The sequence below is a fragment of the Pristis pectinata genome, chromosome 7, assembly GCF_009764475.1.
Source record: "Pristis pectinata isolate sPriPec2 chromosome 7, sPriPec2.1.pri, whole genome shotgun sequence".
Taxonomy (NCBI): domain Eukaryota; kingdom Metazoa; phylum Chordata; class Chondrichthyes; order Rhinopristiformes; family Pristidae; genus Pristis; species Pristis pectinata.
The window spans coordinates 95,111,129-95,183,217 of record NC_067411.1 but is presented as its reverse complement, the minus strand read 5'-3'; the positions used below and the strand labels follow the sequence as shown (position 1 = coordinate 95,183,217).

The following is a 72,089-nucleotide window of genomic DNA, read 5'->3' as shown; positions in this document are numbered from 1 at the left end:
TTGTTAACCCTGATTGGACCACTGACAGGAAAAGCTAATAGGTTGCTTTTCATGCCACTTTGTTGATGCCAGAACCTCTCTGCTTATGTTCCTATTCATTTTAATGGCAAAAATCTCAAATGGGTTTCTTCTAGTGACTTAGGATATATCCCGTCAACTTCTCATTTCTGCATTAAGCTAAGGTGAAGTTTAAATCCCAAGGAATATAGAAACAGAAGCAGGCACATTCCACAGTCATATATTGCCTGATCTACAACCGTATCTTAACAGAGCTACACTTCAGTTCCATTTACTGGCCTTTATTCCATACTGCTTGATACCCTTATTCAGAAGAATCTATCTTTTTTCAGTTTTGAAATATTAAATTGACCAAATATTCCCATATTTTTGGGGGAAAGAATCCCATGTTTCTACTATGCTTTATGTGAACAAGCTTTTTGATATCGCTCCTGAATGGTTCAGCTCTGGTACGATTGGATGCCGCTAATTTTATATCTTCCCCACATTGAATTCCATGTGTCATGGCTTTGACTACTCACTTAGTTTCCTTGAAATTCTACTGCACCCTAAGGAGAGAGATAGATAGGCACAGCAATGGACGTCAATGACTCTTTTGATCATTAGCCCTCTATTGAAGTATCCAGTCAAATTTCCAGAGTGATGCTAAATGATCCAGAAATGGTCATTATTGCATCTAGAGAAAGTTGATTTTAGATGTACAACGCATAAAGAAACAGCATTATGCAATTGCAATTTCTAGGTAAATCTGTTTACTTCTCGACATTTTTCTGCTACCATTCACATATCCTATTCTGCCTCCAAAACTTACGGTTATCAGCAAACTTGGATCCTTAACTCCATATTCCATCATGCAAGTCATTAAAGTGCAAAGGCTCAGGCAGTAAAAGCAGCATTCCATTCTATACACTGCAGAGCATTAAACAAATGATCTTTATAAAATTCACTCAACGTTTCACAAATACTGTAACTGTTTCTGGGAAAATCGTGAAGAAACTTCATAATTCTCCATGCATCAAGAAAACTTGCTTCATACCATATTCCTGCTGTACTTCATTATTATGTTGTTGAGTTGTTGAAAAACATTTTATATATACATATAAAATGTATATATAAAATGTATAATATATATATTATACATTATACATTTATATTATATATTATACATTTATATATATATAAATATATATACATATACATATATATATATATATATATGTATAATATATACATATATATACATATATATAAATAAATACATATAGATGAACAAGGGAGATACAACCCACAATGATTCTAATGTAGCAATTGCAAATGGAACTGGGTGAAATTTTAAGTTTGTTTTATAATCTTCCTTAAGATACTGCTTGTAGTGGATGCATCAATCTTCTGCATCATTATTGTTTCAGGGCCAAATTAGCAAACTACAAGATTTCCATTGGATCACAAGAGAAGGGAGCAGAAGCAGGCCATTCGGCCCATCGAGTCTGCTCCAAGGAAAGGGAAATAGAAATGAGAAATGGGGAATGGGGGGGAAAAAAAACGACTTATGATAAAATTATCAAGAAGTTACAGGGACAAGACGGGCTACTAAATGGCCAGGTTTGCTGAGAATGTGCTCACTAGAAAATAGTCTATTTTTAATTGGTCTGTTTTTGTTGATGTTCACTGCAATTTGGATAGCTTAGCTCCAAAACAAACATCCAAGTAAGGTCAGTTTAGCTATTTCTGAGGTTACTATCTTGTTGATTTTTTTTTTCCCCTTATACATTAATGAGCACACTCAAACAAATGACTTTCAGACAATTAAAACAAACTTACGAAGTATTACTTTCTGACTAATCTAAGGTTATAGTTTCCCATTCGGTCTTGTTCTGTTCTAGCCCACAATCATAGAGATTCACTCAATTCGTGACCTAGGACTGCTGAATGATTCTGTAACAACATTAAATCAAATATGGATTTTTTTGCTGAACAACTATCTCAGTATACTTCGGAAACTTGAAAACAAGGCAGTGGGCAAATAAGATCATTGTGCTACTCCAGCATTCAGTTATGAGTGGATAAATAAACATGAGGGATTTGTGGGATAAAAGACTAAGTCAACATTCCACTGCTTGCCGCACTCAGTCTAAAGCTATGCTATATCATTGAGTTCCAATTTAATACTGAGATGACAAATTAGAAACACAAAGCACGTCCAAATTGCATGTTTCGGTTACAGAATACTGTATAGATGTGGAATTTGATTTACAACTAGGTAAGAAAGTATCAGTCTACACTGAAAGAGGTGGCTACAGATTCCAATTGACTGAAGGTGACTATTTAAAGCCTAAGGAGTGAAATAGTTTAATTTCTCACCAATAGAAAAAAGTTGAAGGAAGCAATTTTCCATGACATTCAATGTCAGGAGAGCTACAATAGAAAATGGCATTAAGGTTTCAGAGAATGCAAACTGCAATGTGAAATGCCTTCATAAAAACTCATGATTAACAAATATGGATAAAATTGGATCTTATATTTGTCCACATGAGACCACTCCAAAAGTAAAATAGTAAATTATTGTGCATGCTTGCAACAGAAGTGTAGACTGGAAACCCAATAACTACACTGAGTCCAGCAAGCTTTGTGATCAGTATTGCCGTAGATTCAGCCCCCAGAAGAATGATACCACCTAGAATTAACCTGAGTGATATTGTCATCTCTCAGAACATCAGCTAAAGCTGGACATTTAGACATAAAACTAAAGTGACTGGAAGACAGGATAAGTTTGTCCAAGCAGTGCCTGTAAACTTACAGTCAGCAGTGGGTCCTTCTGTTATAAGAGGAGTACCATCTTAGTTCCAGTGGCCTTTTATATCAGAGGACCAAACTGTCATAAAGTATTAGAGTAATACAGCATGGAAACAGGCCCTTCAGCCCAACTCGTCCCTGCCGACCATGGGTGCGCACCAAGCTCATCCCATTTGCCAGTGTTAGGGCCATATCCCTCAAAACCCCTTCTATCCATGTCTTTTAAATGTTGTTACTGAATTAAATTGTGTTTTGATACACTAGCCTTTGGGTACTCCTGGGCAAAGTACTAGAAATGGAGAAAGAAAGGCACGAAGGACACCATGGTGTGCATGAGGTGGTAGGACAGATTCTATTGATAATTGTTTCAGTTACAATGAAAGGTAACTACACTTTGTGCTCAATTGTTTATTGTGCATGTTAGGAAGGCCCAGTAAAAACATTTTAAATGGAAATATTTTGGTTCAGCAGAAAGTGATGATCAGTAGTAACACTGGAAACAAAATTAAATATTTAAATTGAAAAAAAAATCATAAATTATCAGTGATCTGATGACCAGGGCAGAACTTACCAAAACATCTTTCAAATCATGTCCTTCTGATGATCCATATAATTCTCACAGAGATGAGAAGTCTTGCTGGAATTGTACAGGGCTTTGTGGAGACAACACCTGGACCACTGTGTACATCTTTGATCTCCTTAAATTAAAGAAGGATATACTTGCCTTGGAGTCAGTTAAGTGTAAAATCATAAGATTAACTCCTAAATTGAGGGCGTTCTGACTTAAAGAGAGATTGAGGAGGATTAGTTTACATGCACAGGAGTTCAGACGAATGGGAGATGATCTCATTGGGACAAGATGCTGAGAGGGATTGGCAAGGTGGACACATGTCGGGACACTTGTGGACACTAGTAGGAGAGTTTAAAACCCAGGGCATAGACAATGTGAGCCTAATGGACTGAAATGAGAAGATTTTTTTAAAGAGAGGGTTATTAATCTTTTGTCTTCTTTATATTGGAGGCTGTGGATACTCTGTCACTGAGCATTTTCAAAGATGAGATCAGTAGATATTTGGCACGAAGGGAATCTAAAGGTAAGAGTATTAGGCAGGAAGGTGGAAGAGTAGAGAATCAGCCCTGATGTTACAGAATGGAACAACAGGATTAAGGTGATATGTGGTCTCCTCTTGTTCATATTTCTTATTTGTTATGTCCTTAATCTCCAAATCCAATTCCGTCCAAGTCAGAGAAAGCTGATGAAAAGTCACTGAGCTAAAGCAATAACTTACTCCTCTCTCCATAAATGCTGTCTGATCTAGCGAGTATTTTCATCTTCTGTTTTATTTTGTTTATATTTAATTAAGTTATACATAGGGTGATGAATATATGACACATACTATCCAAAGAGAGAGAAACTGTTTGCATTCTTCTGATTGAAGGCTCAGCCGAATAGATATAAGAGAATATTAATGAGAGTTCAAATGTAGCAGTGATTCAATGTTGGCTGAGTCACAAGTGACTGGAATTATCTCTTTCATCCCATGCATTTCCATAACTTGGCGAGAAACTCTTGTTGGTTGGACAACCATGTTGACTGCAACTGTTCATTCCTAACCCGTCATTGTTTAGCTAAATATACAGCAGCATTTGATGCATGCCAAGAGTTTTCCAGTGTTAGAATGTCACCATGTAAGTCAGCAAGTACAGAAACAAACACTATAATTTACCAGTTTAAGCAAATACCACAAACGATTTTAAGGCTCCAATCCAATCTCGTGATGCAAATGCCTGTTGCCAAATGTTTTTGTTTCTTAGATGGTATAGGATGTAAATTGAACCTTTCAATTAAAACAACCTTATATTGCATAATGAATGCTCTTTTAAATTTTGCAAACTTCTTAGGAACTTGGCCACTTGGTCTGCATGCACTGCATCCTGCTCTCCGCATCCCATCTAAAATAATCCTGTTAATGCCATAATAACTATCAGGTATTCTTCAGTGTATGTCAGGACCCATGCCTCCCTTACCGATAATTCCCAGTCACAAGGACAGCAACTATTTTTGTTCATCCTCCTCCTTTAAAAGAGATGGTTAGATCTGCACATATGGTTGCATCAGAAGGAAAAGCTATCTGGAAAATAATGCACATGTTTTTCTGGCAGGGGTCATATAGCATTTACATATTGATCACAAAATAGATGCTCTAATTTTGGTTGTTGGTAGGTATTAACTGCAGGTTATTTTGTGTTTCATACCTTCTGGTTCTCCAACTTGAAGCCTTCAGCAAAGGTGTTTATATTCATAGCCAATGAAACTTACCTGCATTGCCCATTGTATCACCACTTTGTTGATGCTTCCTGTTCACTAAAACTAGCTCAATTATTTCCCACTACCGTGTAATTCTATAAGGGGATTTTTTTCAAGATTGTGTCATGAAAAATAGTGTGCTATTTTTCCTTCATTTTCAATATTGTCCTTCAATATATTTTCAATAAGGGAAAGAGTTCTCATTGCAGAACAACAAATCCATTCATTTTTTTTAATTAATGTTACACATGCTTTCATGCACACCTACATTTGCTAAAGTTTGTTTGGACACAATTATTGACCCCATGAAATTTAACCCTCGTAGCTTAACAAGAACAAACAATATATCATATCTGTGTAGTGCCTTTAACATGGCAAAAAAGTCCCAAGGTGCTTTCTGGATCATTATCTGTACTGTACAATTCAATTACAGTTTACTGCCAATCAACCATTATTATATTTGCATACTATATAGACATATATGCTGGAATGAATTTGATATTTAATTCAAAATTGATATGATAGCTCTTCCTACTAGTGATGTTTGAAATTTGTCAGTTTTCTTTTACGTATTCATATTTACATAGGTTAAATATAAAATTGCACCTGCCACATTAACACAAACAGCACTATCCCAGAGCTCCACTCGTAGAAACACTATCTTGATTGCCAGGGAGGAATGACAGCCAGAACGGCTGTATATCATCGTCATTATGCCGACATTACGCACAGGCAGCACGTTTTGATCAGCATATTGTGATGCAAATTGTGTCATCATGCACCGTGTTTGGCAAGCACTGAGAACAGTTTGCCAAATATGTTTTAATAAAAAGGGTGCTGCTTTAATAAAACTGTTAGATTCAGCGAAAATAATTTGCTTCTTTTAACATTTTTGACATGACCAAAACAATATTCTCGTAGTAGATTGGAGAAACATATTTGTAAAAAAAGCTCTAACGTGACTGTGTGCGATGACCTACTGTTGCAGTTTTCCCATTACTTTTATCGTTCTTATTCTGGAAGAGAGTATCATACACTTTATGTCCCAAAATGCCTCTATTTTGGTATCAGGATTAACTTGCTTAGTTTAGCAATAGCCGTTCCAAATTTTTGTGCATTTGTACTACAGAATGTTTAAATGTTTGTAAGATGCACAGTGGCTACAAAATTAATTATACAGAATCCAACATCTGTAATTGTTGTAGTGAAAATATGAGGTGTGTAAATCTGTTGCATTTACCGGTGATTGGAAAGATGGGATTTAAACCTCAAAAAACATTATAAATGGTCTAAACACTATTTTGAAAGCACATTATTGGATTGTTTTTTATCTTTCTTGGTGAATACTTGTAGTTAACCTTACAATTACACAAAAACTGATGAAGTCAGTTAACTGACAGCAGGTAGAACCTAATCTGTAGGCCTCAACATGCTGCTACTTGGGTCATGTCAACTTTACTTTCTCACCTAGACTGGTTTGACAAAGAGCACATGACCTTATTGCATCATTGTCTGCCTCATTTGATTGGTGAGCATAGTTCAAAGTCACCTTATCACAATATTAGATGTAACAATGCGTTGTGCATTAGCAGCAAAAGCAGAAATCATTATCCCAATGGTTTTGCGATTTCTCACTTTATTTTTTACCAAATAATAGCTTGTAGTGTAATTATTGCAGGAATGTTCCTCTCATCAAGAAGAAAGGAAATTTCAGGTGTGACATTATTGTGGTGAGGGCTATAAGATTTATCCTGCCCTTTGTCAGTAAAACTATTCATTACTACCATGGCTCAGGGTTTTTGTCACAGAGGTAAGCCCTGACTGTTTGATCTCTGGCCTGCTTTCTGCACGTTTTTGTGCAGAAAATTTAAACCCTTGATTATTGCAATTGCTATTTGTTCTCACTTTCTCACTTTGAAGTATGAGGATTGAAGGCAAGTCCCAGATCTTATTACAGTCTGGAAGTAGGTATACGCATCTGGGAAAATAAGTTCTTATTCACCTGAACTGTCAAACCTTAGAGTTATGAATTATTTTTGAATCGTTGTTCTTATTACCTCTCATTTTGTTCAGTTATCTAACAACATCTTGCATGTATGTAGAACCTATACCCCAGTACGATGTTCCAAGGTATTTTGCTGCTTTATCAAACAAAATTTGACAGCAAGCCATAAAAGAAAATGTTAGTTAAAAAGGTAGGACCTAGAAAGCGTGACAGAACTTGGAACAGAGTGTCTGTCTCAGAAGACTGGTTTCAGGCATGCAAACAATGTAGCCTACGCAATGGAACTGAATGAGTTTAATGTACAAATAATACAAATACATGTTAATATATGTTCAATTTTAATTAGGTAAGTAACAAAGATGGCACAGAGAAAGAAGTATAATCCATTGATTTTGAAGAAATGTTTGGAAAAAAAGGATTTTTTCCTGTTGTCAGTAAAGAGTTTAAAGAATGAACAAAAATCCTCAAAAAGAGAAATTCATCCCCAAATGGATAGGATAACACAATGAAGCAACTAAAAGAATAGAGGTGCATTTCAACAACATACACTATACTATTACAAGACACTGCCACCTTAGTTCACTTGAGCTGGTACTTCAAGTTCTGGACTATATGATTATAGAACACAGAACATTACAGCACAGTACAGGCCCTTTGGCCCACAATGTTGTACCGACATTTTATCCTGCTCTAAGATCTATCTAACCCTTCCCTCCCACATAGCCCTCCATCTCTCTATCATTCATTATGCACATGACAGATTGGTAGAAGAGCAATTATCTGAGCTGGACTTTTGTATGACCACATGTCACAACTGCTGTTAAATCATCAAAGCTCCATTGTTACATACCAAATATTATTTTAAAGTGAAGAAACCCAATTAATCCAGTAAAGTTTAGGTATGACAAATTTGAATGTACTATTCAAAAGCTGATCTCAAAAGGCTACTGACTCAGTAACATAGTCTGATTATCAAAGCTCAACACAGAAAATGCTTTTTAATTTCGACTCTTGATATGTCATCTAAACTAAATAAACAAGAAAGAATCAGAGTTTGACCACGATGACCACAAAGCAGTATCTCTACTGTCTGCTATGTCCAAGTTCACAGTGAAACCTTTATAAGTTCAAAGATTTGGCAACACAACCTGTCCTTTTCCAATTGTTCACCATTTGGCTTCCATATAAACCAGGCATAAAGTTTGATGTTTTTAACTTTCATTTTCCAAAGCATGAAAAAATGTGACCAACTTGTTTGACCGCTCCTAGATTTTAACTGGTAAACGACCTAAAGAGCTTCTAATGATCATGCCACACCCTTTTAGCTGCACCCCAAGCACTTATCACTATGGAAATCAAACAATGTTGTGGTTTAGCTGTCTAACTTGAAGAGAACTATTTCATTGCAATTAACTTTATGTATTGAACAACAGTTTCTGCAGAAAGCTGATAATTTTTGCAATTCTCCCTTCATAAGTTTATTTTTGACTTAAGTTTATTTATTTTTCTCTGCTGGCAAATGACTTTTATCAAATAGTTAAATAACCAATGAGTAAATATCCCACCAGCTCTAAGTACAAGACAGATTTGCTCAATTCCACAACTAGTTCAATATGGTGCATGTCAAAAGTGCTGAACTTGTAGGTCAGCAATATATGAAAATGTGCCTATGTTTTCTAGTTTTGTCCAAAATAAATCTAGAACAAGCTACTTTTTTCAGTATTTTGACAAAATTATCAATATAACATAAAAGTTAAAATAGTGGTTATTCCTAGAAGCATTCTAGGATAGCAATCCGACTTAAGGAAATTAGAGGGCTATGGGTAAGCCTAGTAATTTCTAAGGTAGAGACATGTTTGGCACAGCTTTGTGGGCTGAAGGGCCTGAATTGTGCTATAGGTTTTCTATGTTTCTAATCAACAAATAAACCAACATACTCTCCCCTGGTGAAAGTGCTGGCAACAGATAAAATTATCGCTCTCTCTTTCACAATCAAATTGAATTCTAGTATCACATTAAAGAGGATAGTTTTTTAAATGACAGACATGAGAATGTCATAGAAATGCATTAGTGTCTTCATATGCTAATACAATTTCATAATTTCAAACTGTGAAAGGAAAGTCTGAATTTGTCTTCTATCAGCTGTTATCTACCATTTGTTATTTCAGTATAATTTTTGGATCCGTGTCAGTATCACAAGGTCTGAGTTTGTCAGTTGGCCCTTTTTTTCATTTCCCATTTTTTAATATCATTCCAAATAAGATTGCTAAGTTGTTGGTGAATTTGTGCTGTGGGCTTTTGTCTTTAAGAAGTGGGTTGAGAACTGATCAAGCATGATTCATGTGGAAGGTTCACAGCAGGTGAGAGAACAGCCTGGTTTGCTTTCAAATTGAATGGTGAACATACAGTATCCAAACCTTTGCACCATTCATTCCTCTTTCCAACTTTAATGCTGCTATGTTCTGTTGGATAAGTGAACAAAACAAGAATGAGTCATAGCTGAAATGAAATAGATGATAGGATTTGCCAGAAGTATATGTTAGAAAGCTTCACAGGATAAAAGACAAAAGTGGTTATAATCAGGAGAGATGAAGATAATTGAACAGTTAGGTGGGTGGCAAAGCACAGTTTTTAGCAAAAAAATGATACTGGATGTGTTTAAGGGAAAGTTCTGGACAGCAGGATGGTAGAGCTGAAGGTGTGATTCCCAGAGGTACAACAGAGGGGGTGAAGTCAAAGAATAATATCTGGGCAGAGAATTCCCTATTCTTTCCACTGGTGTCCCACCCAATCTGGGGAATGGGAGTAGATAAAATATCCAAGCCTGTAATCTCAGGAAATTTCATCACATTTTTTCATACATTAGGTTGAAAGCATTTTTCAACAGATATAGTGCAAAAACAAATCTAAAGTCAACTTTTCTTTTACTCTGAGCAACCAGGGCATTCTGTAAAAAATATAAAATGGATGTCAGTGGCACTCACTGCAAACATCAATTGCAGTCAGGCATACTGCCTGGCTGAGTGGAAAGTTAATTTCTTGTGCACTGGACTGTTTCCAGACTGAAAAACACACCATTTTCTTCAGAAAACGTTTGGTAAACTATTTTTGTTTGTTCATCAAGGAAAGTTGCGCATCATTCCCATCACCATAAGCACATTGAAATGATACAGTGGTACACATTGGCCTTATTCATGTCATATAAATTTACAAATCAATGAAAAAGACTGTGCTAACTATTATTTTATTGAAGACAAAAGCCCTTTAAATGTGAACTTTCTTTTCTGGCTTTTGCAGAGCCTGTGGCAAATCAAAACCAAAATTAACACTTTGAAGCCATTTTTCTGAGCTGAATTTCTTCACGATAGTTTGAGAACTTGCAGTCATTTACAATTGAATTCTAAGGATACTAAAAATGAAATAAAAACACTAATATAACTTTCAATGAGACCAAATATACTTCAACCATGGCATTGCACAGTTGTACAAGTTCTCACCTTATGTGCTCAGAGCACAGTGTACAGTTATAAGCTTTCCACAGGAGTTCTTACCCGGCAGAGAGACAGGTGGCTCAATTAGAGGAAGCTTATCTGCCTGGGTGGGCAGATCATTATTTTGAAACTTACTTTTATAGGACTTATCTCCCTCATAAGTATGCAATAATCATTTGCATTACATCATATCACTGGAGTCTGTTGTCAGAGTGTGCACATTGCTGCTCCTGTGGTCCTGCTATTTGAGGGAGGGGCAGTGGTACAAAATCCTCCCCCCCCCCAACCCTCAAGTAGCTAAAGGCCTGGCTTCATTCTCAGCTTGAATGTTTAGAAACCATCACTGTTAAATACCTCACTGCACTACTTAAACACCAACAACAGCATTAAGGGGCCTTGCCAACATTAAACACGCCTTTGTGTTGTGAATATTGTATTCTGCCACAATTCTGTAGTGTAACCCAGGCTCACTTACTGCATTGGCTTTCTCTTCTCCCTCTCTCGTTCTTCTTTTTTTTAACGTTTACTGAATTGAGTCCAATCTCTTTTTGTTTTTTTTGTCTTCTCTTCACCCCTGAGTGGCCGAAGCAGCCATTCTTCCAGCGAAGCGTGTTTAAAAGCAACCAGAAAAGAAAACCAAAAGGTGCAGCTTAGGCCCATAATTAGCCTTGATCCTTGGAGTCTAAAATATTTTAACGCCAGGTTTCTGATTGCACTAGGCAAAGTGGATTTAGGAATGCAGCAAGTAATTAGGTCTGTGCATTGAAGTGTGGAGAGCATTTAAAAGTGAATGGGTGGTTACTACATTCTTTTCAGGCTTTTTTATATATCTTTTCTTGTGCTCTGCTGTTGTTGTATGTGATGGGTTTATTGCAGTTTTCACGCTTTGGAAATGGAAGTGATATTATTTCTTAAAGTTAGCTTTTGCCTGGACTGTTGAGTTGGGAACCAAATGGACAGTAAAAGAGATTTTTCAACCAAAACAGCAAAGACACATACATGTTCATTTTTCTTTTAATTTAAATACCTTCAATCTATTTTTCTCTCACAAAAAGGTTTCACTTGTGCCAATGTGCCATCTCTCCATCAAGACGAATCATGGGTGCCCCTCTGACAATTATTCTTATATTGGTTATGAAAAGATAAGGAAGATTTATCTCAGCTACTTGCTTTACATTTTAAGATAGGCTTTGTCTCTGACGACAACTCACACCAGAGCTTGGAAGTCTCAGTGCAGGGAGTAATAATCAGTAATTGGCATCTCTTTACTGTCCTGGACACTGACTTGGACAGCAGCATGAATAGCCAATAGAATATTGGCAGCCCACTTTGCATTCTGCCTCACAAAGTCAACCATTATTTTCAATGGAAAACAAAATTAGGTGAAGTGCAAAATGGGTTGCCAGTACTTTATCACTCGTTTTCTGCTACTGCCTAAGATTGATTTCTGCCCAATTATTTTTCTTTACAGATCTTTTCTTCAGAAGTTCCATGGTCTACACATGCTTAACAACCAAAACTAATGCAAATGAAGACTGTGTTAACACACTGTTAACCAATTGTCTGCGTATTTCAGATTGAGCCAATGAAAGTTGTTAATCGACTAACTCCAACATGGGAGGCCACTTGGCCTATCATGTCTATGCCAGCACTCAGAGCAATCCCATCAGTCCCATTCCCATCACTTACTTCCCTGTGGCCTATTCTTTCTCAAGGGTCCATGAACTATCTTTGATTTTCTTCCACATATCTGCATAAGGAGAAATGCATTGTCTATGCTCAAGAGACCATTTCAGTCAACTAATTTGTGAAGTAGTAGTTTAACCAAATATTGTTAAATAAAAAAGAAAATGTTTTATTTTAATTAAGGCAGCAATGTTTAACAGACTGAGGCTTGGAAATTTGTCTGTGCAGCACCCTAGAAGCCAAGATTACATAGATGAAAAATATTAAGACAGTGTTAATCAACTTCACATACATTTCTGAATGAGTTTAAGCCAATTGTTAATACAATGTGGAGTTCTGGTACATTCATTCTAAGTACCTTGGTGCTGTTTATCTGGCTTGCCCAAATGGTATCAACAGTTGTGAAGTGCTCAGGGTTCAGTTCAGGTGAGATTTTCAACCAGATTTTTTTTTGAACTGTGACTGGTGCCGTTTGCTCACAGAAGAACCTGCTTGAACACTAATTACAGGCTCAGGCTCATCTCTTCCGCAGTCATAGGCAGAACACTGCACAAAACTCTGCCAAACATACCTCAAGCAGACTGACCCAAACTGGGATCTCAATCACCACAACTCCAGGTGGTCAGCAGGTTCCTCCACAAAATTAAGTGGTCAGAAATTTCAGAAGCTTTCCCTTAAAAACAGAAGTGGTTCCATAATTATCAAATGAGAAATGAGTTTAAAATTGGAGAAAGACATTTGACAAAAGGGATAGCACCAGAAAACTTCTCCACAGCATCTGCAGAATTTCTCGTGTCTCCACCTTTCTGTACAGTTCCAACCTCAGAAAGTAATCTTTAAAGGGTTACACCACAATACAACCAGCCCTCTTTCAGCTACTGGAGATTGTTGGCAAGAAGTGAGTGCATAATAGGGGGACAGAAGAAAGTGCAAGTAACTTTCTGGGCCTTATGTCTGTACTATCTATTGGTGTTTGCCTTTGGGTAAAGGTGGCAGATTGACATGTACTTCTGTCCTGAGAAAGGTCTATCACACAAAAGGACAGCAGTCGCTGCCATTCTATTTGACCTGTATCTGTGTTCCCACTGAGCAACAGGGTGACTGGACAATCATGTCCTCAGAATCCAGAAACTGCAGTCTTCATGTTATAGAAATTGCTCTGCTTGCTTCACTCAAATTTCTCTTCTGCACCCCAGTGATTACTGACCAAGTTGAGCAAATCTCTCCCCAGATGACATTCCTACTATCCTGAGAATCTGTCTGATGACCCTTTGCTGCACTCCCTCTTTGGCAAGCATTACCTTTCTTGAGTTAGGAGACCAAATGTGTACACAATATTCAGGTGTGAAATATGATGCAGGAGCCCGTACTCCAGGCAACATATTTATATGCACCAGAGATCTGTTTGTTGTTGCCAGAGGATATGACTATCTAAAATTCTTTTGTGTATCACGATATTTATGTGTGCTACATATTGGAAATACATTGATCAATATGTTCATGTAGTTACTGTGTCTTTAACAAAGTTTGTGAATTGCTTCTGGATCCATGGCACACATGGCGTGCTCACATAGAGGAGTGTCCAGCCGTGTGCGGTGGTGCCTAATGGCATGAAATGGAGTTACCTTCCAAGAATTTAATTCTACATCAGTTGGGTATTCATGGAGGAAATGTCCTTCACAGCAGATGTAAGGGCTGCTCTGGTGATGCTCAATGAAAACCTGCATGAGTGGGCCCCAGGCCTTGAGATTTGGTACAGGGAAGCAGAAGGATGTAGATGGACTTTATGTTGAGAATTTACCCCATCTGTCTCTCTCTGGCCTCCCACCATCAAACTTGGTCTCAACTAAGACCCCAACTGCAACTCCCACATTCCCCACACCACATTCAGTCTCAATGACCTCCACATATTGATAGCACCCTAACTAACCCTACCAGCAGCCAATTTCTCGCCGTCCTCCCCAGAAACCAATTCTAACTCATCAAACATCCTCCCTGCCTTGGAGCTCTCTCAATAGGGAATCCTCTCCCTTCAATGCAGCATTAGTGCCAACCAATGGCCTTAAGTGACTTCCCCTGCTCATTTTGTAAGGGCAGGATGAGCAGAGCAAAGGCCTTTGAGCACCTTAAACATGTACAGTCTATTATTATGCAAGACACATCGGGCCTTGTGCACAATAGAATTTTGCAGCGGGAAAGCCCTGCTGAAAACATGGATTAGCCTCTATGCACTGCTGGCTGGGCCCACCTTTCTGTGGCTAGAGTGCTTTTCAGAAGAATTATATTTAATCAGGTATTCACCTATCTATCTGTATCATTTGTATTTCATTATTCTAAGTGAAAGTGCCACCACGTAGTAGCTTTGAGACCTTGGGTAAGCCAATTGCAAACCTACTAACTGTGACAGTTGGAGCCACCACATGCACCAATGCTCTGCCAAAGTAAATATGTGCACCCTTATCTGTAGCTGTGAGTTTGAAGCTAATGGAAAATGAACTCTAATCTGCCTCAAGTCCCTTTTCCTCTTCCATAGTACTAACAGCACTAACAGACGGGGCAAAACCAGCAGTACAGCAACTACAAAAGACCTTGAATGCTCACGTTCCAACAGAAAAAAGACAAGAGAATACGCTCCAGAAATGGCTTTAAAACTGAACTCTTTGCAGCATTGTTTGAATGGGCTTCCAATTTAAACAGGTCCATTTGCAAGCTGAATGCGTATTACATCCAATATATAATCGTGCATGCTTGAATGTTGTGAAAAAGTACACGAGAATTAATTGTTTCCTTTGGCTCTGATTTTACTATTTTAATACTACCCATTTCTAATGGCAATATCATTCAATGTGAAATGTGTCTAACAGGAATAAAAAAAACGACATGACCACATCCAACAATTATTATGATTACTTGTTTCAGCTTACAGAGTATACTAGGATCTAATAATGAAGCTCTTAGCCAGTCTATTCCTAGAAATTGGATTTCATCCATTTTTGGTACGCTAAATGGCCTTTGCATTTTGCCCTGATGCTAAAATGAATGTCACCAAAGAAATCACAAAATAGAGACTTTCTTGCTTTAAAAAAAATTATTCTGGTGATCTCAGAAGGGTTAAAATTGGACCTGTGTAATTAAGCAGGTAGCTGCCTCATCATTCGCCACAGGTTCATGGGAAGCAAGTCAACACTATTAAAGACCTCTCTCCGTGGCAACCTGTGGCCATAGAGATGAGGGAAAATAGGGGAGGGAGGATGGATCACACCAGCAGTGGTGGGGTGAGGGGAATTATGGAAAAGGGTGGGCGGGGGGCGGAAACAGAGGGCGGGAAGATAATGCTATCTACATCTCCAAATAGAGAACTTCCAGTGCATGGACCAAGCCAATTGCTCCCTATGCCCAGGGTGGTCCCAAGCCGCCACTGGCAGCGAAATCTTTGGGGACCACTGAACGAGGCATCCGTGAACTGAAGATATCATTATACAGATCCTTTGATCTGCGCTCAGCACTGCTGGTGTGAGATTTCTAATGCAGTAGAATGACTGGAGGGGATTTATAAAATTTATAAATGATGTCCCAGCAGGGACACTTTAAATCACACATGATTCACTACTTTCAGAGTGATGTACTTGTTTTATTGAGAGCTAAAAACAAAGGTTATAGGTTGCAACCTTCTGATCCAGTTCCTGTCAGTGAGTAATTAATGGGAACATCACATGTTGATGGGGTTATCATACATGTGAAATATGACAGGGAAATGACATCCCCAGTAGACTGAATTGTGGCCGGAAGTGACCCATCCAGTATTCTAATTGGTGGGACTTCAACAGGTAAAGAACACTTCAAAACATACACAATGTGCTTTTTCTGAGTGACTTGCACACATAAAAGTAGTGCCAATAGGTCCAATTTCTAGATTTTTAGATTGCAACAGAATTTTACTTTCCACAATTTGCTAATTTAAGAAATAGTGAAATCTGAAATTGAAGTTTTGTTTTTAAATAGCGAAGAACAAACAGTAATAAATAACATAGAATTATAGACATAGAATATAGAACACTACAGCACAGTACAGGCCCTTCGGTCCACAATGTTGTGTCGACATTTTATCCTGCTCTAAGGTCAATCTAACCCTTCCCTCCCACATAGCTCCCCATTTCTCCATCATTAATATGTCTATCTAAGAGTCTCCCAAATGTCCCCAATGTATCTGCCCCCACAACGTCTGCAGGCATGTCTTGGTATATAATTGAATAATCAATGCTGAGCTTATACTGGGTCACAGTCTGCAGTTTTTCTGCTCTTCTATGGGCATATCCTATGTGTGCTATTTCCAATGTAATTGTTGTTCTACTTTTGCAGAACAACTCAATGTTTTTGTTTTAAAAATACAGAGAGGAAATCTTCCCCCTCCCCCCACACACCCACTGTTCATATAGTATACCTTCATAATCTAATATTTGCAAGTCATACAAATATGTTCAAGAGTCAATTAAATGAAGAGAGAAATCAGATCTGAACAAACTCCTGTATATTCAACAAAGAGTCTTCAACCTGAAGACTCTTTCCACAGGTGCTGACTGACCTGCTGAGTTTTTTTTCAGCATTTTCTGTTTTTGTTAAAGCATTTTCTGCTGGAAAAAATGACAATTTTATGTAGGCTTCCTTTTTAGTTTGCTTATTTAGGTATTTGTCTATTGAAGTGCTGTTCTGTTGTCCATTTTCCAGTTACTGTTGGGTAATAATAAATTCAGTAGCTGAATAGCCTTCCTTCATCCTTATATTATTGGGCTGCCTTTTGAAGTTTTCATTGGACTAGAATTTTGCATTGACAGTATGATCCTTTTTTAAGGTATTTATTCATTGCTTCATTTTATTTTCTCTTGAATGAGGATGAGCAGACTGCCAGGTACTTCAGGGCCAATTAAGATGCAGCCTCATTCACCAGCTCCACCCCGCAGTCCTGCAGCTGGGGAGAAGGATAGAAGGCAAGGAAAGACCACCGGCAGTACTTTGCTTTTGGAGAATGTATCTGTTCTTTGTTCTGTCTCCCTCAGAGTGCTAGGCCAGATTAAGGTGCTTCTATATGATGGATTACAATCACAGAGACATAGAGGCATACAGTATGAAAACAGGTCAATTCGTCCACCACATCCACACCGACCACTGGCTCCCATCTGCACTAACTCCATCTCCCAGCACTTGGCCCATAATCTTCTATGCTTAAGTGATTCAAGCGTTCATCTAAACACTTCTTAAGTGCTATCAGCTACCCTGCTTCAATAACTCTCTCAAGCAATGCATTCCAGGTACCCACCACTCTCTGGGTTACAAAGGTTTCCCTCATGTCCCCTCTGTCTTATGAAGATAGGCTGAGTGAGCTAGGGCTTTTCTCTTTGGAGCGAAGTAGGATGAGAGGCGACTTGATGGAGGTGTACAAGATGATAAGAGGCATCGATCGAGTGGACAGTCAGAGACTTTTTCCCAGGGCGACAATGGCTAACACAAGGGGACATAATTTTAAGGTGACTGGAGGAAGGTATAAGGGCGATGTCAGAGGTAGGTTTTTTACACAGAGAGTGGTGGGTGCGTGGAACGCACTGCTGGCAGAGGTTGTGGGGGCAGATACATTAGGGACATTTAAGAGACTCTTAGATAGCCACATGAATAGAGTAATAGAGTAATAGAGCAATACAGCACAGATACAGGCCCTTCAGCCCAACCAATCCATGCCAACCATGGTGCCCACCCAGCTAGTCCCAATTTCCTGCATTCAGCCCATATCCCTTCAAGCCCCGACCCTCCACGTACCTATCCAAGTGCTTAAATGATACTGTTGTACCTGCCTCACCCACTTCCTCTGGCAGCTCATTCCATATACTCACCACCCTCTGCGTGGAAAAAGTTGCCCCTCAGGTCTCTTTTAAATCTTTCCCCTCTCACCCTAAACCTATGCCCCCTAGTTTTGGACTCCCCTACCCTGGCGAAAAGACTGTTACCAACCACCTTATCTATGCCTCTCCTAATTTTAATCATTTCTCTAAGGTGGCCCCTCATTCTCCTACACTCCAAGGAATAAAGACCTCGTCTGGCCAACCTCTCCCTATAACTCAGGCCTGCTAGTCCTGGCAACATCCTCGTAAATCTTCTCTGCACTCTTTCCAGTTTAACCACATCTTTCCTACAACAGGGCGACCCAAACTGTACACAGTGCTCCAAGTGCGGCCTCACCAATGATTTGTACGACTGCAACATAATGTCCCAGCTCCTATACTCAATGCCCTTAAACACTGTCAGTGACTCTGCTTCCACCACTCTCTCTGACAGTGTGTTCCAGGTACTCACTGCTCTCTGGGTGAAGAAGGTCCCCCTCAGATCTCCTCTGAATCTTCTAACCCTTACCCTAAATCTACGGCAAGCCTCTTGCACACCCTCTCCAAAGCCTCCACATCCTTCCTGTAGTGTGGTGACCAGAACTGCACACAATACTTTGACTTAACTAATATTTTATACAGCTGTAATATGACTTCCCGACATTTATGCAGGAGAATGATTCAGGAGGGAAGGGAAAAGTCTTTGAAGAGGGAGAGAAAGTCATGTCCTTACCAGGAATTTCCCAGGGGCTCCTGTAGAGGCTCTGCCCTGCGTCAACCTTCACTGTCTCGCCGCTGATGAACGAGGTGGCCGGTGAAAGCAAAATGCAAACCATGAATGATTGAAAAATGGAGGGCTACGTGGGAGGGAAGAGTTAAATAGATCTTAGAGCAGGATAAAATGTCAGCACAACATTGTGGGCCAAAGGGCTTGTACTGTGCTTTAATGTTCTATGTTTTATGAATCTCTTACCCCTTATCCCAAATCTACGTCCTCTTGTTTTGTCTACATCTGGTATGGGGAAAAGTTTCCTGCAGTCTACCCTCATAATTTTATATACCTCAATCACATCCTCTCTTAACCTCTTCCACTCCAGGGGTAACAGACCCAGACAATATCCCGGTGAATGTCCTCTGCCCCCTCTCACATGCTGTAGTGCCCAGAAATGCATGCAGTACTCCAGCTGAGGCCTAAGCACAGTTTTAAAATATTGGAGCATAATCTCCCTGCTCTTGTATTCATTGTCCCAACTAATGAAGGCCAGTATCCCTATGTCCTCCTACCCACGTTATCTACTTGCACTACCGTCCTCCCTGATCAGTGGACCTGCACCCTAAGGTCCCTCTGTTCATCAATGCTCTCTAAGATCCTACCATCCATAACATATGTCCCAGCTTCATTAGTACTCCCAAAATGTGTCACATCACTTTTATCTGAATTGAACTTCGTCTGCCATTTCACCAACACATCAACACTACCAACCTTTGTGTCATCTGCGATCTTACTGATCATGCCTCCTACATCCACAGCCAAAATATTCGTGGGTATTACAAAAATCAAAGATCCCAGCACTGATCCCTGAGGAACACCACTAATCTCAGGCATCCAATCATGAAAACAACCCTCAATCATCACCCTCTGTCTTTTCTTGCTGAGGCAATTTTAGATACAGTTTGCCAAATTGCCCTAAATGGCATGGACCCTAACTTTTTTGACCAGTTTCCAACATGGGACCTTGTTAAAGGCCTTACTGAAGTTCACGTCAAGCATATCTATCACTCTGTCCTCATCGATTCACTTGGTTACCTCTTCAAAAAATTCAGTCAGATTCATCAGACAGGATTTGTATTTGACAACACAATTTTGGCTGTCTCTGATTAGACTCTGTCAGTCCAAGTGATCATTAATTCTGTTCCTCAGCAAATTCTCCAGTGACTTCCCTGCTACTGATGTCAGGCTCATAGGTCTATAGTTAATAGTCCTTCTGAAAAGGAGGATGACATTTGCTGTCCACCATTCACCTGGTTCCTCACTTGTGGTCAGTGAGGATTTAAAAATCTAAGTTAAAGCTTCAGCACTCTCTTCTCTTGCCTTCCACAGCAGCCTGGGTTAGATCCCATCCAGCCCTGGTGAATTAGCCACCTTTAAGCCCACTAAGGCATTGAATACTTATTGAAACTTGTATGAACTTTCATTTTCCCCTTCACTAGATTCTCCAACTACAATGTCCATTTCTTTTGTGAATATTGATGAGAAGTATTCCTTTAGGACCTCTCTGGCTCCATACATAGATTGTGCGGTTGTCCCAAATGGGCCCTATTCTTTCCCTGCTTATTCTTTTCCCTTAATGCACTTATTGAATGCCTTTAGATTAACCTTAATCCTGTATACTAGTGGTAATTTGTGACCCTCCTTTGCCTTCCTAATTTCCTTTTTCCCAAAACTTTTTGTATTCCTTTCGGGACTGGCTCATCTTTGGTTCCCTATACTTGCTATATGTTAATCTTTTTTTCTATTTATCCAATCCTTAATAACCTTTGACATCCAGGGTTCTCTGAGCTTTTTACCCCTGGCTTTTACCCTTACAGTAACACGTTGGCCCTGAACTTTTGCTATTTCTCCTTTGAATGCTACCAACAGTGCAGATGTCAACTTACCTGGTCAACCTTATCCAGGTCCTGTCTTATTCTAACGAAATTGGCCTTCCCCGCAATTTAAGATATTTAATCCTGGTCCATCCTTATCCATAGCCACTTTGAAATATATGAAGTTATGGTCACTATTCCCAAAATGTTCCCCCACTGACACTATCACCACTTATCAGCTTCATTCTCCAGGGTAAGGTCAGGTAGTCTTCCTTCCCTCACTTGCCTCTCTGCATACTTGGTCAAAAAGCTCTTTTAAACACATCTCAAAAATTCTGCCCCCTCTAACTTTCTATGCTTAGGAAAGCCCAGTTAATACTCGGGAAATTAAAATCCCCAGGACTATAACTCCATTTCTGTTGCATCTCACTGATATCTGCCGACATATCTGTTCCTCTGCCTCTTGTTGACTGTCAAGAAATCTGTAGTACACCCCCAGCAAAGTCACAACACCCTTTTTGTTCCTAATTTCTCCCCAAGGGAAAGCTTGTTTCTTATCATTTTATAATGTGGCACTTTGTGGGTGGCACGGTAGTGCAGCAGTTAGGGTAACACTACTACAGTGCCAGCGACCCGGATTGAATTCCTGCCGCTATCTGTAAGAAGGTTATACGTTCTCCCTGTGTGTCTGCGTGGGTTTCCTCCGGATGCTCTGGTTTCCTCCTACATTCCAAAGACGTACGGGTTAGGAAGTTATGGGCATGCTATGTTGGCGCCGGAACTGTGGCGACACTTGCAGGCTGCCCCCAGAACACTCTCAGTAACGCAAAAAGACGCATTTCACTGTGTGTTTCGATGTATATGTGACTAATAAATAAATATCTATCTATCCCCACAATTGCCATACTTCTCTAACCTGTGGCATTATTTAGTATTGCACAAACTAAATTTAAAATCCTGTCAAAGTGCAGTTTGAAACTCTAATATCACTGAAGTGAATCTTTAGTACTTATTAATATTTAATGCTAAGCAACTTTTTAATGTATAGTTCCAAATAGTTTAGCATCTAGTATTTTGTTGAATAATTCATTCAGAATGAATGCAAACATCCCCATGGAAAGTGATCCTTTACTGTGATTTGTTAATGTGGTTTGACATGCTGTTGACTCAAACCTTCATTGACCATTTAGAAATGAATTATAACATTAGGGTGTTCACACCCAAACTCCTTTCATATTTTCCACTCCTCCCATTCCCACAAATCCCTTCGTCCCTCTTACATTCACGCAAACATTTCAAGAGAAGGACTTTGTTTTAGTCTGAAAGCCTTTTGATATGTAGCCTAAATTCAGACTCTGCGTTCCAATGCAATGGTTCCGTGCCAAAGTACTAACTCGGCAATTTGTTTTACAAACTTTTTGTATTTTTGTTTCCATTTCCGTTGAATTTGCATGGCGTGATGTAAAGTAACTGAGCAATTCACAAATGACCATTTTTTACTTCTGCCCAAAATCAGTTCTACCCCAATTTGCATTAAGCTGCAGGAACATCCTCAGCACCGTTTATTTCTCCAAGTAAGAGCTAACACCAGTAGTCCTACCTCACATTATGCCTCCTTGACCCACAGTTCATGTTCCTTCTCACGTTTCATGATCTCATTCACTATCTGACTGCCTATTCCAATCCTTCTGAAAATCAACTATCAATCTGGTCTGTTGCCACTTCTGAACTGCTCTGAAATTGAAGTGTGAATCTGAGAGTGATCGTGCAAGAAATTCATGTATCCAAGTTACCAAATCTGAAACTGAAGATTTATATAAATTATTATTTCTGATAGCGGTCTGATCCCCTAATGTTTCTTTACTTATAGAAACATTATAATAATATTGTTTCTGCCCATAAGCCTCCCATAACTTCTCTTACCATAACAACACACAAAGCTCCAGATTTCCAACATCTGCCACTTCGTGTGTTGCTCCAGATTTCCAACATCTGCAGTCTTTCTTGTGTCTCCATTCTCTTACCACAGTCTGTTATTATTCTTCTTTCTCTACATCCTGCATTCTCCAAATCCTGTTCATCACATTAAATCAGCACCTGGATACTTCCAAGATTTGTAGTTCAGAGACAATTATCAGTTGATGAAAACATCTCATTAAGCAGTGATAAAATTGACACAATAACAAACAAGCAACATAATTCCATTACCTTTTGAGGAAGCAGTTAGTAGCTTTAAGTAACGATGAGAATTAGATTTTTCATGTCTATTAATTTATAACCACAAACACCTGCCATATGAGAGAAAGCCAGTTTTTCCAAAGTTGGTGCTTCATTCTTTTACTATGTTGGTTTAAAGTGTGTCATTCTCAGTTTTCCACTCTTGTTGCTTTTAGTTTACAATTTCTTTCTGCACTCCTCTTCCTCCCTGCTTCCAGACAGTTGAAATCAAGATGTTCTCCTGCCTTATTTTCTTCTTTCCCGGAGCATGTAAGCTATGAAAAGCTTTATCTCTGTCAGTCTTTCACAGTCTCCAGGCTATAAAAACCCAGCTCACTGTCACCTAATCGCAACTTCCAGGTTTCTCTCACATTCCCTTCTTCTCTCTTTAGTCTCGATGGTGCCTGAACCATACACTTTGGCTTTTCACCTCTGTTTCTTAATAAAAGGGACACTAGTCATCAGGATCAGGGTAACCTTGGCAACAGTTACACAATGATTATATCTCAGCAAAGTACGTGTCCATGCTTTCTCATACCTTATATCCCTGCAATATATTTTAGATTATTCTTTCATTGTTTTTTTTCTGTGTTTCATTTAGTCTTCCTGAATATATTTCTTGAGTTCTTTACTCTTTAAAGAGGTACTATCTACAAAATAATTAATGCTTAACACTGATGACCAACACAGATAGATGGGTGGTCAATGAAGACAATGGAGGGCAAAATTAGAGAGTACAGGGTGTTAAACAGTCAGATCAGCAGCTCAGGTTATTTGATTAAAATCAATTGCACCCAGATGCAAAGCCATTACCTTTGGTACACTGACCCTGTTAATTGAGCAGGACAAAATTATGGATAAACAGTCAGTCAAACTCCTTTAAGCTTGCAGATGAAACTGGCCAAATGAGGACAAGATATTGCTACTTTACAGTAGAGGGCATGAGTTGGGTTCATGAGGATTTCTTAATGGGTTTATACTCAAGTACAGGCAACCTTCACAAAATCAGCTTTACCATAGTTTGTTTAAAGAAAAATAGAATGGCAATCTAGAGTTCATAGTCATGAGCTCATTCCTCTTACACATGACCTCAAACCCCATTCACATGACCAGTATATTCTTCATTATTCACAGGATGATAAAACCTTTGCATTCTAGAACACAGCAGCGTAGCGGTTAGCGTAACACTATTACAGGGCCAGCGACCCGGGTTCAATTCCGGCCACTGTCTGTAAGGAATTTGTACGTTCTCCCCGTGACTGCGTGGGTTTCCTCTGGGTGCTCCAGTTTCCTCCCACATTCCAAAGACGTACAGGTTTGGAAGTGCGCTATGTTGACGCCGGAGGTGTGGTGACACTTGCGAGCTGCCCCGAGAACATTCTACGCAAAGATGCATTTCACTGTGTATTTCGATGTACATGTGACTAATAAAGATATTTTATCTTACCTTAAAACGTGTTTTCCGTTTAAGGGCTGGTTTTGCTTTTCATTGCCAAGAACAAAATAACCACCTATGTGGATATAAACTTCACCTTGTCGAGATCCAAAACCGAAATGAAAAGTCAAATCAAACCCATCTCAACAAAGGAGCATTTGTTCTGACATTGTTATGAAATATTTGTAATTCACACTGGCCCAGATCGGATGGTAGTCACGAAACACCCAATGAGAAGTCATTTGCAGAGGGCCCGACATTCCACGATCCACCGTCACACAGTTTTCTTTCTACTTCTGCATCTACAAACGCCACTCCGAGATCATCAATGAAAATCACTAGTGGAAGTGTAAAGATAATAAAATTGTCATTACACATTTTCATTCATGACTAATATTTGAACTAGCAAAACTCTAAAGGGATAATTATTTTCCTTTGTCTCCCCCAAGCAGTAAATTTTCTCATTGAATAAATGTAGTGGTTGACAATAAATCATGTTAAAGTTTTCATATTTTATAAAAATAATAATGTTTAGATTTGGAGGCAGACCATTAGAGTGTAGATCATCTGCAATATCTGTGTGAAACCATTATCCTATTCAATCACTTTCTCAGAGCAAATTGTGAGGTGCCTACTCCAGGAACATCATCCACAGACCGTTATAGAGACGAACATCCACAGACCCTGCCTCACAGTCCTGATGCAGAGTCTCGATCTGAAATGTCGATTATCCCTCTGCTTCCTCAGATGCTGCCTGGCCTGCTGAGTTCCTCCAGCAGCTTGTTTTTCCCAGCATCTACACTCTCTTGTGTCAGCACAGATCAATTATTTTTTGACATAAGTTACCTATTGTGTAGTTTCATGTGAAGTAAATAAAGTACAGTTGAAGAGTACGCACAGTCTGTTTTTCCTTTTGAACCACAAAGCAACAGAATGTGAGGATTTAAAAACAGAAAATGTTGGAAATACTCAGCAGGTCAGGTGCATCTGTGGAAATAAGAACAGAATTAACCTTTCAGGTCAAAAACCCTTCATCAGAACTGGGAAGAAGACAGAAGAAGCTCGTTAAATATTGAACATTGAATTCTCCCACTTTAAGTAATCCCCACCCGATTTACCCCCCCCCCCCCCCCCCATGCTTCTTCTTCCCTTTTCCAGCCTCTTTTTTCCCTCTCGCTCCATACCTTTGACCCACCCCCCGGTGGATCTGCTCTCCCCTCCTCCCCCGCACCTGCCTATCACTATCTCTTACCTGCATCTACCTATCACTACCTTATGCCCATCCCGCCTCCCCTCTTTTGTCCACCTATCACTGCTCTGCTTTCCCCCCCCCCCCCATATATTGGGCTTCCCCTTTTCCTATCTTCCGTCCTGAAGAAGGGCCCTGACCCAAAACGTTGACCGCCTGCTTTTCTCCACGGATGCTGCCTGGCCTGCTGAGTTCCTCCAGCATCATCGTGTTTTTCATCAAGCTCGTTAACTGCAGAGAGGGTGGGGGAGGGGGCGGTGTCTCAGATAGGGTGAAATGGGGATAAGCTGTAATTGCGGTTATCTGGTCAATGAGTGAATGGGAGCACTTAGAGAGAGAGAACATAGACAAAATGAGATAGACAAAAGAATGTAGGAGTTGCGAAACGTAGGGCAGAAAGATATAAGAATGTGAGTTTTTTGTTGACTCGGTGGACAAATGCACCATCTTTTGTGTGTACTGAGGAACTTAAGTTTCCTTCCATATTCTTAATTGTTCCTTCCCACCCACACTCCTGCTCCACACCCTGCGCTCCAAAGAATATGTAAACATGCACAGTGTTATGCCTCAAACATCAGGCAACCTTGCACCTGAAAGTAATGTATATTTGTTGCAAATCATGGACTATTTCATTAAATGCTGGCCATTGTCTGTCCACTGTCAGACCCTGTAAATTGGCTTCCCAATGTATTAGAACCATCTTCTGCTCATACCTTCATAGTTTCCTTTGTTTAGATTGAAAACCCTGGTTTCATATTGAACTATATCACTTTTGAACTTGATGTAAAACTATTAATTTATCAGGAGCTTCTGGACAACGTATAGTACAGCATATTTTTTCCTGTTGCCTGGTAAGTTGCTCAACATACTGATATAGAATTCCAGGAATTCATCCTCCATAACTAATTTGACTTACACAGTCTGTACATAGATAATAGTTCCCCTTCATTACAGTATTACCCCATTGCATGCATCTCTAATTTCCTAAATTATACTGTGTCGTACATCGTAACAATTGAATGAAGGACAAAGAAAGTAAATGCTATCTGTCTTGATAATTTAGCTTCAAATCCTGGTATCATTCTGGTGAATATGCTCTGTACCCAGTGCATCTTTCTAATACTCTTGTCACGAACCAGCAACAAAAGAACCACACTGAGCATGATTCAGTGTTAAAAACTATTTTATTAATCACTACTTATGATAATACGTAAAATAAAAGTAAAAATGTTAGTATGTTAGAATTCAAAAATGTTAAACCTCGAACGTTAACCCCAAAACTAAACTCTTCGTGTGTGTGTGTGTGTGTGTGTGTGTGACAAAGTCCCAAACTCCAAGTTCAGGAATGGTTCTTAAAGTTCAGTTCCGCAAGCCGTAAGGTGAAACATGAGCAAGGGCTTCTTCAACAACCACCATTGTCTGAAGATAAGACGTAGATGTAGAGAAACATAGAGAGAGTAAATACAAAATCCAAATGTTCCACAATGGAACCCCAGCGACACTTCAGTGTTTACTCGGTAGTGACTTCCTAACCCCGAAAAGCATCCAAATCGTGGTCGTCCACACACATATACCTGTTTCCTTCTACGGGTCAGCAACAAAGTGAACTCCACCGGATTACTTCCAACTTCCATACATGGATTTCTGTGGCAAACACAGTTATTGTTTCTCATCCATCGATAGAGAAAACTAGCAGGCTGGTGTCTCTCTCCCTTCTCTCTCTCTCTCTCCTTCTTCTTCTTCTAACTTCTTCAACAACGTCATTACGTCCTTTATCTTCTATTGACGTAAGCACACCCCACACACACATACACACACACTCTCTATCTTAAAGGGACTTTCACTGAGTCCGTAACACTCTGGATGGGGGCTCTAAGTAAGTCCAATTTAAGAATTGCTTCTCATTCTGTAAAAATAGCACTTGTTTTTCATTTATTGGTTTCAATGGAGTGAATATCAGCCAGGATTTACCACGTCACCATCAAAGCATTGATGATGAATATTATCCTTCATTGTCCAGACTTTATATCAAAAGTGAGTGGGCATCATCAGCTGATGATCCAGCAAAAATATCTGACCCCTCATGTGAGTGCTGAATGCAACTCTTTATAATAATGAAAAACATTTATTTCTTTACTTTGAAAATAAAGTCATGGTATAACCCCACTTAAAAATATTTGAGGTATTGTTAGTGCACGGTTCTACGTCACTGGCTGATTCATCTCCTTTGTGTTACTTTAAGAAATGAACACAATTATATGTTGATACAATTAATATACACGGCTTATTGGTGTTGCTTGTGCTCGAGTTAAAATGATCTACGGATATTTCTATTTAGCTGCAAGGAAGGTCTGACTTACAATCAACTTTAATCTTACTTTTGATGAAGGGTACAATTGGAAGGTGTCAGAGCGAGGTCATCAGATATTGAAGGATTTTGGCACAAATAAAGTTAAATTTCTTGCCAAGATTGTAAGATGTTAAGAATGTCAACTCAACAGTATGTAGATACAGAATCCCATACTGGCTAAAAAATAGTCCATCGGCATTCTTGTAGCAAAACAAATACTTGTGTGAACAAATCCGGCACACAATATCCCACTTGGCAGCTGAGGAGAGCTGCAAACTGCCTGGGGCAACTAGGGTGTAAAGTTACAAGCAATTTGGTCTATCTCCTACTTCCTTAGAGTTCCTTTATTTGTATGATATTCTTACAACAATCCCAAATACTCACTTAATACCAAGTAGGTAAGATAAAAATTACATATATGCCTAAATGAAGATCCTCGACACATACCTGAAATTTCTTTCTGGACCTTCTGTGTTTTAATCAAACACTGGCTAAATAGTGTTGCCCAAAATGCTAGTTATCAGTAATGGTCACTTAACATTGGTAATTATAAGAAATAGTTTCTCAACAATCTGTTAAAGACTGAAGTCTCATTGCAGTGGCACTTTTTTCAAGAAATTATGAAATTCTAGATTCCACATTCCTTTTAAACAAGCCTGATACATCAGTGACATGTGTGCTGTCTATAAGATACTAATTTATAGCTCTCCAGAAGGAAAGATTCAATTGGTTGACATTTTGCAAACTGTTAAATGTAGATAAGATGTCTGTAATTAGTATCAAAACAGAGCCCAAAATTGTAAGGTATGATGAAGTGAATTGTGATCACCAGTATCCACAGGCAGAAATTCCAAAGTGAGAATAGGAAGTTAGCATCCTCCTATTTATCATTTCTTTGATATATTTATAATATGTCAGAGAAGGCCTGGGGAGCAATATAAAGTACAGAATAGAATGAAATTTTATGTATAAATACTAAAGCATTATTGCACGTGCTATTTAGCATTACATTACTCGAACGGTGGCTTTTTGTCACATCTGTTCTCTATATGAGTATCTCCTCACTATGTTTGTGTTCAATTTTCCATGGCTGTACTGTGCCTTTGTGTGTGTCTACCTGTTTGTTGAATCTAGGTGTTGGAATCATGTGCTAATGCTTCATTCTCCATCTCCCTACCTCATTGTGTCTTTGGATAACTGCTCATGAAAACTAATTTCTATCGTATTTATCTACACTCGAGCTTCGGGCCTCATTGTAACATTACTGATGAGCTGCAGGCATTTGACATGGCTTCAAAAATATTCTTTTTAACTCCAAGTAAAGATGTCTCAGATTTACTTTACTAGCAAGGTAGCTCCATAAACCTGAATCAGACTCATTGGATATGACCTATTTCCCAAATGATATTTTGCCTTCCTCTTAAGCCAGCCCAGGCAGTCTGAATGCTCAGTATTACTATCCTTAATGTTGTATTCCATTTATGTACATTTAACAAATAGGATTGGGCAGTCAGCATGCAGATATGAAAGGGAAATCATGCTTGACAAATCCATTACAGTTCTTTGATGTTATAACTAGCAGAATATTTAAGGGCAAACCTGTTGATGTGGTGTATTTGGACTTTCAAATTGCCTTTAATAAGTATCACACAAGAAGACATTAAACAAAATGTGAGTATTGGGGATGATGTACTGGCATAGACTGAGGATTGGTTAATGGACAAAACCTGGATGAGGAATAAATGGATCATTTTGAGTTGAGAGGCCGTGGCTATTGCAGGGATCAATGTTGGGTCTCCAGCTACTTATAACTTGGATAAAGGGATCAAGCATAATCTATCCACGTTGGCTGATGACACAAAACTGGATGTCAATGCAGCTTGTGAGGAGGATGTAAAGAGGTTTCAGGGGATAAAGACAGGCTAATGGAAGGAAAGACGTGGCATATCAAATATAAGGTAGAAAAATGTGAGGACATCCACTTTGGGACAAAAAGTAGAGTGCTTAAAACATGAGAGACTGAAAGATATTGACATGTGGAGAGATCCCCCTGAATGCAAATCATTAAATGTTAACATGCATTTACAGCAAGCAATTAGGATGTGAAGTAGTATACTGGCTCATATTGCAAGAGAATTTGTATACAAGAGTAAAGACATCTTACTGGAATTAAATATGGTCCTGGTGAGATTGCATCTGGAATACTATGTGAGGGTCTAGTCATCCCTATCCAAGGAAGGATATACTTACAATTGAGGGAATGCAGTGAAAATTCACCAGATTGATTTCTGGGATGGCAGGTTTATCATATGAGGAGAGATTATATCGAATACATTTGGAAAAATAAGAAGTAATCTCAATGAAACATGCAAAGTTCTTAAGGGTACATGTGGGTTAGATGTTTTTATAGCTGTGTTGTCTAGCACCAGAGGTTACTGTCTCAAAATTAGGAGTTGAGGTCATTGAAGATCGAGATAAGAAATTTCTGCACCATAGTATAGTGAGTCTTTGGAATTTTATACCCAAGAGGTTGAGGAAACTCAGTCACTGAGCATTTTCAAGACATAGGTTCATGGATTTTTGGACATTAATGGAATCAAGGGAACTGGGATTACTGAAGGAAAGTTGCAATGAATTAAAGGGTCAATCATGATCTTTTTGAACGGCAGAGCAGGCATAAAGGTCCAAATGGCTTTCTCCTGCTTCTATTCCTTACGTTCTTATGGGATTATGATGACAGCCACCCACACACCAATGGAAGAAGTAAAGGCTGGTAATTAACCAGAGATCCAAGTACTGTGCAAGAGCCAGTCAAAGGAAATATGGTTAAAACATGAACAATGTGGGTGAGGGTGGGCAGCTGTATGGCAAGGAATTCCAACAAGAGGAATTCAATACTGAAGACCCAGGAGGATAAGGAGGCCAAGGGAACAGAAAGCACAAAGGAAGCAAAACGGGTCATGGCTTGTTTAAAATGATATTAATTCCATTTATATCTGGTGGCAGCAAGAAATAAAAGTAACGTAAGCTAAAAAGAAACAGATGACCCACAGGAGGCTCAGAGAAATGTTGGCTGGAAGGAACAGATTTGGAAGATGGAAGATGGAATCGTGGCAATGATAGCCATAGTTCAAAGGTTTAATGCTAATTTTCCTGACTCTTGTCTCAAGGTTATAAACACCCAGATAATATGGAAGATGGCACAAGGAGACAAACGGGAAGTCCACACAAGTCACTCTGAAACAGTAGAGGCCTTGCAATGTGTTCTGCATATTATGGCACAATATGCATAAAACCTTAAAACAGGAGTTTGTTTTTATCATTTCATCTTATTCTCCACAGTAAATTATGCTGCTTAAAAAATCACAGCAAAGCAATTGTCGTAGAAACTCTAATTTAATCTACAATAAGAGACGATAACTCCGAATTTCGTTCCAAGGCTTTATTTTACATGGTACCATGGAGAGTGGGCAGCAATCTCCACTGTCACCCTGACTAACATACAGAAGGTTACGAGCTTATTTTATATGTTAAAACAACAGCTATATCACGTGACTAGTCCAGTTACGGTTGTTACACACTTAAGAACTTAATCAATGTATTACATAGATCAAGATAAGACAAAGAACAACACCAGTCAGTTCCCCTTATCAGTGCGCTCAAGGCTGACCTTTCAAGGCTGACCTCGCACCCTATTTTATTTCAAAGTCTGGTTTCAGCAGTCTTCTGCAGATCTGCTGGCTCCAAGCCAAGATTTACTGTTGACTGCAAACATAGTTCTCTTATAGAATGTCAAGTAGCCCTTCAGCCCCAGTATAGTCAAAAGACACCACTTATTCTTCTACAGCAATGTATGATTTTCTTGGTGATTTATGTCTCTATTTGGTTCAATGATGTGATCCTGCAAGAACAGGTTCAAGATGTATATAGGAATCCACTCACACTTCCCTCCTGGAAAGAGTGGATTCCCATACACATCTTGAACCTGTTCTGGCAGGATCACATAGTTCAGTATTATCAGAGAATACTGTAGAGTTCAGTATGATCAGAGAATACAACCATGCAGTAGTCAATTGATTAAGCATGACTAGAACTTTATCAAAGTATTGAGAAATCATGGCACCTATAGAAAACTATTTTAGCAAATGTAGCATGGAGAACTTACCTTTTAATTCTATAAGTAACAAATCCAGAGATCATGACTAAGAAATATGACAATAAACTCAATTTTGACTTTGACTTTGACTCAGAAGCAAAACTGAGACCTAAAGACATCAAAAAATATGTAATGGGTTAAAGCATAAGTGGGTGGCTGGAATTATGTGTTTATTTATTTTATGATCTTAAACAATGTATGTTGAAGCTGTCCTATGTGTTTGCATCATCATCTTTTCATTTGAATGATTCTCGCATCCATGGAGATAACTGTATAAAGGTCTCCATTGCTGCCAAGTTTCTAATCCCTGTAGCTTTCATTTTTAGTCTACAATGAAACCTTTGTGTAAGAGAATGAACACAAGTGTTTTTTGCTCTAAAGGGTGGCAATCACTCCAGTGCCCATGAAGGGCAGGGAGAGCTGCCTCAATGACTATTGCCCAGTGGCAGTCACATCTACCGTAATGAAGTGCTTCGAGAGGTTGGTTATGGCTAGAATTAACTCCTGCCTGAGCAAGGACCTGGACCCACTGCAATTCACCTCCCGCCACAACAGGTCTACAGCGGATGCAATCTCACTGGCTCTCCACTCTGTTTTGGAGCACCTAGACTACCGCAAGACATACGTCAGACTACTGTTTATCGATTACGGCTCGATATTTAACACCATCATTCCCTCAGTACTAATAACCAAGCTTCAAAACCTGGGCCTCTGGAGCTTTGACTTCCTTATCGGGAGACCACAGTCAGTGCGGATCGGCAATAACATCTCCCCCTCACCAGCTATCAACACAGGTGCACCTCAAGGATGCATGCTTAGCCCACTGCTCAACTCTCTCTACACTCATGGCTGTGTGGCTAGGCACAGCTCAAACACCATCTATAAACTTGCCAATGACACCACTGTTGTTGGCAGAATCTCAGATGGTGATGATGAGGCGTAAAGGAGTGAGATAGATGAGCTTGTTGAGTGGTGTCACAACAACAACCTTGCACTCAGCATCAGCAAGACCATAGATTTGATTGTGGACTTCAGGAAGGGGAAGTCGGGATTACACTTATTGAGGGGTCAGCAATGGAAGGGGTGAGCAGCTTCAAGTTCTTGTGCATCAACATCTCAGAGGATGTAGCTGGGGTCCAACACACTGATGCAATCACAAAGAAGGCATACCAGGTGCTCTACTTCATTAGGAGTTTGAGGAGATTCGGTACGTCATCAAAGACTCTTTCAAATTTCTATAGATGTACGGTGGAGAGCATTCTGACTGGTTGCATCACCGCCTGATATGGAGGCTCCAATGCACAGGATCACAAGAGGTTGCAGAGTGTTGTAGACTCAGCCAGCTCCATCACTGGCACAACCCTCCCCACCATCAAGAACATCTTCAAGAGGTGGTGCCTCAAGAAGACGGCATCCACCTTTAAGGGTCCACACCATCCGGGACATGCCCTCTTCTCATTACTACCATCAGGGAGGAGGTACAGGAGCCTGAAGACCCGCACTCAATGATTCAGGAACAGCTCCTGCCCCTCCGCCATCAGATTTCTGAACAATCGATGGACCCATGAACACTACTTCACTTTTTTGCATGACTTATTTATTTTTGTAATTTATAGATCTTTATGTGTTTGCACTCTACTGCTACTGCAAAACAACAAATTTCATGTCATATAAGTCAGTGATAATAAACCTTATTCTGATTCTGATTCTGATTGATTGATTAATGAGAATATGTTGAGGATAATTATTGTTTTATTCTGCAATTTTTTATATAACATGTGCTATGTTTCTTTTTCAAGTTACGGTAACTGTGATATATTGATTGTTTTACCAACCTACCAATCAGTCTGACATCAAAAGCATTTATGTGCTATGTTTTCATGCAATATCTCTGGGCATAATGTTGAAACAAGAGCAAAAGTTTGTGTACAAGCCATAGGAATGGAAATCAATATCTATACTAAATAAGTCACAGTGTCTAAATAGGTCAACAAGATGTACATTTCTCAGGTTATAGGAAAGGGTAAAACAAGATGCCAAATTACATTACCTCAATCAGAATACAAACTGAATTGGAGGAGGGTAAAAAGTTATTAAATTGTAAAAGAAAATCATGTCAAAAATACAAAAGAGAAGCAACCACAAAACATTGGTGAGGCCATACTCAGAGGATTGTATTCATTTTTGGTTACCCTGCTATAGGAAAGATGCTATGAAGCAGGGAAAAGTGCAGAAAAGATTTTTAAGGATGTTCCAGGACTCAAGGGATTGGGGTATAAGCAGGCTAGGACTTTATTCCTTGGAGCATAAGAGACTGAGGAGTGGGTGACCTTACAGAAGTGTATAAAATCATGAGGGACATAGATAGGGTGAATACACATGTTCTTTTTTCCCAGGTATGGGGAATCAAGAACTAGAAGGCATAGGTTTAAGGCAAGAGAGGAGAGATTTACTAGGAACCTGAGAGCTAACTTTTTAACACAGAGGGTGGTACGTATTTGGAATGAGTTGCCAGAGGAAGTGGTTGAGACAGGTACAACAGCAACATTCAAGAGACATTTGGACAGGTACATGGATCGGAAAGCTTTAGAGGGATATGGGTCAAACACGACCAAATGGGACTAGCTTAGATGGACATCTTTGTCAGCACGGATGAGTTGGGCTGAAGGACCTGTTTCATTGCTGTGACACCTGACTCTGTAACTCTATGACATTCCCATTGTATTACTCTTCATTGAGTTTCTACCTGTGCACTCTCTCCAAAAGTGAGTTTAGTTTCAAAGTGTAGAGCCATTTCTCCTATTAAAGTAAGTGGAATCTTACTTGGGAATAAATAAGCAATAAATTTGCTTCACATACTTCTGCAGATCACAGCAACAAACCAACAAGAGAAAATGTTGGCATATTACTCAAGGTAGGAGTCGCAAACTCTACCTAAAATAATTGCAAGAAAAGCTACAAAAGTATGTTGCAAAATTTTCTTTCTACATAAAATAATTTTAGTAGGAGCTAATAAAATATTTTTACAGGTGTATTCAATTAATTAACTTTACCTATTTGCACCTAGCTAGGAAAACAATATAGCCAACAGCCCACCAACACGCACCTGGTTGAAATAAGGATTGGTGGTATATCTGTGCAGATTGAAAGACATATGTCACACCTTATCACACATGTTACATTTTAGGGGGTTTATGCTTGGGATTTTTAAAAGGTCAAAGTCAGCAACCACTCTGATTTCACATTCCCTAATATCTGGAATGTACATCCTTATATGTAAATGTTTGCAAATCCTAACAGAAAGCTCATAATCTCTTGAAGTGTATTATGTGCCACAAGATGATTTTCCTATCTTAAAGAGGAGGATGTATATGCATTTTGACAATTCCATAACCCAGCCTACATTGCAAGTGATTTATTTCAGAGAAAGCAGGTGAATGAACATCAAAATATACAAAACAGTGAATCACAGATCTTTTCTGCACATAGATAAATAATATAAAAAGCATACCAAAAGCTTTTGGGAAATCCAAATACACATATTTATTATTGTTCCTTTGGATCTTTTTCATCACAACACAAAGGAATTCTAATAAATTTGTCAAATGTGCATTCTCTTTCATAAAGCCATATTGACTCTGCTCAAATGTATAATGATTTTCTAAATGACTTGCTACTACTTCCTTAATAATAGATTCCAACATTTTCCCAATATAACAGATGTTTGACTAACTCGTCAATAGTTTCCTACTTTCTGTTTTCTTCTTTATTGAATTACCCTTCCCATTTTCCAATCTTCTGGAACTTTTCTAGTGTTTACAGAATTTTGGAAGATGGTGATCAATGCAGCTGTTACCTCAACAGTTGTTTATTTTAAGGCCCGAGGATGCAAGGCATTATTAATGGGGAGCTTTTCAGACTTTAGACCCATTAGTTTTGCTTGTCGTTTTCCTCTAGTGACAATGAATGTTTTAAGTTCTTCCCTCCCTTTTCCCTGGATTTTCAATGATCACGGGGATGTTTTATTGTCAATTCCTTTCTATTTGCTTATTTCCCATCATTAATTCCCCATCCTCAGCTTCTAAGTACCAATGTTTAGTTTAGCCTCTCTCTTTTTGTTTTACTGTGGAAGCTCCTACGATCTGTTTTTATATTTCTTATTTGTTTGCTCTCATTATCTATTTTCTTCCTCTTTTTTGGTCATCCATTACTAGTTTCTAAAACCTCCTGGCCTATTATTAAGTTTTACAACAATGTATTCTTTTCTTTCAATTTGAAATCATCTTTAACTCTTCTTAATTATCCACAAAGAGTTCATTCTTCTCATAGTCTTTACTTCTCCATAGAATATATCTTCATTAATAATTGTGAGAGACCTCCTTAAATGTCTGCCACTGCTTATTTCTCATATTACCTTTTAATCTATTTTCCCAACTCATCTTATCCACCTCTGACATTATATTTCTGTAGAAACCTTTATTTAAGTTTAAGACAATATGTTAAAACATATGTTTCTTGCTCTCAATCTAAATGTGAAATTCTATCATATTATCATCATTCTTTTGTAGAGGAACCTTCACTATGAGATCATTTATTAATCCTGTCTCATTACACATGACCGAATCTCAAAAGGCTTGTTTCCTGATGGGCTCCATAATGTATTGTTTTAAAAAACTGTGCTGAATACACCACCATGCAGGCACAGTAGTGTAGCGGTTAGCGTAACGCTATTACAGCACCAGCGATCCAGGTTCAATTCCCGCTGCTATCTGTAAGGAGTTTTTATGTTCTTCCCGTGTCTGCGTGGGTTTCCTCCAGGTGCTCTGGTTTCCTCCCACGTTCCAAAGACGTACAGGTTAGGAAGTTGTGGGCATGCTATGTTGGCGCCGGAAGTGTGGTGACACTTGCGGGCTGCCCCCAGAACACTCTACGCAAAAGATGCATTTCACTGTGTGTTTCAGTGTACATGACTAATAAAGATATTTTATCTACGATCTTGTCCATAGATGGTAAACTTGGCCAATTTGACATGAAGATTAAAGACACCAACAAACATTGCACTACATTTTCTAATAAGCCCCCATTATTTTACCATTTTTTATTTTGTCGTACATTACGGTTGCTCAGTGCAGAGTTATAGACAATTACCACCAATGACTTCCCTACCTTGCTATTTCTTATTGCATTCAGATTGGTTCCATATATTGATCTGACCCAGGATCATTTATCACTTATTGATATCATACTTTATTAACAGAACTGGTTGGCTTGATTTCCCTTCTCCCTATCCTTCTGAAATGTAACGTACCCCAAAATATTCAGTTTCCAGCCTTGGTCACTTGCAATCACATCCTTATTTGCAGGCGTACAGACCTCCTTTCCTATCATACTCTGGTTATCATTATCCATGTTGTTAACCTGTACCATTGGTTTCTATGTTTTAAGTAACCAAAATAAACAAAGTCCACTTTAGCCACATTGCACTGCAATGGACTTTGTTTTTGTTTGCTGTAATTGTGTTTCTTCTTGTAAAAATGGTGTATAAGTTTAATTAATGTTTTTCTTGTACATATTGTGTATCTGACATTAGGTGCCTGTGATGCTGCTACAAGTAAGTTTTTCATTGCACCTGTGCGTATGTGTACTTGTGCATATGACAATAAACTGGACTTTGACTGAAAATAGCAGATTTTAAATTTACAAGATTAAAAAGAAAAGTCAAGAATTCTGAAGGATGGAGACTCATTACTCTCATACTGAAAATGGATAATTTAATCACCACCTCGAAGGGAGTCACTTTGCATTTTTAATCCATTGGATAATCTTGCTAATCCTTTCCTCCTTTTGAATTTGGTTTTCCTTTTCACTTGGTGCCCTGCCCCCAGCATCCACCTGTCCTGCCACCCAATCCCCTATTGATCTTCAAATATTTGAAACATAAAAGATATTCAGCTTCAAGAATTCAAACATCTCTGGCATGAACCATCCCACCCTGATTCAGCCCACTTGTGGAGTTCTTTTGAGGCAATCCAGGAGAGATTGACTGGGCTATGTCCCGGCACGAGGGATTGTCCAGTGACAAGCAGCTAAAGAAGCTGGATCTGTAATCTTCAGAGTTTAGAAGAATGAGGGGTAAATTTATTGAGATGTTGAGATTTTTCCCCTGGTGTGAGAGAACAAGGTGATATAGTTACAAGATAAGAGGTCTGTCATTTCGAGCTGAGATGTTTAGTAATTTCTTCTCCCAGAAGGTGTTGAATCTCTGGAATTTTCTGTCCTAGAGGGCTGCGGAGGCTGGATCACTGGATGTGTCTCGAGGAGGTAGATACATTTTTGAAAAATAAGGAAATTCAAGGCTATGAGAAACAAATACAGAAAGAGGAGACACAGCATGGGGCAGATCAGCTTTGATATTGAATGGCTGAACAGGCTCAAGGCGTCAAGTGGCCTACTCCTGCTTCCATTTTCTTAGATGGAACCCCCATTTGCAATTTTAAAATATTAGTTGCGTCCAGCATCATTACAAGAGGAATAGTACACATGGAATTATGCCACAGATATCCTAAAAGGTTGTTAATTTACTTTTATACATCAGCCTTTTGGGTGTTTCATGTTGCAGAGGAATATGCATATGCACACTTGCACACCTACATACATGTATACACGTACACACACACACGCACAACTGTACATCTCTGGCCTCTGAATCATCCTTCGTAGGAAAGTCAACTCATAGTTTTGCTCAGGTACCTGTGAATTAATGATACACTGTTTTTTTTCTTAAAATGAAGCAAGGAGAAAAATCCCCTGACTCTGAAATGCTGCCTCATTTCCTTCCATATTTTTATCCTCAGCACTTGAATTTCTTCAGGGGATTCAGCCAGGTTAAACAATGCTCTTGAGAAAATGGCTAAAGGTTGCTTACATATTCAACAACACTTGGGATCTTTGGTAAGTAAAAAAAAAGATACATGTGACATCCTTGCAGATGGAAAGAAATTCCTTCAATGCAGATTATCTTCAATACCTATGCAAACCACTCTACCGGAGAAAGAAAGAGAAAGGAAGAAATGCCTCCAGCAAACTGAATTTGAGATTTCCATCCACATTTAAGGACATGACAACTTATTCATATTGATGTCTCCCAGCTGCTCTGCTTTAAATCAGGAAAGAATAATTTAAATAGATATCATGTATTTTATCAGCTTAATCATGGGTTGGTTGCTGTTTAGCAAAGAGTTTGGATATGGCACGGTACATGTTTATCGATTTTTATTTAAAGGGATTAGTACTTGTTAGGTCCTTGAGATTTTTTTTCAAATATAATCATGTTATTTAACTATTTCAATGTAAAATGGGTTGACATAGTGTGCAATTCATGGGAGAATGTGAGATGATTTTTAATGAGAACCTTATGGTCTCTTGGAAGAGTTCCATTTGGAAACACTGATGCAGGATTATCAATCTTTGCCTCATCTTTGTCTATTATAATGACTGGGCATGATGGTTGAATGGCCTCCTTTATGCTGTGTAAATATCTATATGATTCTATAACGCCCAGTCTTTCCTTTATCTGACCCACTGACTTGATGAGGAAAGGGAATATAAAATGCACCCACCGTTGATTTGAATTCCCAGAATCCGTTTTAAGTTGCATGCCCGTTCTTTCATAGCTGAGTCCAAAGTTATGACTTCATTTGTGAGTCTTTTACTTTTAGACAGTTTAACATCAGGATCACCTCACCCCTTACTCTCTGTTCATAGGTACTGGTGATCTGGATTAGAGAACAGTAATGAATAAAAGTTGTTCATTTATGGAGTGCAATTGTTCCCAATATCACATGTGTACATGAGAATTTATGTTATATACTTCAATAACATCAATTATTATTGAGCTAACATATAGCAAGCCAAAGTACTCTGTGGAATATTCCAAACTGGAACAAATCTATGGCAATATCTTCCAACGGATTGAAATGGAGCTCAATGTTTGTTTCAGTACTAGGAAAACGTTAGATTTTTTTTAAAGAACATCCTTCCCAAATTAAATTTTATTCCCCAAATTAAATTATAATTAGTTCCAATTTGCCAGCATCCTCTCTCTCTCCACACTAGCCACACATAGATCTGTCAAAGGAAATACAAAAGAATAATCAGCAAGATCAAGAAAATACCTTGGGTAAAAGGACGATGAGGGTGACAATTTTCATGTTCCTCTTGCTTGATTTTTCAGAGTAAATAGAGATGCAGAAAACTGAGAATCACACAAAAATGTATTGAATTGCTACCAGAAAATCACTACTTATGATTTTGGATATTTCAATTTAGATGTTCTGACACCTGCCTGAACAAGCAGGTGACTAATTAATATAGTTAAGTGAGGGATACATGCCATTATTAAGGCCACAGGGTAGTATTTTCATATAAATCAGATTTTCTTTAACCGACCAGCAAATTATGGGCAGCCATTTTCACACAGCATGAGCGAGAGTTAGGAAAGTGATGTGAGGCTGGAAATGACATTTTCATCTTTCTTGTTAGGTACACAAGTTCAGCTTTGACTCAGCAGTAACCTTCTTGCCTCTTAAGTAAAAAGGGCAAGGGTTCAAGTCCCACTTCAGAGACTTGAGCGGATAATCTCGGCTGATACTGCAGTGAAATCCTGAGGGAACATCCTGTTGTTTATGGGTGCAAGCATTCAGATAAAACATTAAATGTGCTTGACCTCTAAAATGAATGTAAAATCTTGCAAAGTACTATTCAAAGAGAAATAATGGTGTTCTCCAACAGTGTGGCCATTTTTTTATCCCTTGACTTATATTATTAAAATGGGTTATCATCCTGTTGCTGTTTTTGGCTCCTTGCTGTGCAGAAATTGGCTGCTCTACATCCTATTAAATTGCAGTGACTATAATTCAAAAATAGTTCAATGTCTGCACACACTTTGGGTGGTCTTTGAAGTCATGAAAGGTGCCACATTCGTACAGGCTTTTTTGCTCTTCCTTTGATTTTTGAACCTGATGAAGTTCCTTGGGTTAAACTCCTTGCTAATTGGTTTGCATCTTACCTTTCATTACCATATCAGTATACCTCTCCCCACAAATCTTTTCAATCCTTCATCTTTAGCTTGTTGATGCAGGTCTGCAGACTATAGAAAAATTTCATAAAACCCACACTCACTTCAAATGATGTGATACCTATTAGGATTTACGTTGGGAGTTCGAGTTTAAATGAGGACTAACCATAAAATATATTGAGCCTTCATACTTTATCATTTGCAGATGTCGCGACTGTCACTCACCCAGTGCATGTCGGAAATTAATATTAACCCTACTGAGGCCCGACAGTTTACTATGAAGCAGAAACTGTTTTGTTCCCCAAATCACACTATCAGTTTCAAAGGTACTTTGATTCTTGAACTTACCTGTATTCTGCTATATCTGCAGCTATCAAAATAACGCTCTACTTTCTCACCATTCTTAACTGTTTTTGGGTATGTGATGTGACCAATCACATCTAATTCCAATATATTTCCTTCATTGTCCATGTCAGATAATTTGTCCTCACTTTATCCCATTTTCATCTCTCTAGTTGTAGCCGGTTATGTGCCTCCTTCTTTTCCTGCCCCCAAGGCTCTAGAGATAACCGAGAATCTATTCTTAACCTTCTCCTCTTCGACATCCATTGGTATTCCCACCATGACAACATGGTGATACGCGGTCAGCCTCCATATTCCCAATCTCTCTCCCCATAGTCTAACTCTCTGCTTAATTGTCTGATTGTTTTTCCAATGTTCAGCCCTGGATGAGTCACAATTTAAGTAATAAGAAAACCAATGCAATTATCTCCAGTCCCCAGCACAAAATCTGGATCCTCTGCAAGGATTCTATCACCCTGCACCCAGTCCTTCAGATCAAAGCAGACTGTTCACAACCTTGGCACTCCTGAGTTCTAATTAATGTCCCAAGCTCATATTCTGTTCATCAGTAATAACACCTACTTCGACCTCCCTGCTCAGCCTCAGCCTATCTCCTACTAAAGCCTTTATCCATTCCTCTGTTATCTATTGCTTTGATTGTTCTCCTCAGTTTCCTGCTCCTTTTAATCTTCAACTTATTGAAACCCTCACTATGTATATCTTGTGTTAAATCCTGTTCTCCCACAGCGCCAGTCATCCCCATCATAAAGACTCCCAATGCCTCTAAATTAAAGTTCTTGTCCTAATATTAGTTGCTAATTTATATTACCTCTTCCTACCTCTATAACCTCCTGCAGCAGTATGACGTCTTCCAGAGTGACACTCCACTCACTTTGCTTTTTGATCCTTTCCCCATTTAAGACACACATACCACAATCCACCAGATGCTTAGTTCCTTCACTAATTTTCTCTGCTATGCCACCTCTTAGCTCCTTTAAGGATTTCCTTAAAGACGGATCCTTCAACAAGCATTTAGTTGCCCAACAAGTACCATCTCCTTTGGATTAGAATTCATAAGAATGCTATACAAACGAAGCTGTTGTTTATATAATTGAAGCAAGGTGTTTATCTGAATGAAGCATGGTGTTTATCTGCATTCCTTGTCAAATTCTACAATATGACTCCAAAATACTGCACTGATTCCAAGTTCAACTAAACTTTTTACAAGGCAGAAACTTCTCCATATTAATGTTTCTTAATATTACAACTTGGAGAAATCTCATGATGTATAAGTATAAACAAAAGCTTCTAACTCAAAGAACAGTCAAAGAAGTCAAAGAATAACATACCAACAACTCTAAAAGTTGACTGCAACTTTTAGTCAGAGGGGATATATGAAAGTGGCAGATACCATCATATTTGCTATGTATGCTATAATAATAAATCAGCCTCCTTCCCAGAACGGAATATGCATTAGCACCAATTGGTTTCCCCACTGCATGCAATTACACTCTCCCCTCTCCAAATATTACTGTGGGATCTTTATTTTTCCCTCTTCTATCATTATTATACTTCATCATCAAGCTCATTGGCTCTCTAATTTCAACTACCATATGGAATTGCTTGTGGTCCCAACTAACAATGATGTCCATACTATTCCATTGATCTTTCTAATTAAATATTAGAGATACACATGATATGTGATTCTAACCTCCCTCTAAATCTCCAGTGTAATATATCCACCAGTCAATGCTCCTGGTGCTACATACTGAGATGTCACAAAAGCAGGTTCATATTTTGCCAATTTTTCAAGAAGGCTGAACTCTGCTAAGAGAAGCATGGTTTACCATCTCATTAGAAGATGTTATACATCTTCTAAACTTTGTTAGACAAAAATTGTCTTGAATTTTTTTGTAACTGTAGCACAAGAGCTTTATTGCACAATTTCTGATTCATAATGAGCTTATGCTGAAACATCACAACATGTAAATATCCTCCATTGTTTGCAGTTCTTCCATCATATATCTCCCAAGAGCCTCTTTTGCTGATTTACGTAGTGTTGCCCTATTTGGAAGCCTTGTAGACATAAGTTGACATGCAAATTTATGGCAAAATAAATGTATAACATGGTCCACAGTTAGCTGATAATGGCACAAGTAAGATTTCTGGAGAAATTAATGCTGAGGTTTAATAATATAGGGTTTCAGTTCATTGAAAATTTCAGAAGGCCCAAGCTGCTCTGCAAACTAGCAGAGGGGATCAAGAGAGATGACTGGAAAATTAACATCAACAATCCAGTCAAAGTGAAACTGTTATCAGCAAGAATAATCAAATATTAGGATGAATCTTGAAGCAATGTTTTATAATTCAAAACAAGTTACTTTAATGGCAAATCAGCTTGTTGAGCAATCACATTTAGTGTCGATACCTTTGGACAACCTGGCTTCAAAAGCAAACATTGAAGACAATTGAAAAAAATGCGTTAAGGATTGGATTTAATGGATCTATGAGAAAAATATTAAATCAACTTAAAGGTCAACAATTCGCACTTTATTCCAACGTTGCAATGGTCAAAAAGAGTGAGACGAACGTTGCAGAAAAGAAGAATGAATTCTGGTAAAAGATCAAATCCATTTCTTTTGCTATTTGCACCCATTTTGCCATATAAGTAAATTTATCCTGGAAGTGTCCACATCAGGAGAATGGTGTCATTCTCTAAATCTTCACTGTGAACTGCTAATAAATTCAGAGTCAATATATTTTTGTCCATTTTTTATCTATACAAGTGTGCTATAACTATGGATGTTAATATACCTGCTCATTCACAATTGTTAAAATATACTTGCAAATACGTACATTTGTACAATCACTTAGTAGGTCAATGAATAGGGATCTGAGCATTAGAAATATTTATTTTCATGCATATTTTGCTCCAATTATCTCAATGTAATGCTTTCCAGGCATCCACCACTGAGTAAAAATACATACCCCTTACATCTGTTCTGAACCTACCCCCTCTCACCTTAAATGCATGCCCTCTGGTATTGGATTGCTCAATAATGGGAAAAAGGTATTGCTTGTCCACTCTATCTATGCCCCTCATAATTTTATACACTTCCAACAGATCATCTCTCAGCCTCCGCCGCTCCAGAGAAAAGAGCCCAAGTTTGTCCAGCCTCTCCTGACAGCACACACCCTCTAATCCAGGCAGCATCCTAGCAAACCTCCTCTGCACCCTCTCCAAAGCCTCAACATCCTTCCTATAGTGAGGCAACCAGAACTGCATGCAACACTCCAAATGCAACCCAACCAGAGCTCTATAGAGATGCATCATAACTTCTTGACTCCTGTACTCAATACCTCGATTAATAAATGCAAGCATTGCATTCTGGAGGTAGGAGGGATTAGCTATGTCGGCACAACATTGTGGGCTGAAGGGCCTGTTCTGTGCTGTACTGTTCTATGTAACAAGAATGTGGTTCCCAAATCATTCAGTGTTGGATCCTATATTAAGAGCTTATAATGAACTATAATGAAAATAAACCATAAACCAAAAAGACTAGAAGATATCTACTTTCAGCATTCTCTAATATCCTGGATAATGTTGTATGGCCATAAAATCTCTTTCCTGATATATATGGATAAATAGTTCATTTTAATTCTGTGGGATTGTCTAATCTATCATTTAACCTGAAATTTTTCCAATTTGCTTTAAAGGATGAGTTTATTAAACAGCATTAAAGTTATCAGCTACTTCATGCAAATATTTTTTTAAATCCAACTGCATATAGAAAATGTGATGGTTGACAATGAGCTAAAAGAATATAACCCATTGGCATGAACTGTTTGAGCTTTGCTGATGGAGCTTCTGAAAATCAACAGCATTATCTTATAATTATGTCTCCTAATATTTGTTGTAAAAGAATACTCAGACCCTTGTACCAGTTTCAATGAAATGTCTTGCTCCATTATTTTAATAGTTGCATTAACGTTTAAAATTGGATTAAGCTTAATTAAAAAAAATGTTGGAAACGCTCAGCAGGTCAATGTTTTAGGTCCAAAACCCTTCATTAGAGCAAGCATTAAGCATAATATCATGCAAAATCTGTAGCTCTGAAAGAATGTATAAAAATTTAAAGCAGAGGAAGAACAATGGGGAAGAGCAGGGAAAAGGGATTATTTGTTTACTGCTGTGAAAAGCAAGCACACTTGGAGGAAATGGCCTCTCTCTATGCTTTTAACGTGGGATTCGATAACTAATACGGTACAATTTCAGACCCAATGTTTTTAAATGTACTTATTATTACTTGATTGAAGTAGAAATAGGAATCTATGGATAAAAATTACACAAAAAGGACCTTGAATATATATATAATATTATTTATAGGCCACAGCTGACAGCGCATTAGTCATTGCATTGCTAAGCTAATTAATTTTGTAAAACACTTGAAAACAGCTCAAGGTTATATTTCCTCCAGGCAGGTCCATCTTTGTCAACCATCAGTGGCGAACTGGTTTTCCATATTTGGGTTTGAGCCCCATTCTGGTGATTTAAACAAATAACCTAAGCAGCTTTTGTGTGAGAGTGATCAGCTTTTAGCAGTACAATGTTTCAGATGGATGTTGAAACAAGGCTCCTTTCACAAGCATGGAAAATTACTCCAAAGTAGAGGCTTTTCCTGGTGTCCAAGCCAACATTTACCACCGGCTAACACCATCATATAACAGATTAGCTTTTCATTTATCTTACTGTTCAACTTGCTGTTATATTTTTTCCACACAGCAACCGTGATCTTGTAAAAGATAGCTGGGAACGCAAGGGTTAACAACTGGCAGTGTAGGAGTTAATAGTATGTTTCTTAGTGTGCTTTTCATTGTAAAGGGGCTCTCAAGGTAAATGTGGTGTGATTTAGTTTTGTCTAGTTTCAATGCCAGATGCAAGTGGGGAAGAAGCAGTTTTTTTAGACATGTTATGCTAGAAACTTTATGTAAACAATTGCCTGTGTACGTGTAACTTCTCACCTAGTTTTCCCACGAAAATGGGTATAAAGGTACACTGTAGCCGAGCCTTCTTGAGTGGATTTCAATATAGAGTTAGGGTTACATGGTTTACTCTCTCTCTGTATTCCCCCACTCCCGCTAGCAAAAGCTAATAAAGCATTTATCGTAAGTTCTTTGGTTCTGCTGTTGTCTGAATTTTTTTTACAGAAGCGCGGGTCGACTTTGACAATCTCTTTTCGAAATATGTAAATAAAATACATGCTGGAAATACTTAAAAGTCAGGAGGCATCCATGGAGGAAAAACAGATTTCTTTTAGCTTTACACCAGAAAAGCAAAAACATTAGAAATGAAACAGATTTTAAGCAAGTTCAGAGACAGGGAACAAGACCAGGGAGGGGACAACAAAGGTTGTAATAGTATAGGTAGCTGGAGAAATCAAATTAAAAATGGCTGAAAGTGCAAGGCAAAACGGGTCATTGATGGGACAAATAAAGAGACAAAAGGGGACTCTAGCATGTTTGCACAAAAGCAAAAAGAAAATTGGACTAGATTTCCTGGTCAGTGTTCAGCTGCCTAGGCATTGCCCTTACCTATATTGTGGGATGCTCCAATGATAATTTCCTCCCTGAAGCTATCCCAATTCCTTAGCACTGAGCCCCACTTAACATCATTGCCATAATTTGTTTTGATAGGCTGAAGGTAGTGGTGGGGGGGGGGGTGGGTGTACGGGGAGCAGGAAACCAGAAACAGCCCTGAGGACGCTCTGCTGACTAAAGTATTTGACAAGTGACCATGTCTTACATCTTGGCTCAGCTGAATGGCAATCAAAAAAACCTCAAACTTTCAAACACACTTCAAAACTATTAAAAATTAATAAATCAATTTAATTTTTCTTCCAAAACTAAGCAAAGCACAAAACATTTAACAACAATTAAAATATTTAGCTAAGCTAAATTCATTCAAAAAATTCTGTATATTATTTTTATTCTATTTTTGTTTAACAGTGCAATTAAAATTGTGATTAACTCGCAATTAATTTTTTTAATTGCTCGACAGCCCTAACCCAATTCCCTTTTGAAAATTGCTTTAGAATCTATCCACTACCTTCTGGGCTATGCATTCCAGATCATAACAATTGACACTGCAGAAAAATCCTCCACATCTTACTTTGGGCACTTTTGGCAATTATCTTAAATCAATGCCATTTCATTCCTGCCACTGGAATTATTTTCTAGTTGTTATTTTCGTCGTATATTTGACCTCTATTAAATCTAATCTTATTTTGGTCTGTTTGAAGGCTAAAATCACAGTTTAATGTGATCAATGAGAGTCAGCGTATCTTCATGAAGAAAAAAATCATGTTTGTCAAAGTTATTAGAGTTCTTTGAGGAAGTATCAGTTTGAGTGGACAGAGGACAACTGGTTGATGCACAAAATTTAGATATTCAAAAGACTTTAATAAGGTGCCATGCAAGAGGTTGCTCACAAGTTAAGAGCTCAGGACATAGGAAGTATTATATTACTGTGGATAGAGGATTGGCTAATTAGCAGGAAGCAGTGAGTTGGAACAGAGGGCCATATCCAGGTTGGCAACATGTAACCAGTAGGAAGTAGTGCTGAGACTGCAATTATTTATGACGTATATTGATGATTTAGAGGAAGGAAGCAAATGCACTGTAGTCAAATTTAGAGATGATACAAAAGTAGGGTGTGAGGGAAGACAAGCTGTGAAGACACAAACAGTTTACAGCAAGATATTGATAGCTTAAGTGAATGGGCAAAAAGCTGTCAAATGTATTATAATGTGGGAAAATATTTTTTTCACTTTTTGGAAAAAGGAATAGTAAAACAGATTATTTAAGACTGCAGGAAGCTGCTGCATAAATGGGGTCCTTGTTCACAAAATACAGAAAGCTAGCCTACAGATGCAGCAAGTAATCAGAAAGGTCAGCCTTTATCTCAGATAGCTGGAGTATTGAATGGAGAAGTCTTACTACCACTGTAAACGTCACTTGTGAGGCCACATCTAGAGTACTCTGTAATGTTTCAGTCCCCTTATTTAAGGAATTATATGTTATCATTCAAGGCAGTTAGGAGAAGGTCCACTAGGATTGAGGGATTGTCTAATGAGGAAAGGTTGAACAGAATGGGTTTGTGCCCATTGGAGTTAAGAAGAATTATTTGTAATCCTACTGAAACATGTAAGAATATTAGGGAGCTTGACAGGGTAAATGCTGAAATGATGTTCCCCTTGTGGGAAAGTCCAGGAGCAGAAGGGTGAGTTTCAGAATAAGAGGGAGCCCATTTTAGACTGAGATGGAATTCTTTGCCTGGAAAGCCATGGAGGTCGAATCCTTGAATATATTTAAAGCTGAGGTAGATTTTTAGTTAGTGAGAGAATCAGAAGTTGTGGGGAAAGGACAGGAAGATCAACTTGAGGGAAGTTGAACCAGCCACGATCTTATTGAATGGCAGGGCAAGTTCAAGGAGCTCAATGGCCTAATCCTTTCTCTGCGTCTTTTGGTCTTTCCATGTAATTCCTCACATCATGGTACAATTCATTGAATTCTCTTTAAAACTTACTTCTATTACTGTCATTTTATACCTAACATGAATCATGGCCTGAATATATTCTAAGTATAAAAAGATTCTAAATATAACGTGAATCCCACTTTCAACAGTGCCTGGAACTTAAATAATTGTAAGCTCTCAAGTCTTTCAAGAAATACAAATAAGATTTCATTGGTTGTATTTGAATATTATGAATTAAACATTACATTACAGTAGTGGGGAAATGCCAAACATTAAATGAAAAAGAATAAATATTAGACCATAATGGAACAGAATAAATATTAGTTAACTGTTACTCAGAGCCATTTGTGGTAAATTTACACCTAAATGGCATTTGGCAGCATTGTGTTGTGTTACATATTGAAACTAAAATACCATGAAAGAAGTTGATAATTCTGAAACAAAACTTTAAGAACGTAAAGTAGAAGCATTCAAAGAGGCAGAAAAGTGTTAATGTTAGCATACATAGTTGATGAATAAGTATATTAATAATATTGTGTTATTCCTTAGCTTGGGATATGATGGCTTCTAAGCATTTGTTACTGATTTTTGACTGGTGTTTGTCTTGTTGCCATACAGTGTCCAGAATATAATATGTCATGTTAAAATTTCAAGTTGCCTTGGCTCATACACTTTATCCTAAAATATTTATTTGACAGTTAGTTTGAGTTTAGATAAACCTCTAGCTATCACAGAAATACAACATGCCTCATAAATTGAGCTTGTCATATTTTGGAGAAAATTTACATGAAAATATTGACATAATTTATGTTCTTGTGTTGACCTAGAGTCAAGAAGCAGCAGGTATGAGTCGTCCACTATTTGCCTGCGTGTGGTAAAACAGCAAAAGATGTGATCCTAGAATTTTTTTTTTCCTTTGTTAATATACTTTTTGACCTTGAAGAGTGTGTGAAATCAACCCCTTAGTTCATATTTGCTGTGAGTTAATAGATCTTTATGAAAAATCTCTTTCTGGTGAATAAAGTGATTTTTTTAACTTTCATTATTAAACAAAATGTCATTTACACAATAATGCAAATAGGCAAACTGTTTTGTTGCTTTTTTTGGCAAATCATAGATCATAAGTTATATAAGTTGATAATAAAAGACCAATGGGAAAATAAACCATTCCACAAAGACACCATGACCTCAACTGTGAGGGGAAAAAGTACACTTCAAGAGAAAATAGTTAAATATGGTGTCATCCTTTTCAAGAGGAGTTAAGAGCATTTAGGAAATATATTTGGAACACAGAGCTAATGTTTTGTATTGTTCTGTCCTGTAAGTTAGAACATAGAACATAGAACACTACAGCACAGTACAGGCCCTTCGGCCCACAATGTTGTGCCAACATTTTATCCTGCTCTACGATCTATCTAACCCTTCCCCCCCACATAGCGCCCTATTTTTCTATCATTCATATGTTTATCTAAGAACCCTTAAAATGCCCCTAATGTATCTGCCCCCACAACCTCTGCCGGCAGTGCATTCCACACACCCACCACTCTCTGTGTAAAAAACTTACCCCTGACATCCCCCTTATACCATCCTCCAGTCGCCTTAAAATTATGCCCCCTCGTATTAGCCATTGTCGCCCTGGGAAACAGTCTCTGACTGTCTGCTCGATCTAGGCCTCTTATCATCTTGTACACCTCTATTTTCCCTATAAATCATATACCACCTATTTGCTATCAATTAGTTAAGAATTATCAATCAAAAATGGATTATAAATTGATCTTCAAACATGAGTTTCATTGCTCATCAATTGCACTGGTAGCTAGAAGGACTTTAATTATATTCCACAGCATTTTGTTCTGCAAATATAATCCTGGATGAATGCTGCAAAAGGAATGATCGAGAAATTATTTCCAGTTATAACCAATGGAGGGAAGAAGGAAGGAGCAAATACCACACACAACCCCAGGAAGAGACACAGTTCAAAATTCTGTGCTAGCTAAAAAAAAAATTAATTTGAGCCATGACTTCTGATTTGCATATGTTATGATTTAAAAATACACTAATCACCAATGATTTTTCTTTGCATAGTTAACTTGAATAATTTAAATATTTTATAGTTACTCCAATGTGAAAGAGTCCTCAGTGCTGCAACAGCTTTTAATTATTTTTTTCTTTTTCCTACTTACCGTGCCAACAGAACATATTTATTTTTCAATTTAAATCATTTTAAATCCCTCTGCACTAGTTATGTTCAACTCCTCTTTCTCCCATTTCCGTAGCTTTATCCTTTAATTATTTGTACATTATTTTCCTTGGCTTTGGTCTCATTTCCATTAAGACGTGTTTACGTTTCAAACAGCCCCTGCTTCCTACTTCTCTTTGCTGGTTTGTTGGCATTTCCTATCCAATACCCACCATCCTTTATTCATTCTGTGCACTCTGTCCAATTAGCAATATCCTCACCTTCACAGCTCACTACTATTCATTCTTTTTACAGCAACAAACCATTTCCTATCTTACTCCCCTCACAGGAGACATTTTTGGACAATGTCCTGAAACATTTCTAGCATTAAATTCTGCTTACTTTAACACTGAGTTCCTACTGGGCACAGGGCCAGCTGTGTTTCATCAATCCGGCCTTTCTGCCTGTGCTGGAGGAGTAAGGTTAGCTTTGTAAATCATGTTCATTACTCACTTAACATTCATTGCGGGCCAATCCAGTGGTGACATAGTTGGTGGCGCTTGTCCCCTGTGGCGACAGTTCTGAGCTTCATGTTTTCAAACATGTTGTGATAGGCTGCAGTGCTCTGATCTGAAACTCTCAACTTCCCGTAGATTACAAGTGGAAAAGCTGTGGTGTTGGGAAGAATGTGCTGCTGACTCAGCATGTATTTTGCTAGCAAGGTCACACTTTACAACCCTTTGCATATATTGAATTTTGTTACCAATGAAATGTTCAGCCTGTTACCATAGCTCCTGCTTTTTAAGTGTTCTCTCCCATTTTCCAACAGGTTTTATATCATCTTCTCTGATCTGGCAGCCAAGGAAGTCCTGTTAGATTTCCTGCTTTTTATCATAAACGGAAAACAAATATTATTACATTTTGCACATTTTGATAGACTATTGTCACAATTGTAACTGTTAACACTTTAGCATCACAATGCAATCAGTGCTTAGAAAACAAGTTATTGTGAAACTATTTGTTGCAATGTTATTTGCTGCAGCAGACAACATTATGCAAGAGATTTGATTGTAACTGGAGATGGCTCATTGCATTTTACTTACTGGCAGTTTGATGAAATAAAGAAAGCAAAGAGTTCAAGTTCAGTTACAGTAAACGGTCAGCCTAACATGACATTACTGCATCCTTGGCAGTGATTCAATGAATGATTCAATGAATGCGAGTGAAATAAACAGCTGCATTCTCTTTGCAGTTTGTGAAATTGTCCCCCAGAATGACTGTGATACTTTATTAAGCTGTTGGTAATCCTGAAACTGACAATTTCTTCTGACTGAAACAGAATGAACACACAGCAGATTCTAGAAGTCTGGAATAAAAATAAAACGTCCTGAAAACACTCAGCATATCAGTGAGCCACCATGGAGAGAGAAACACAGTTAATGCCTCAGGTCAATACCTTCACATCAGAACAAGTACAGATTTAACATTCAATAAGCACCATATTAATACCTTTCTCTCTTTCTCTTCCTTTCTCTGTCTCCCTCACACTCACAGACACGTACACAATGTAATCACTCCTGGTCTCCATCATATCAGACATCTCACTTCTATTCTATGCTCCAAACTTTGTTTGCCTACCCAAATCCCCAGCATCACCCTTTTTATGCTGGCTCTCTATCTGATGATAGATTGTTTTATTTATTAACAATATATATAACATTGTTAATAACATATTAATAACATGTGTTAATAACCTATTAATGACACACACACACACACATATATACATATATATAAAATAATCCATCATCGTATATCTGTTATATATATAAAACAACCCATCATATAATATATATGTATAAAGTTTTTCCATGATGCAACATTAAATCCATTGTCCTCTCCATTATTCAGCTGTTGAGTGTTGCCAGCATTTTCTGTTTTCATTTTCCATAAGTGAACTGGGAAAAATTCTTTACAGAATCTAATTAATAGAATCAGTCCTCATGTGTTTGTTATATGCTTGATAACCAGCAAGCAACTGATATTTGTTAGTTCATTTAAAGTTTGCGATAGTCTCATATTAGAAGTAAATATTGATGTTATTTAATTTAGGTGTAAGAAAACAGGGGAATGCACTATTTTATTTTAAATGGAGTTTAACAATATCAAAGCTCGTTCTAAAACTATTTTTTTTCATGGCTGCATTTAGTGGTTTGCTGCAGCTAGCCAGAATAATTACCTAATCATTTCCATTCTGGCTGGCGATAACATTTTCACTTTAGGCAGCCTTGCTTGAAAGCAGCATTGGTGGAGGCCAAATGCCACATCACCACTGACTTTTGATGGCTCAGGTAGAGACAAGCAAGTGGAGTGGAGAAAGTATTATTTAAGTTCAATATCAATGGTGTATAAATGAACACAAATGATGTTATTTCATAATCCAGTGTTCCCAGCAGGATAACAGCATCTGAAAGATTCCATCAGTGTCCTGATGAAGGGTCTCAACCTGAAATGTCAACTGTCCATTTCCCTCCATAGACGCTGCCTGACCTGCTGAGTTCCTCCAGCATTTTGTGTGTGTTGCTCCAGATTTCCAGTGTCTGCAGTCACTCTTTTGTCTGCTTTACAAGATTCCCTGTTTGGTCTTTAGAGTGGTAAAATCATCTGTAAAGTTAGAACCATTTACTATTGATAACAGGTGCACTAAAACCACATTTGTTCATAACATTATATCTTCTAAGTTTCATAAATGCAGCAGACTGCACTTTTATTGCCCATCACTGGTTGCCCTTGAGAATGTGCTGGTGAACTGCTGCAATCTGTGTGATGAAGGTATTCCTGCAGTGTTGTTAGATAGAGAGCTTCAGGGTTTTGACCCAGTGACAATGAAGGAACAGTGATATATGTGCAAGCCAGAATGCAGTGTGACTTCAGGGAGAATTTTCAGCTGGTGGCATGTTGCCCTTATTCTTCTGGATGATAGAGGTTGCAGGTTCAGGAGGTGCTGCCATAAAAGACTCAGGGAACTCCTACAGCACATCTCTAGACAGTATACACTGCAGCTATGACACTCACTGATGGACAGAATGAATGTTTGGGGACTGGAAGGGTGCCAAGTAACCGGGCTGCCTCAACTGGGATAATATGAAGATTCTTTAGTGTTATTAACAATTTTTTTCTTTTCTAAACAAATTGAGATTATTCACCGACACTCCTGATCTATCTTGTACCTAAATCAAAACTTGTATAATTGGATTATAGACATTTATAGTCCAGAATGAAGCCATTAAGCTCACTGAGATCATGTCAGACAAGAAAGAGCTCTTTAGGATAATTCCACTTCCTTACTCCTGGTTCAATGTTTCTAATACTATGGCATTTGAAATGTTCATCCAGCTATTCTTTAAATACGTATGATGAGAACTTCCCTTCCACTGCCCTTTTAAGCAGGGAATTCCAGCCCTTCCAGGGTTAACTTCTCTTCAACATCCTTCTGGTCTTTCTACTGTTCTAAATCTACACATCATAATGTTGACTCCCTGCTAGGGGAGATGGGCCCTTCCTATTCACCATTCTCGGCCTCTCTTAGTTTTATACTCGTGAATTAAATTTTCCTTCAGCTTACTTTGCTGCAAAGAAAACAATTCCAACATGTCTGATATTGCCACGTTTTCTAGCCGTGACAACATCCTGGTAAATTTCCTTTGCACCATATCCTGTACCATTCAATACTTCCTTGAAAGATGAACTGGAATTGCACAGCATGGTGCAGCTCTGCTAACCTTGTACTATACTAAAAAGTATTCAACAGGTCAGGCAGCTTCAGTGGAAAGGGAAACCAAGTTAGCATTTCACGTTGATGACCTTTCAATAGAACTGAAGATTTACATCTTTTCAGTTATAGAACATAGAACATAGAAAACCTACAGCACAATTCAGGCCCTTCAGCCCACAAAGTTGTGCCGAACATGTCCCTATCTTAGAAATTACTCGGCTTACCCAGAGCCCTCTATTTTTCTAAGCTCCATGTACCTATCCAAAAGTCTCTTAAAAGACTCTATCATATCCTCCTCCACCACCGTTGCCGACAGCCCATTCCATGCACTCACCACTCTGAGTAAAAAACTTACCCCGACATCTCCTCTATATCTACTCCCCAGCCCTTTAAACCTATGTCCTCTTGTGGCAACCATTTCAGCCCTGGGGAAAAGCCTCTGACTATCCACACGATCAATGCCTCTCATCATTTTATACACCTCTATCAGGTCACCTCTCATCCTCCATCACTCCAAGGAGAAAAGGCCGAGTTCACTCGACCTGTTTTCATAAGGCATGCTCCCCAATCCAGGCAACATCCTTGTAAATCTCCTCTGCACCTTTTCTATGGCTTCCACATCCTTCCTGTAGTGAGGCGACCAGAACTGAGCACAGTACTCCAAGTGGGGTCTGATCAGGGTCCTATACAGCTGCAACATTACCTCTCGGCTCCTAATTTCAATTCCATGATTGATGAAGGCATACACTGTATGCCTTCTTAACCACAGAGTCAACCTGTGCAGATGCTTTGAGCATCCTATGGACTCTGACCCCAAGATCCCTCTGATCCTCCACACTGCCAAGAGCTTTACCATTAATACTATATTCTGCCATCATATTTGACCTACCAAAATGAACCACTTCACACTTATCTGGGTTGAACTCCATCTGACGGAATCTGACTGTTCTGACAAAAACTCATGGACCTGAAAAGTTAGCTCTGTTAATGTTGATAAGTCAGTAGCAAAGTAACACACCATGGAATACCTAACTTCTCACCTGCTCTTGTATATATTTGTATGGTAAATGGTAAACTCAGGATGTTGACACTGGGAGATTCAACTATTGTAATGTCTTTAAGTGTCTAGGGTAAGGGGCTCAACTTTCCCTTGTTGTAGGTGGCTATTGCCTGACGTGTTTGTGATGTAAATGTTACTTGTCATATGTCAGCTGAATTCTGAACGCTGTTCGTGTCCTTCTGCAGGTGGCTATGCACTGCTTTGTTATCAGAGTTGTGATTGGAACTGAATACCACATAATTGTCAGCAAACACTCCCACTTCTGAACTTAAGATCTAAAATAAAAACAAAAATATCCTGGAATCTCACAGCAGGTCAGTCAGTGCCTGTAGATAGAGAAACAAAGTTAATGATTCAGGTCTATGACCTTTCATCAGGACTAGGAAAATTTAGAAATAGACCTACTTTATGTTGCAGCAAAGGGGGAGGGTTAGAGGGAACTTAGGAAATGTCTCTAATGGGATGGAGAGTCTGAATGTCACAAAGCATGGTGGAGCTGACTGAGAGAGGGTGCTGAAAGTTTGTCAATTGCAACTGATCTGTCCAGGGTGGATGTAAGTGGAAGGAGATGAGTGAGAGAAGACCAGAGAAAAGATCTATTGGAAAATGAAACACTGCAGCTTCTGGAAAAAGAAATAAAAGAGAATGCTTTCTGTTTTTACTTCAAATATTCAACATCAGTCATTTTTGCCTTTTGAAAGTGGAAAGAAACAAACCCAACTATGTTGCATTTACTAAAAGCAGGATAAATCCAATCCAAAAATGCTTTCAAGTGGGATTGATTTACCAATGACTTGCTCATGGTTGTTCAGTTTGGATTTTGCCAGACTATTTGAATTGCAATCTCAGCACAGCAGGTGAAGCAACAGCTGTGGAGAGAAAGGGAACTGAGCAAGTGTTACAAGTTGATGACCTTTCACCAGAACTGGTCAATTCTAATGCAATTGGAAAGACTGGTTATCCGAAATTGTTCTTCGTTGGAAGATGAGGTACTCTTCCTCAAACTTACATGGTGATTAAATGGAATAGTGAAAGAGGTGAAAGACGGGGCGGTCAGACTAGAAGTTGAATGAAGAATCAAAATGACAGGTGACTGGAAGCGCAGGGTCAGAGATGTTCTCTAGACTGGTCACTCAATCTGTGTTTGGTTTCTCCAAAGTAGAGAAGACCACAATGTAACCACCAAATGCAATACATTATATTACCCTACAGCACAACCAGGTCATTGTAGATGAAATCCCAACATAAAGTATATGCTCTGGCCTTACACTGACAGTGTTTCTTCCAAATGGTATTCAATGTGATGAAATATTGATTCATCAGTTGAGAGAGTGTGGTAAGTGGTATTTGACCTGACATCATGGCACTTCATGAGTCGGTGCAGAGTCAATGTCTGATGAACACTTCTATCTGTTCATACACTACAGTGCTGCTACTTTTGGTGGCTCTGTCTGGCCAGAAGGATAGCATACACCTCTCAATGTTGATGGAGATGTCTGGGTTGTCCCCTGTGAGTATAACCATGTCAGCCTCTTTCCTGCCTAATCTGCAGAACAATCCTTCCAACAGATTCCCAAATGTTCATAAGGAGGACTTTGCAGGATTTACAAGTTTGGGTCTGTTAAGATCTAATGCTCAGTTCAATGCCAGCTTATTCATCTGATTCTGTTCAAATTATATTTTGTTAAAGAGATTTGATACAGCTGAATGGATTATTTTGCCATTTCAGAGGGAAGTTGAGTATCTACTACATCGTTTTGGGACTGGAATCTCAGAAAAGGCTCAGTCTCATATACGTACACTCAACAACTCAGAACCCATAGTCTTCTAGAAAGAAAATTCCAAGATTTACAACCCAACTTAAGAAGTTTCTCCTTAAATCAGTCCTAAATGGCTCTCATATTGTCTTCAAATATTCTAATTTCTTCTGCTTGAGGGCACAGTTGCTCAGCAACTTCCATATCAATACCTCTCAGAATTTTAAATGTTTCTGTGAAGTGTTTCACTTGCCATAGACTATTCTTACTCAATCTCCCCTCATTGGACAATCTTGGGTACCAATCTAGTGAATCTACATTTGCAACATCTCCAATGCATGGAGTCCAAATTGACATACATTTTTCCAAAAACCTCTATGGATACAACAAGAAATCCTTATTTTTATTCTCCAATGTCTTTGCATCAAATCTAATGTATCACTTCCCTTCCTAATTGCTTGCTGTGCCTGCATGTTAGCTTTCTTTGTCTTGTAATCCATTTCCCTAAGATCCTTCAGTGCAACCCTGAGTCTTGTAATTGGCCACATATCTACATAATCAGGCTGCGTCTGTGCTTCCCCTCCTAGTTTTGAGCATAAGACTCAAGGGCAGGCAGAACCTGTGGTGCAACAAGGACAGACAAATAACTTATTGCATCAAACCTGGTTACTTTAAATTTTGGCCTCAGGCAAAACAGTTTTCAAATGTCTCCTTCCACAATCATCATGAGACCTCCATGACTGAATAAATTTCTAATGTCTCTCTTAGTTTTTGAAAAGACCATCTATTTCTTGAGAGGATATAAAATCTTGGTTACTGTGTTAGTTTTGCTTCAAAAAGGATTGCTTGGCCTTGAAGAACTAGAGTGCATAACAAATAATATAAACTGCCACTATTGATGCTGGTCAACATACTCTAATAAGGGCTATTAATCTGTATTAAAGTTACTGGCCCACAAAATTGGCTGCAGAGCAGTCATTTTTCAGTCAGTAAACAGCCTCCAACCAGGAAGGCAGGAACCAAACAGCACTAGAAGCTATGAGTGTACTGCCCACCTTTTTGAGAGAAGACCCAAAAAATGGCTTACAGCTTTCACACCTGAAGCAGTGTTGAGCCCTTTGATTTATCAATCACAGGTCTGACATCCGCCTGAGTTCCACAGTGAAGAATAGGTTTACACTGAAAGCTCAGGAAAGCCAGGCTTTATCATCCATCAAGGGAGCGTCTGGTAGGCCAGAGCCAATGAAGTATATTTGCCTTAACGTAAAGCCAGGGACATTGGGAGTGCTTCTCTTGAATCCACATTCTGAACATGGTTGCTTCTGGTCAACACAATTCTCCGCATCTCACTTCACAGTCACACCCTCGACCCCCAACTGCCCTTTGCAACTGTTACTTCCCTATAGTCACCGCTATACCATGACCCAAACATCCTTCTCTACCTCCCATCCAGCTTTAACCATTTTATATTATAGTCATTCATCTAAATTAAAAACCATGTAACAAAAAGGGAACACTATGAGGTATCTGTTTGTTGTTTTCACTTTTACCCTTTTATTTTTAATAAACTGGACCTGTGATCTGCAATCCCAAGATCCATACTCTGATGTTTTGTCCATCAATAGAAAGGTTTGCTGCCTGCCCAGTGTATATATAATAATTAAATGGGATTACTTTTTACCTACTATATACTAGCCGCTAAATTATGTGGGTTAGGTCACATATCAGTTCACTGGTGTGGTAAGCTGGTTTGTTGAAACACTTTCACAGTACACTGTCAGAATTTGAAGAACTCCTGAATCATAACACAGCCATTTACTGCAGTAGCATTTTAAATTGCATTTAAGTACTAGCTGTATCACACTACCTACAAAGGCAGCATAGTAGCATTAAATCTTTTGGAAAGTAAATAATTATAGCACCCGTGATTATTTCTAAACCTTTTATTTCTCCAATATTTACAGGATGTTCTCGCAATGTTACTGTTTTATGTTGATGGCAAACCTTCCAAGTTGTTTTAGCACATATGAAAGAAAGAGCACTTATGTGTAGATATCTGATTTATGCATTTGTTGCTCATTACAACCAATAATTTAATTGTTTATTTAAAGTTCAAACATACTTTAGCAAATGGAAACATTTCTTTCGATGAAATTTGAGGGGATAATATAATGCTCAGCAGCATGTGCCAAAACAATTGTTTAGCAAATTAATCATAGAGATTCCAGATATGAAAACAATTGCTATTGCACCACATGATTTTTTTGAAAAGGATTGCAGGTGCCAAAACTCTAAATGCATCAGTAAACCAAAATATCGCCGCTTGAATAATTTATTCACATATTTATAATTTTTCTGCCTTAAAATTGTAAGCTGGCATGTACTAAAGAATACAGTAGACCATGTCTTCTTCCAAATAGTCAAAGTCGAGTTTATTGTCAGATGCACAAGTCCATGTGTGCACAGGTGCAATGAAAAACTTACTTGCAGCAACATCACAGGCACATAGCATCATATAAGTGGCATTCACAAGTAAAACATAAATTAAACATATATTTTACATAATTTTGCAAGAAAAAAACACAAGTAGAACAAAAAAAAAGTCCATTTTAGTGCAAAGTGATCAGAGTGGTCATAGTGCTGCTAATCTGTAGTGGTGATTAGCGTTTTGCCAGGTGGTTGAAGGGAATGGTTGAAGGGAAGTAGCTGTTCTTGAACCCGGTGGTGTGGGACTTCAGGCTTCTGTACCTCCTGCCTGATGGTAGCTGTGAAAAGATGGCATGGCTCGGATGGTGGGGATCTTTGATGATAGATGTTGCCTTCTTGAAGCAGCACCTCCTGTAGATACTACCGGTGATGGGGAGGGATGTATTACATTCATCAGATGCTTTGCCACAATAATCCTTGATTTCCTCGGGAACATAACTGCAATCACTGTTCTTGCACAACACAATTCTATAAAGGTGAGATGTTGATGTTTCAAGGTTGACCACAAGGAATAACTTCAAAACGTATGGACTTGTCAACATGAGTGGATAATATGCGTAAGATTCAGTGAGGCCACAACTTTTATGTTAGTTTTGGATCCATTCCCCTTCCTTCTTTTTCTCTATAATCTCTTTTAACACACTGAGACATCTTCATTGCTCCAATTCTGGTCTCTTGAGAAATCCTAATTTTAACCTTTCCACCAAGGCAGCCATACTTTCAGCTTTCTAGACTGTAAGTTCTGGAATTCCCTGCCTAAACCTCTTTAACTGGGCTTCCTACTTTAAGATGTTCTGTTTGTTTTATAACCAACCCTTTGCTCAACTGCCGTAATATCTCCTTAAGTGACTCAATTGCAGATTTTTTTTAAAAATGTGTTGCAACGACACACTTTGGGTTGGTCTATTGTATTGAAGGCACTTTTCATTATAAATTATTGTTGTAGTTCTGTGAATGCAGCTGAAGTGCATATATAGCTCTGCAGATTCCTTGTAGTTCCAGTTGCCTTTTCTTGGACTGCAAAGGGCCAGTCCTTGACAAGATATTTGTTCCCCAATATTATATTGGCCATCAAACAATACCACAGTTTTAAATATAACCACCAGCATTCCGATTACTACTGCTGTATGATAACACAGTCTCAACTTCCACAGTGCTCTCTATACATCATGAGCTTGGTGCCAGGGTCAGTACAACATAATTCAATGATTTAACTTTGCATTACTGGACAAGGTCAATGATACAGACACGGGTATTGAGAAACTGTGGTCAATACTCTAATTCCATAACTGCTTTCATTCTGTCAGCTTTGGTTAAACGGTAGTTCTTTTGCCACTAAATTGGAAAACTGTGGATTCAAACACATTTTATGTATTCCCTTTGGCAGAGTAGAAGACCATTCAGCCCATTGAATCTATGCTGGCTCTCAGAGCAACATCATCAATCCCATTCCCCCATTGACTTCCCTGTAAACTATTCTCTCACATATGCTCATTAACACTTCCTCCACCCCACAATTCTCTTACCACCTAGACAGAGGTAATTCACAATGGCCAATTCACCTAACAACCAGCGCATCTTTGGTATGTTGGAGGAAACAAGAGAACCTGGGGAAAACCCATGTTTTCACAGGGAGAATGTACAAGCTCCACACAGACAGCACCAGAATCAAACCCAGATCACTGAAACTGCAAGACAGTTCACTGCACTGCTCAGGAAGCTGAGGAATTAGTTTAGCAGAGGCTTCAGTGCAGTACTGAAGAAGTTCTGGACAGTTGAAGGTGCTGTCTTTCTGATGAAACATTTGCATAAAATATCACATTGTGCAAAAAGAGGTGGAGAATTTCCTATGTATTTAATAGCACTTCAGTTGCTAATATAAAAAAATATGTTTTGGACTTTTCAGAAACTTAGTCCTTTACAGTTCTTTACAGCCAACGTAGTGCTTTTTAGAAACATAGGTATTATAGTTAAGGCAATTTATGTACTGCAAGCTGTCACAAACAATAGCATGATCAGGGCCAGTTCAACTGTTTTTTTGATGTTAGGTGAAGAATAAATAATGGTCAGGAAATAATGGTCAGCACCCTCTGGAGTGCTACAAAATAGCATGATAGGCTCATTTATGCTAAAATGGCAGATAGAGTCTCAGTTTAGTATCTCATCATCAGTGTAAATTTGGATGGAGTGAATTAGTACACAGCCAGCAGTGTGTTTGATGACCTCAAGTGTATGTAGAGTAGATTGAAGGAAGCTGGACAGGAATGTGTTGGAGTGGGAAAGTTTGGAGTTAGTAAAGGCACAGATAAAGGTTTCAACAGCAAAGGCAGAGAAAGGCAACCTGACATAGGTGGGATTAAGCAGCCTTTATGATAATGTACATGTGGTATGAAGCTCATTTCAGGGTCAAATAGGACATCAAGGTTTTGAATAGCCTGGTTCCGTTGAGACGTTTTCCAAGAAAAAGGACAGGGTCCATGGCAAGGGAACAGAAGCTACAATAATTTATAACTGTTACCTAAACCACAAGATCAGATAAGATTATAGCCTTGTTGATGTTCCACACTATCAATTCTGTGAAGGTATACATCGTGTAAAACACGGGGATCATTTTATTCCGTTTTAAGACACATTTTTTGATGATGTAAGTACTAATTGCAAATTCATACTTACAACGTGAAATGTAGATGCAAAGTAGCGACTATGATTCAATAACTGCAAATTATCGGAACTGGGAACAATGGGTTGGGAATGCAAAGTGAACTGTAACTGATGTCATCATGTGACAGGGGGCACAAGTGACATAGGTGGTGGGGCTACAGTCTCACAGCTCCAGTGACCCAGATTCAGACCTGACCTGTGTGGGGTTGCATGTTTTCCCTGTGACTGTGTAGATTTTCCCTGGGTACTCTGGTTTCCACACACATCCCAGAGACGTGTGGTTGATAAGTTGATTGGCTATTGTAACTTGCCTGTATTGTGTAGTTGAATGGTGGACTTGGGGGGAAGAATCTGCCAAAGTCTTGATGGACCAAAGTGCTGTTACGGACTCAGTGAAAGTCCCTTTAAGATAGAGAGTGTGTGTGTATGTGTGTGTGGGGCGTGCTTACGTCAATAGAAGATAAAGGACGTAATGACGTTGTTGAAGAAGTCAGAAGAAGAAGAAAGAGAGAGAGAGAAGGGAGAGAGACACCAGCCTGCTTGTTTTCTCTATCGATGGATGAGAAACAATAACTGTGTTTGCCACTGAAATCCATGTATGGAAGTTGGAAGTAATCCGGTGGAGTTCACTTTGTTGCTGACCTGTAGAAGGAAACAGGTATTTGTGTGTGGACGACCACGGTTCGGATGCTTTTCGGGGTGAGGAAGTCACTACCGAGTAAACACTGAAGTGTCGTTTGGATTCCATCGTGGAACATTTGGATTTCGTATGTACTCTCTCTCTATGTTTTTCTACATCTACATCTTATCTTCAGACAACGGTGGTTGTTGAAGAAGCCCTTGCTCATGTTTCACCTTATGGCTTGCGGAACTGAACTTTAAGAACCATTCAGGAACTGGGAGTTTTGGACTTTGTCACACACACACACGAAGAGTTTAGTTTTGGGGTTAACGTTCGAGGTTTAACATTCTTGAATTCTAACATACTAACATTTTTTTTTACTTTTATTTTACGTATTATCATAAGTAGTGATTAATAAAATAGTTTTTAACACTGAATCATGCTCAGTGTGTTTCTTTTGTTGCTGGTTTGTGACAGTGCTCTCCTTCTTTATCAGAAGGAAATATGGAGTACTGTGAATGTTTTAATTCTGTCTTATCACTGAGTCAATTTTCAAGTTAGTGCATGGGGTGACATGGAACATTCTCTTCCCTCCACCCTCTCCTTTCAGATCCATATGAGATCCAAACCTGAAAATAGTTCAAGCTTCCTAATGCTAGCTTTGAACCAGTCCACCAGTGACAGTCCCATTTATTCATTCCACCTCTGAGCCTATGTTTAAATTAGTCTTCACAACTTATACTAAAACAGGGTTCTTTTGATCAGACTCTGCTAAAAATGACTCACTCTGTTCAAGGAAACAGGTGGCAAATGTTTCTATGCCCAATATCTGTTACTAAAATAGTTCTGGATTAAGTGATGTCCTTTGGCTAAAATACTGCTTGATATCACTTCTCATTTCTTCAAGGAAACCATTTTAATGATCAACTAAAATAAACCGAAAATGCTGGAAATACTCAACAAGTCAGAAGGCATCTGTGGTCAGAGAAACAGAGTTAATGTTTCAGGCTAATGATCTCTGTTTCTCTGTGCACAGAAGCTGCCTGACATTGAATATTTCCAGAATTCTGTATTTCTATTTAGATTTCCAACATCTGCAATAATTTGTTTTCAGATTATTCACCAAATACACCAATGAATCTGAAATCATGTCAACATGTGATTCTTTCTCAGATTTCTACATAATTATTCCATGATCATTCCAATGCTATAGGAATCATACTTATGTGAACTGTTAAGTATGAAAATATTTTGCTTAAATTCCCTGTTGCTGTTGGTTTGCTTACATTAACTATTGGCTTCCTCTGCTCTTTTGATTATGATAAGTTAATTAAAAGTTTAAACCATAAAGCACAGTTAGTTTAACAAATGGATAATGGCTAATCCAGAGGCCTAAAAACCTATCGATGTTGGCAGTGCACAGTGAAGTCAAATAACAAAAAATGCTCCTTTTTACTTTACTTGTGCAAAAGTTTACTATACATGTGAAAATTGTGAATGGTGCAAAGCTTCAACACTTAAACAATGCTTCAACAGAAGGATGAGACCAGCTTCCCCATTAGTTATAGTGGCAACCTTCCTTGGGCTGTTGCTAAACTGTTTGAGACGTGAATGTTTCTTTCGAAAGCTTAGTTCTTCAATTTTTCATTGTTCGTGATTAACTCCCATTGCCCTCTCTCTCTGCCAATGGTTCAGGCCCAACTCCTGTGATTACCCTCCCAAACCACTCCACCCCAATCATCCACCCAAACCTACCTCCGCCTTGTCATTCCCCAAGGCATTTCTTTACCCAAGTTATCCCCTTAACTAGAGAAACAAAGGACCGCAGATGCTGGAATCTAGATGAAAAACACGATGATGCTGGAGGAACTCAGCAGGCCAGGCAGCATCCGTGGAGAAAAGCAGGCGGTCAACGTTTCGGGTCAGGACCCTTCTTTAGGACTGAAGATAGGAAAAGGGGTAGCCCAATATATAGGAGGGAAAAGCAGAGCAGTGATAGGTGGACAAAAGAGGCGAGGCGGGGTGGGCACAAGGTGGTGATAAGTAGATGCAGTTAAGAGATAGTGATTGGTGGGTGCGGGAGAGGAGGGGAGAGCAGAACCCCTGGGGGATGAGTAGAAGGTAAGAAGAGAGAGGGAAAAAAGAGAGAGAAGAAAAAGAGGCTAGGAAAAGGGAAGGAGAGAAGAAGCATGGTGTGTGGGGGGGGGGGGGGTGGTGTTTGTGGGGAAGTGGGGCGGGGATTACCTAAAGTGGGAGAATTCAATATTCATGCTTATCCCATTTTGTTTATCCCCTTAACTAACTGATCTCGTTTCCATGCTCCTCCTCACTGGTGATTTTCACAGCAACTCCCTCTCCTGATCATTTCTTCTGCTGGTATCCTCCCCCCCTCCCCATATCCTACATAACGCAAGCAACTGGGACTAGCTCATTCAAGCAAGTTGGTTGGCACGGATGAAAGGGCCTTGATTCCATGCTGTATCACTCTTTGACTCTATAACTCTATTTATTCATTCCATGTGATCCTTTCCCCACCCCTCTGGTCCTGCCCCTACAATCCTCTACTTGCCCCTTCACATCAATCCTTTCTCTTACACACTCCTGCAATCCCAATCTCCAAAATGACTGGTAATCATGGACATCCAAGCATGTAAGGCCTTTTCTTCTATGTCTGTTACCTTGGGCCTCTTGTAGAGTATCAGAACCTGAGAACCTCACACAGAACTGGGCAGGACCTTCCAACTTATGGCAGTTTAGGGAGTGTCTTTGCAAACAATTTCTTGGCCTTGTCAAATAATTTGTACTTCTGAGCCTTATGTAATTTTTCAAAAAAAATCCTGCCTTTGATTAACAATTTATGGGTAAAGTATTTTTCTGTTTGGTTTATTTTGCTTGTGAGTTCTGTGGGAGAATTAAAATATTAATGCCATCTGCATAATGTTGTCATTAAGTGACGTATCTAATTCAGATGCAGTATTCTGAAACAAATCAAATCCACTGGTCCTCAATGAGTCAATTTTAGGGCAACAGTCTAGACATTTGGAGGAGTCTCCATTGAATCTGTTACTAAGATTTGAAGCATTAACCTAGAGACATCACATTTCTTGCTGATGTTTGGGGTGCAGCCAGATGGACACCCATTTGAACAACATTTCATTAGGTGTGTAATGGTCCAAATCATTTTTTTTTCAGTTCTTTCTTCTACCCTTCCTGCAATATTAATCAAAAATGTACTGTTGTCCTCTGGACTGTAGAAACCTGAAAAAAATTAATAAGAACCCTGCTCCACGGTGCACCAGTTATTTCAGTTTCGGATTACTGAAACCAGCATGAAATTAACAAGCAATTCATTGGCTAAGAAGCAATGAAGTTTTAAGTTAGCTGGTTGTTGCTAAATTGGTATGTACTACTTCCATAAAAATTAGGAGGTGGGAAAAATATGAAGAAAGAGCTTTAATATTCATCTCCTAAAATATTTTTAAAACTGAAGCATTACAGTAAAATAATTAATGTCAGTTTTTTATTCGCTTTTAAATTCTGCCAACATCTTGAAAACTGCATGATGTGCTTTGAATTTAAGAAAAAAAATTATATTTTGTATGTTATGCATATTTCAAAAATTAATATATTTAAATAATCAAAAATGCCTTGTTTCAATTGGTGGAATGAATATATGTTTCTCCTTTCTTATTGTAAAGAAACGTGGCTTGGTTTTCTATGAGATTGCACAATCTGTTTCATTCCAACCTGCATTTCTGGGTCACTGGAGACATTTAAACTGCAGATATAATTAACAGCTATTTTTAAACAGCGAAAAATGGAGCACTGGTGAGGTACAAAAGCATTAGAATTGCCCCAGATTCACTATTCAATAGGACACATCACAGCAATATGCTGTAAGATCAAAGTCTGCACAGAAAAAAGAGACAGGCCGATCAGTGGGGATAAATTGTTCCCATTATAGTGGTGTAAGAATAGAGTTCTTTCAATTGAAACAATTTAATAACTGCATTCATTACTGTGGTGTCCATTCGTTTTCTGAGCAGTTTTGCATAACTGTGGAGCAGGTTCAATTGAGCTTATTCTCCTGAAATTAAGATGTGCAGTCTGTGACATTCAACAATTAACCAGTAATAGCAAGCAATGTAGTTGTCTTCAGAAACCCTTGGAAGCAGTTTGGTTTTCATGCTGCTAATTATGTCAGATGCAAATGTTGTTCCTTTTTTTTAAACAGGGAAAATATATTCTTTCGGTTATTCTGATTTTTTTCATACAAGGTTCATACCAGCGCTGCAATTTATTATAAAAATAATATTAATTTTGTACTTTTTTCAAAATTCATTGCATATGCAACTGAATACAACATTGTACTAAATATTTAATTACCTTCTAAAAGAAAGGAATATCACAGTAATTTTGCATGCAAGTTCACAAGGGAAAAATGCAATGTTAAACAGGGTGAATTTTTTTTGCTGGAGCTTGATTTTAGAACTATGCTTTTTCTTTCATTTGGGTCTCCCTCTCAGTTCCACATCTAAAACAGACAACATCTCTCAAAACCCCATTGGCTTTGTCAATGGTACTTTGTATCCAGCCATTAGGAGGCCTGTTTGGCTGGCCTTTGTTTTCTCTCTCGGGACAATATTTCCTCTATATGAAAAGCAACTTCATAATGCTATTCTTTGTCACTTTAACAACTGCCAATCATAACAATGGGTTAGAATGGTTTTGTTGCACATATTATGCAACTCAAATCCCACAAATCTTGGCAATGCTTGGAATAAAGTTCCTTTCATACTTCTTAAACAGCTAACGGAGTACTTAAATGGCTTAAGTATCAAAATATTCATCCTTCTAACTGCGGAGTGTGCAAGACTTTTCATTAAAGCCCTCGAGATGAATTCAAAAAGACTGAGTAACTGCACTTTTTTTTTCTGGTGACCACACTGTGGACAGCCATGTAGAATGCCTTTAGAGAAACGATGACCTTTTTGCTCTGGCAGGGTAACCTATGGCAATGTCCATGACCACAAAGTCTTGGTTGGCTTCAATTTCCTAGGAGAATGACAACCATGAAGGAGGGATTCAGACACCCCATTGACGGCAACATTCTATGCTCACACAGATCAGTGGCCTCATGAGGACATGCTCATCAGCAATGACATATATTGAGAAGCACAGGTTACCATCCATGCCAGCCTCAGTTTTTTGCTATCAAGAAGACTTGTGAAAACTTTTGCAAGCACTGATTTTAAAGATAAGAAGATTATAATAGCCTCAGGAAAGAAAACTGTGATACTAATGCCTGTATATTAAGGTTCATTAGAGACACAGTTGGTCAGTCTTGTGTATCCTGTGCATCTCGCTAATTGGCTGAACAGCCTTCCACCATTGTTATTCTTTCAGCATAAAGAACCCTTAGAAATAGGACACATACACAGCACATATGCAAAGTATTGTGGATCACAAACAGAAGCTAAAAAAAGAACAAAATATATTCAATGCAGAGGCCATAAACAGCCAAATAAAAGAAAAAAAAGATTTTATTTTTAATATACAGGTAACTATTTGTTCCTCTTAATAACTGTGCTGAAACAGAACTATCAATTTTACTAAAGTAAAGCAAATTAAATATAATCACCTAAGACTGGAGAGCTTAAGCAAATAGCAGTCTCTTGGTCATAAATCTGTGTCGTCAGAACCGGCTGTGTGCAACTGCAGTGCTCATCAGAAACTTGAGTAAATAACTGCTATAACACCTGTCTTTTTGCCTATAGTTCCTCCTGTTGTGCATCCTTCTGGTCCATGCAGACTTGCATGTACTCCTGAAACCTATGGTGTGATCTTTAACTATAGCAGTATTGCGCAGTATGTAGCAAAGTTTCATAATTTTGCCAACCTTCTCTGGGCCCAGGTCTAATTATTTAAATCATTGCTTCAAAATAAAAAATTAGCATTGCTAATTGGAGACCTTCATTGCTTTATTGTTCATTGCCGCAGTGAGAAACTCATGCAATGTCATCATAAATTGTGGTTGCACGATAATTTTTAGGAAGTCAGCAATTCTCCTTTCCTTTTTCTGTAAGTATCTATACTACACTTGGCTGCTGTTACAGTGCATTGACATCCATGCTAGTGGCATCAGCTTCTATTGCGTGGGTATCTTTGTAGGTGTCTTCAAATTCAGAGCAGAGTTTCTAGAAATCATTAAAACTGGCAAGCTGAAAGAGAAATCCCTGTGTGTCTTTGGAGTGGTTGTTAGTTCCACTTATCACCTCTCTATGATATCTTAGCTGTGAACAGGAATTCAAATGTGTAAAATTACAGGTTGGAAAAATTGTACGAATGCATTGTATTACACTACATTGATATGCTGTCTACATATTATTCTCATTTTAAGGCTCTATTTCTAATAGGACAATTTTGAAGCCTGCCCCATAACTTGGCCCTCCAATTAGGTTACTGTAATAAACGTGCACAACATAGGTCACTGTTTCATTCTGACACTCCATGCATGCATGCAACATACTCCCACTTGAAAAACTGAGGACAGCCACATTGCCTCCTATTACTGGTTAATTTTCGAATGTCAAATTCTGTTAATGTGCTGACAACATTGGCATTTAAAACAGTTCAAATTGAGCTGTTGAACCAAATGCTCAGCTCAGCTTAATCAACAACATGTAAATGAGTCATTTCAAAGACCCAGGCTGTTTTAGTTGTATTTAGAACTCATACATGGGAAAATGTTACACATCAGCTATCTTAAGCTTATGCATTTCATTCAATTATTGGATAGACAAATTTAATACAGCTGAAGATGAATTTGCATCAGGTCCAGTGTGTCTGTGTAATACTATACTAATTATATTTTAAAGGGAATGTTATTTTCAATACACTATTATTAAGTTTAACCATTTAATGAACATAAACTCCCCTCTGTAAACCTGAGCATTTATTCTAAGACAACACCAGTGCAATACTGAGAGTATGCTGTGCAGACATCAATACAGACTTTTGGATGTGATACTAAACTATGGTTAAGCACTGATAATAATCATTGCCTAGAAACACATCCATGAGCTGAAGCTTTAACTGGCTTATAATAATGTCAGCACATTGTACTCTGCTTCTAAAATTCAAACTCATTGAATTAAATTTCTTAGGCAGACCACAATACGCTTCTATATTGTGCATTTATCTCTAGACACATTGGTCTTCATAGATTGATGTTACAGATTTCAGTACACAATTTGAATAAGACCAAAGGAGCTCTACCATCGTGTTCTATACATATCCCTCAACCAATAAAGTAGTCGAACTGGTCATTTATTTCTTTGGTGTTTTGATACTCTGTGTATAAATATCTGCCATTTTTCCTATATTACACAAGTGATTTCATTTAAGACATTTTCTGTTGATCAAAATATCCTGAATTTGTAAAAGGTACTATACAAATGCATATTTGTTCTTTCTTTAGTTGGGTCAAACAATGGGCAATGATTTGTAATAGCTCATTCAATATAAATAAGCAATATAGTTTAAAAAATATTTAACCAATAATTAAATTTGTATTTGTGTTCACCATTGCTTTGAGCACCATTGACAATTACATTTGTTTGCCAGCCATTTCTTATTCCATCTCACATATAAGGTATCTAGTTTAAGACACATAGTTTTAAGACACGCAATATTTGAAAAGTTTTCCTGCTTGCAAACATTTTGATCATAAAACATGTGGTTGTGGAAAATCCAATATTGGAAAACCCAGTGAGTGGTGGGTGTCTGGAATGCACTGCCAAGGGTGGTGGTACAGGCAAATAAGATAGAGGTGTTTAAGGGGCTCTTAGACAGGCACATGAATATGCAAAGAGAGGGATATCGACCTTGTGTAGGCAGAAGGGACTAGTTTAGTTAGGTGTTTAATTACCAGTTTAATTAGTTTGGCACAACATTGCGGGCTGAAGGGCCTGTTCCTGTGAGATTTAGAAATTCACTTTTAGTCTTAATAGAAAAGTTAAAAAAAGCATTTGAAACATTTTTTGCAGAATATACTCTAAGAATCAAAGTCAACTTAACGTTTTGAGAAAACCATCCAGAGTTGTCACTGATTTTACTTGAGTACAAAAAGCAAACACTTGGGTTCCCTTTCCTTCTTCATGTAGAAAGGACACCAATATAAGCCTAAAGGGTCATTCATAATTGTCAGTGTCATTGTGACTACATAAAATTTAAGATAAGAGATACCTTTATTAGCCGCATGTACATCAAAACACGTAGTGAAATGCATCTTTTGCGTAGAACGTTCTGTGGGCAGCCCGCAAGTGTCGCCACGCTTCCGGCGTCAACATAGCACGCCCACAACTTCCTAACCCGTACGCCTTTGGAATTTCTTTACTTGAAGAATTAGAGATCCTTGTCAACTTATCTCT

At 38.5% G+C, this 72,089-nt stretch overlaps 1 long non-coding RNA gene across 1 annotated transcript; it reads right to left on the bottom strand.

Moving 5' to 3' along the window:
- Positions 1-22,728: 22,728 nt before the first annotated feature.
- Positions 22,729-51,947, bottom strand: LOC127572728 (uncharacterized). The gene is made up of 3 exons (XR_007956664.1): positions 51,809-51,947; positions 24,422-24,747; positions 22,729-22,861 (listed from the first exon to the last, which is right to left on the bottom strand). It is a non-coding gene; the product is annotated as an uncharacterized LOC127572728 (long non-coding RNA).
- Positions 51,948-72,089: the final 20,142 nt, after the last annotated feature.